This window comes from Peromyscus eremicus, chromosome 1 (genome assembly GCF_949786415.1).
Source record: "Peromyscus eremicus chromosome 1, PerEre_H2_v1, whole genome shotgun sequence".
NCBI lineage: Eukaryota > Metazoa > Chordata > Mammalia > Rodentia > Cricetidae > Peromyscus > Peromyscus eremicus.
The window spans coordinates 138,828,796-138,900,884 of NC_081416.1; positions in this window are offsets into that span (position 1 = coordinate 138,828,796).

A 72,089-nucleotide genomic window follows, 5' to 3' on the forward strand; every position below is an offset into this window, starting at 1 on the left:
ATATATATATATATATATATATATATATATAAGCATTTCATAAGGATTCTTCACACATTCTTAGTTTTACTGAACAGTCAAGTAGCTTTCAGTGAACCACAAGGCCCCCATTCCTGCTTAAACATTTAGCTTCCAGTATTCCTTTTATATCATATGTGGTCTAATATCCTCACTATTGATTGAACTAGTATATAAGCAAGTATAAAATTTCTCATGTGTTGTCTTCATGGACACTTCATTTCAATTAAACATTGCTGTGGTTCCTCATTTTCCATACCCGATCACACCACTATACACATAACCCTTCTGCCTCAGAAATTTCCTTTTTAATTAATGTCTCAAGTATTATACTACTATTACTCCTCTGGAAATGCATCCCTCTATGACAATGACCAATGTATAGTTTCCTATTTTTCATTTGGGTTCCATATGAGCACATACAACAAAAGACATTAAGAAGGACCCTGTTGTGAGATTAAACTTGGAGCATTAATCTTTTGAGTTTTGGGTTCCAACACTAACTATCTTTGTTTCTTTTCACTTCCATCCATTCACCTGCAAATTTCATGATTTGTTTTTATTTTTTGGCTACTGAACTTTATTTCATTGTGTACGTACACCACATATCTTTTTAAAATTAATGTATGAAAAGCAATACTTGGTAGTATGTGTGTGTCACACATACACACACACACACACACACACACACACACACACACACACACAGCACCCAGGTAAAGTCAGTCACAAATCAATTTTCCCTCTAAATGTTTGAGTTCCAAGGTTTTCACACTTACACTACTCAGGCATCTTTCTGGAAAGAGAAGAGAGAAAAAGAGATCTTATTTTCATATACAGCTTATGCATATGTATTGGAACCATACTGTGACCATACCTGTGTATGATGAATTGTCATCTAGGCAGAATAGTGAGCAGTTATATTTCCTGAAACATTTGTAATATCTTTGTGTTGTTGAACCTCAGTTACTCCCCAGTCAAAATGGCTGGTGTATGACACTGAAATCTCAAATCTTCAAATACAATCAGGAAGAAGAGGGAATAGATGATAAACAGTAAACATTGAGAAGAAATAAGGCTGCATGAGACTTTTCATCTTAAAACCCACCACCTGTGATGTACTTCCTCTAGTAAGGCTACACCACCTAAACCTCACCAAACAGATCCACCACCTGAGAACCAAGTATTCAAACACCAGGATCTGAGGGAAATATTTCTTACACAAACTTTCTCAACTCCTCCCTATCCTGTTACACCTGCCAATCCAGTTCAAACCCTCTAATAGGCTCCAGGCAAAATATCATGGTCCTTGCCTTCCCATGGACGAAACTAGCAGCTAAAAAGGCTGAGGACTGGGCAAGTAATATCTGGCCTCAGCTTGACTTCTTACAGGAGATAAATGAACACTGAACATTCTATGGGAGATAATTGCCTACCCATTGAAAAACTTAAGTTTTAAAAACAAATTTTCAACAAATAATGTTCTCATTATGTAGTCATGACTGATCTGGGCTCAGTATATAGAACTAACTGGTCTTCACTTCATAGAGACTCTCCTATGTCTTCCCTATGTTGGGATTGAAACCATATGCCCCCACACTGAACCTCAAACTTTACCTTTATCATCTGCATTATTTAGCACTTATGTCTTCTATAAAATGCTGCTTAAGCTTAAAAGTTTTCCAGAAGCTTAGTAATACAGAATTTGGCTTTTTCATAACATTTTCCCAGGCATTCAATGTTCAGTACAAATCTCACATTTATCTGTGCATGAACCCAGAGAGACACTTTGTCTGCTTGAGCCAGTCCCTGGTGCCATATTGGTTGATTCGTCACTATATGAACTGAATTCCCATGCTAGTCTAAAACCTTTGAACATGATCCTATGTATCTACAGTCCACTCATTAAAACTTGTTCTTCCTCCATTGTCTTATATTCCCTCAATATTCATAGGGACATCTAATACCACCTTCCATATGCTCAGTTACTGCAGGAAGACTTGTTCTTCTGTTGCATTCCACTATCTCATCCTCTTGGGTGTGGTGATATTGTGTTCCCCAATATATTTTACATCCTAATAAACTTATCTGGGGTCAGAGAACAGAACAGCCACTAGAAAATGGTGGCACTCACACCTTTAATCCTAGCATTCCAGAGGCACAGATCCATCTGGATCTCTGTGAGTTCAAAGCCACACTGGAAACAGCCAGGTATGGTGACTCATGCCTTTAATCCCAGGAAGTGAGCCTTTAATCCCAGGAAGTGGTGGCAGAAAGCAGAAAGGTATATAAGGTGTGAGGACCAGGAACTAGACAGGTTAAGCTTTTAGGCTTTGAGCGACAGTTCAGCTGAGATCTGTTTGGATGAGGACTCAGAGGCTTCCAGTCTGAGGAAACAGGATCAGATGAGGAACTGGTGAGGTGAGGAAGCTGTGGCTTGTTCTGCTTCTCTGATCCTTCAGCGTTCACCTCAATACCTTTGTTTTTATTAATAAGAACTTTAAAGATTCGTGCAACACATGGGGACTTTGTATTGCAATAACTAAATGTATCTAATATTTACTGTGATGAAGCAATTTATTTAACATAAGTTGTATAACTTTTGTGTCAAAGAGGGAAAATTATTATATTACTTGGGTTCCTAATTTCCACAGCATGAAGAATGACTTTATCCAGTCCCATGACACCTAGCACCAAGAGGCAAGTTTTAAGAAACTCTTTCATTCACTATTTATAAGTTCCCAACATTTGGGGATGTGGTCATGCAAACCTTTAATCATATCACTTGGGTAACAGAACAGGTGGCTCTCTGTGAATAAAATGCCACCTTGGTATGCATTGAAAGTTACAGACCAGCCAGATCTACACAATGACTTCCTGTCTAAAAACAGCAACAAAAAGGTATCAACACACACACACCAAAAAAAAAATCTTCATCAATTTAAGCAATTTTGATGCAGAAAGTTCACTATCATAGTTTTCTCTATTGGGCCATCTTTAGGGGCCCTGGATATGTAAAGAATCATATATTTCCCTTTTCATTTATTAACTGTTGAACCTGAGTAAAATATTTTATCTTTTCTAACTCACTTTATCCCTCTTCACTGTATGATTCTTTGTAAGGGTTGCAAGTGTTTGGCCCCAAGAAAGTGATCTTTAGTAAAATTAGAATGTTATTCTCTTTTCCCTGTACACATAAGCCTTTTAAAAATGACCCATTGAGGTCAGATACACACCCTTATTCCCAGGATTCAAAGAGACAAGCAGGTAGATCTCTCTGCATTTGAGGCCAGCCTAAACTGCATAGCTACACAGTGTCCCTACTCAGAAAGGACTACATAGTAAGAACCTGTTCAAAAGGAAAAACAAAACCAGGCAAGTCAACATCCCATATCATCCTTCATTTTTACATGCTTTTGCCAAATCACAGGATGAATGCATATTCATGTCTTTTCCTCAGAGTAACTCATCTCTTGCAGAGCAAATAATTTCTTTTCTTTCTTTCTTTCTTTTTTTTTTTTTTTTTTTTTTTTGGTTTTTCGAGACAGGGTGTTTCTGTGTAGCTTTGTGCCTTTCCTGGTTTCTTGGAACTCACTCTGGAGCCAGGAGGGCTCAAACCCACAGAGATCTGCCTGCCTCTGCCTCCTGAGTGCTGGGATTAAAGGTGTACAACTCAGCATGGCTAGAAATCTTAATGTCCATGAAAAAGAGCAGTCAACAGCTTCCACAACTTGAATATAATCATAATCAATATGCACTAATTTTATGGATGGTGTTATGAAATTTAGTTCATCAATAATTTTAGGGATATCTCCACCCTTACCAGGTGGATCCTACCCATTATGGAGGCATGCCTTCGAATACAATATATAGGCAAATATCCACACTGGGATTGTCCCTAAGAACATTCCATTCTCAGTTGTCTTAAAAATAATGACACGCCATGACACCCATGAGAAGGAACATACTCTCGCCAATATAGCAAAAAGGCAAATCATCTCATGGCACTTGGGGGTAGGAAGCTATCAGAAACTGTCCCATGGAGATGCCATCCTCAATTATATCAGCACTGCTTGCATGCTTGGTTCCCCACATAGAGGCCATGGAACCACTTATCTTTGATATCAGTCACTGTTCATGCTCCAATTTTGTTGCATGAATTGCTGTGTGCAATAATTTATGCCTGAATTTCCACACTACATTCTCAATGAGTGTTATTCTATACATTTTAGATTTATTTATATTGTTTCAAATATCAGGAATATTTTTTCTTTTCTACTGTAAAGAGGGAGAGAAAGGTGAAGTTAGGTGCATAGGGAGATGGAGAGGATCTAGAAGTTTTTGAGGAGGATAAGAATAATATCAAAATATACTGTATGACTAAAAAAAAGTGCTGAACAAGGTTGATAGAACTGGAAGTTCCAAACTGGACAGGCAGCTGTGGAGAGCTGGGAGTAGGAGCAGTGAGCTCCCCAGGAAAAGCACATCAGTTCATTGTGCAATGCCAAATGGTCAGACATGAAGACACACATACAAGTAAAATCATACTGACTGCACAGGTTATATATATATATATATGAATACATATGTGTATAAATATATGTATATATAAAAATACATGCAGTAACTTATGTAGGGAAAAAAGAGCTCATTAATTAGATGGAGAGAGTGGAAGGTTATGAAGGAGAATTGGGAAGATAGGAATTAAAATATATATTTACTGCATAAACTAAAAATATTTAAAATATGTGTTTTTACAAAAAAATACTTATTGCTCAAAGGATTAATGAGTATTTAAGGCCATAAAAGATGGGTCAGCTAGTAAAAGTTCTTGCTGCTAACTTAGTCAACTTGAATTTAATACCAGGGATCCATGTGATGGGAGGAGAGAAATGCCTATTTTAATTAGCCTTTTGACTTCCACACTGAAACATAAAATGTGTGTATTCATCTCTCCCTCTCTCCCTCTGTCTGTCTCTCCCTCTGACTCTGTCTCTCTTTGTCTCTGTGTGTGTGTGTGTGTGTGAGTGTGTGCTAATGCACACATAACAAATGTATAATTTTAAAATTAAATAATTTGATGTTTGTGAAATTGTGTTTCTGTGTGTGCATACAATATGCAATAAGTCTTTGACTGTTATATCAAAATTGATTTTAATTTGTTGGGCGGTTTGGTTTTTCAAGAAGGGTTTCTTTGTGTTGCCCTCGCTGTCCTGCATCTCTCTCTGGACCAGGCTGGCCACAAACTCTTGGAGATCCACTGGACTCTGCCTCTCTGGTGCTGAGGATTAAAAACATTTGTCACCACACTCAGCTGAAATTGATTTTAAGTCTGTTAAATATTTTGTTTTATTTTTCTTCCTTTCTTTATCTTTTTTCTTTCTTTTTTATTTAAACAGAGTCATATGTCACAGGATGGCCTGGAAATTATGTTGTACCCAGAATGATCTTGTACTCCTGATCCCTATGATTCTACCACTTGAATGCTTGCCTTAGAGGTGTGCATCACTCCAGTTTATGCAGTGTTAACATAAAACCCATGGTTTTGTGCATGCTAAGCAAGAACTCTTCCAGCTATATTTTGGCATTTCACTGTGTATTTTAACCACATTTAAGGCTACAAACCATGCCTAGTTGTGGATGGAAACCACAAAGGAAACTCAATGTATTTCTGTAGATTTTTGTCTACTATTTCTTTGCCTGGGATTTTTTTGTTTTGCTGGTCTTTTGCATGTATATGATGGTGTTTGATTTTGTGTTTTTATGGGCTCTGTTGTTTGCGTGATTCTCCTATCTTTTAAAAAAATATTCATGTAATTTTATTCATTTGATTTTTGTTTTAAGAATAGAAAAAAAGAAAGGGTATGAAGTTAGGTAGGAAGACATTTGGGGAAAATCTAGTAGGACTTTGGAAAGAGGAAATTCTGATCTGAATATATTAGTGAAAGATTATTTTCAATAGTAAATTTATATACATTCATACATAGTAAATTTATATATATGTACATACATACATATATATGTATATATAGTATCTGACTTCCTCCTTGCCTGTAATATAACAGGGGCTTCTATCCATCTGCTCTTATGACTCACAAGATCAAAGGAAAAAATCTTTAGATTTCTATTTTTATACTTCAGTTTCTTATCACCTTCTGAGAAAATACCCATTTCTCAAAATCAACTGTAAATACAACTGAGTTGTCCTAGTAACAGCACACAGTACTCTGACAATGTTTCTAATACATATCACTTTTTTGGGCATGTTTCTTTAATTTATATTGAGGTATTTTTGTTCTCAAAAATATTTTGAAATGACCCTGTATACTTTTTAAATAATAAAAATAATGCTAATCTACAAATAGGGAAATAATAGCCTCTCATTAAACATCTTTCTCTTCTCAATGCCTGCAGAGAAGATCTCCTAATTTACTTAGATGAACTCTTCATGTATTACAAGAGTCAAATTTATTCACTACCTTCATAAAAATATAGTTTTTCAAATTATAAAAAATTACAGGTTTTTTTTAATCAGCAGAGACTCATTTATTAGATTCTCAAAGAAATCCATTTGTCAGTACCTGCATTTTAAACCAAAACTTCAGGTAACAAAACAATAAAATATTTAAGTATTAAGAGAATCAAAACAAAAAAATTTACTGAATTCAACTAATTATATTACTTGTTGCCATTGACAGTAATATGTTAAGATAGAATTTATTATTTTGTAAATCTTTATGGTATACTCAAAATTGTACATACTTTAGAGTAACATTGACACTCTTTAGAATTATTCATTTTATTCTGTGTGTATGAGTGTGTTGTTGGCATGTATCTATATGTACCATATGTATGCCAGGTTAACACCGAGGTCCTTTTTTTCACTCTTTTTTTTATTTATTCTTTTTTGTCTTTCACATAATGCATCCCAATCCCACAAATCTCCTATCTCCTCTCATCATCAGCCTTCTGCGTGCAACCTCTCCTCTCAAAAATAAGACATTAAAAATTTAAGATTAAAATAAAGGGAAGAAATGGAAAATCCCATCATGGAAGTTGCAGTGTGACACACAGAGAGTGACATAGTAAACTCCTTTATCCATACATCTTTACATGCAATACTTCATTGCAAAGAAACATTGGATTGGTTCAAAATCCCTAGTCTCTGCTACTCTATCAACACTGAGCTATCACTGGAACTCTTCCTGAGCATCCTGTTGCTATCCTGTGTCATGGTGATCCTTAGCTCTGGGTCTGCAGGACTATCCCACCACTCCCTGTGCTCCAGCAGATCACAGATGGAATGGATGTTGGGATGGGCCAACACTTAACATTGGTTTTGGCCTTGGGTAGTTAAGAGTTGTTCAACCTGCCAGCTCTCCCTTGTCTTTACCGCCAGGGTGAGCTCTCCAACATTGCCCTGGCTAGTTAACCCCTTGAAGTGATGAGCAAGGGTGGGGTCAGTTCCCCATCTTCATGTCCTCAGGTTAGGTTCTCCCACACCTACACCTTCAGCAACAGCTCTACTGTGTTGCCCAGTCGAGGTGTAGGGGCCACTCTCTGGAGTGCTGCAGCTGATTGGGGGCAGAACCACCTCTCCTGCTCTTATAACCTTAGTGCCAGCTATTCTACCTGAGGCAGAAGATGGGGTTTTTTTTTGGGGGGGGTATATGTGGTATATCTCCCCCATCCATACCACCACACGATAGATTAGTAGTGGGGACAGTTCTCCCATCTGCCTCACACATTGAATGGGGCAGGGGGTGGGGGAGGGTCTCTTCCTTACCCTTGTTGCTAAATGACAGTTGAATAATGGAGACAGTTCTTCATTAGACAAAAGGTAAGGGCTGGCTCACCCACACATCTTTCTAACCAGGTTGGCTCTATTTTCACACAGAGGTTTTTTGTTTGGTTGGTTGATTTTGGTTTTTTGAGATAGGGTTTCTTTATGTAATTTTGGTGCCTGTACTGGAACTCACTCTGTAGACCAGGCTGGCCTCAAACTCACAGAGCCCTGCTTGGCTCTGATCTCCCAAGTGCTGGGATTAAAGGCATGCACCACCACCACCTGGCTCTCATACACAGTTTTTAAGAGGCATCAGATCCTCTGGAACTGATGCACTGAAAACCTGTACCTAAGTGCTAAAATAATCCAAAGCTGGGACCTCCATAGGAGAAAAAAATACTCCTAACTATCAAGCCATCTCTCTACACAGAACAACCTCTATATTCTTGATTCTTGCTGAAAATACATAAAATTTGGGGGATATACATATTATAACCAAATGATCCAAAAACAGACAGTAGAGCTCATACTAAAACTAAAATAATAATACATGATTCTGAATGCCCTGAATATCTGCTATTTCATAAATACAAATTACTATACAAAATGGGAAGACTATAGTAAGTTTGGCTAAGAAGTGTTGTGTGACATAGCATGATAATTTTGATTGGTTAGGATGTTTGCTTCTTCAACCAGCCGTTTTTACTCCTCTAGTCCACACAAATTCCTTTTTTAAAATAACCCAGTGGCTGTTTCCCCAGTGTCCTCTCCTCTCAGTCCCTCACAAGACTGTTCCCACTCGGCAATCCACTCCTCCTTTTCTGTCCAGGTAAGGACATGATGTTTCTCATCAATATCAACAAAACATGGCATATCAAATTGCAGTAAGACTAAGCATCTCTCCATCTAATAAGGCTGTACTAGGTGACCCAGTGTCTAGGAATATGGTTCCAAAAGCCAATAAAGCAGGCAGGCTCCCACTGTTAGGAATCCCACAAGAGGACCACACTACTCAACTGCAATGTATGTGCAGATTGCATAGCTCAGTCCCATGCAAGCTCCCTGGTTGTGCGCCCAGTCTCTGTGAGCTACTATAAGCTTAGGTTAGTTGATTCTATGGGTTTTCTTGTGGTGTTCTTGACCCATCTGGCTCCTACAATCCTTTCTCCCCTCTCTTCTGCAGGATTCCCCGAGCTCTGCCTAATGTTTGGCTCTGAGTCTGCATCTGTTTCTATCAGTTGCTGGATGAATCCTCTCTGATGACAAATAGACTAGGCACCAATCTCTGAGTATAGCAGAATATCGTTAGGCATGATTACAGTGACTTTTCTTTTTCTTCCAGTCCTCTTTGATTCTATCCTAGGTCTCTGAGTCATCCTGTCTGTGGTTCCTGGTTCTCCTTGCAGTGTCAGGGGTGAGCTTACTCTCCTGGTATGGGTTGTAGGCCTGACCAGTCATTGGTTGGCCACTCCCTCAACTGCTAGGCAACAACACATCCCATAGACAGAACAGACTGTAGGTTGAAGGTTATGTGGATGGATTGGATTTCCACTCCCTCCACTTAAGGCCTTGCCTGGTCACAGGAGATGTCCCTTTCAGATACCTATCTGTTATTGCTAGGAGTTTTAAATGGTCATCCTTGTAGATTTCTGGGACATTCCTTTGCCAGGTTTTTTTTTTTTAATTATGGAGGGTGACTTTAAAAGTAGAGAATAATGCCAAAGTCCTGAAAACTATCCGAATGCAGAGGCATGTAGCCCAAAGTCAGAGAACTTGCTAAAAATATATAATGGCCTATGTTAAATCCCTAGAAGCAGGAAATAAAATAAAAACTCCTGAAATTTTTAGGAATAACCTACTCATACCATTCCTTCTTTTATGTACACACACACACACACACACACACACACACACACACAAACACACACATACACAAATCCACATGCAAACACACAAAATTTATTTCTGGTTGTCTTGGAGTGTACAGGCTAATTTTTCTGAAAAATAATTCATGAAAAATGCTTTTCAATACTTCTCATATATGTAGTTAGTATGTAAGGACATAGCAATTAGGGTCTTTTCATCCAAATTTAAACTTTAAAATGTACATGTGTTTGGATGTATATTTCAGGGGCCTCTCTTGAATGAAGACATGAGCATACATTACATGACAAAAAATAAAAATAATTTTTTTGTTTTCTGTATGAATTATGTAGAATGTGTAATTGTAAAGAATTATATCATGCAGCCATACAGCAGTATTCGTTAAAAGGGAAAGATTGAGCAAATATTGGAATAATTGTTTAGAATATTTATGGTCTCTGTTAAGTTGAAATATCAAAATCACTAAACTTTCTTTAAAACTTCTGTTACATTTTATATGTGAATTTCTTTTTTACTCCACCGGTGATTTTTAAAGAATTTTTAAATTCATTTTACATGCCAATCACAGATCCCTCTCTTCCCTCCTCTCTTCCCTGTCCCCCAGCATCCCCCAACCCCCCCCCCCCCCTCAAACCTACCACTCATTCCCTCCTCCAAAAGGGTAAGACCTCTCTCTCATGGGGAGTCAGCAGAGCCTGGTACATTCTGTTGAGGTAGGTCCAATCCCCTCCTCCTGTAATATAATTGTTTCTGGATGAAGTACTTGAAAGGGTGCTTTACGGTAGCTAGTATGTTTAACAATTATTTTTAAATTTCTGATGACTAGATTTAGAAATCCAGCAAATCGCGAAAGATTCTTCCTAGGCAATATCGACAGTGAAACACCGACATTAAGGCGGCGCACAACCTGCTTCCCTCTGTACTCTCTACCGTCCTTAACCATCTATCACGGTTTCAAGCTCCCTAGCAAAGACGGGCGACAGGAAATACGTCACTCATCCTGGCTGCGGACCAGCCTCTGGTGTAAGGAAACGTAACAAAACTACAAGGACCAAAGTCCTTTTCGGCTTGCAACTTCCTCTAACGCCAAACACCGCCTTGCTTTAAATTTCTCTATCTGCAGCAGAGTAAATTTGACCGCATTTCTTCTTTCTGTTTTCAAAGAATTCATTGTCTTAATCATGAACTTGAAGTTATACGGATTTTAAGACCTCCTTGTTCTGTTAAGCGTGTTTTCTTTAGCTATAGATTGACAAATACGTCCTAAAGTTTTGGTTTTTTAAGTAATGAAACGAAGCATTCAGTGTTAATTCTGGGGTCAGACAGGTCATCCTATGTGTCAGTCGCCCTTCTAGTTTTAATATAAAATTGTTGCATGGAATTTTCAGCAGTTTTGTGAACTTCTTCTTTTCTTCCTTCCCTCCCTCCCTCATTCCTTCCTTCCTTCTTACCCTTCTTCCTTCTTTGTATTCTTAGTTTTACATTAATTTAGATGTGATTCCTTAAATACAATGTGGAAGTCTAACACACATATTGATTTTAATTCTACTGTTCTGTAATAATTGATAATTGTACCAATATATCTCTAAGAGAGACAAAATTTTACAGGAGATGTTTTCTTTGGTTTCATATTATTCATATTCACGTTTAAGTCATTGTGTATGTGTGTGTGTGTGTGTGTAGTCTCAGTTACTTTCAGCAATTGTTTTATTTTAAAAAAAATTAATACTTTTTAAACTCTTTAAAAATGTCAATTTTGGTAGGAAAAGAAACTTCAACATAGTCTTCTAATTATGGAGACAGAGGTTATATCAGAGTACATCCGAAGTTTTTGAAATTCATTTAGAGACAAAAAGCAGATCAAGGACCAGTGGATGGAAAAGTATTAAGTACTGAGTAAGACTCTGGCTCAAGAAGGATCAGAGTGATAAGACATCATCTTGAAATGGGGAGGAATGAGAAACATACTGGGCTGTAGAGGCTGGTGGATTCTTGCACAATGAAAAATGTCTCTTGTTAAGATAGAATTTTATGTGAAAGTATACAGATATTCTAAAATAAGTTTCTAAAATCCTGAATGAAATTTAATTTAAAAAAGAAGGAATGTCATTTTTAGGAGGCTTCAGTGTGTGTTGTTGTTCCTGCCATTTTTGTTGTGGTTGTTTTCCCTTACACTTCCGGATACTGGTCTCTAGAGCTCTGGATACGCTTGACAAGTGCTCTACAGGTGTTCGACAATGTCATTTCAATAATTCAAGGAATTTTTAACAAAATATTCCCCTATCACCTATACCATCCTGTTCCAATAAACAGCAGTCATATTTTCATAACTTCAGTTGACAAGTTAGATTAATATTTGTTTGAAACAACGTGTTCAATTGTTTCAGATCAGTCTTTACACAAGCAGCACAACTTTCTAATGCTCTCATGCTGAGATAAATTTTGAAATAGAATAATGTGAACATCTTCCTTTCATCAAGATAGTTTTGTGCTTTGTAGATTCCCATGTTCCCATATAAATTTCTGTGTTAATTTGTCAATCATTGCTAACATTATTGCCAAAAATCATCAGGGATTTCCTTTCTTCGTGTCATAACATGGAATTTTAATGCAAGGACTACATCTACCATCCTCTATGACAATAAGATGGTCTTTTACATTGAGGATAGACACTATGTCATGAATCTTCTGTGACATGTAATTAAGTGTTATGGGAATATATTCCTCATCACATTAAAAGTAACAATGAGACAATGAAATAAGCTTGGTCTCGACACATGGAGTGAGCAAAACAACTGATTCTTACTCCAATCTTCACTTCTCAAACCAGAATCTGTAAGTGCTTGTTTAGAATGTGTAATTTTACAACATTCTTACCCTTCCAGGCTAACACTTCACTTGTTGAGAAAATACCAGCTTATGTTAAATCTTTTGATTCTGCATAAAATAAAGCTATAGTGATTGAAAATGGACTAGGTAATTCTGGTAGAACTACAAGCCTCTTTCACATTTCAGAATTCCATGGCCCATTAAACTCGAGGTTTCAATGAATCCTGTGCTCAAAGTTCCACCTATCATCCAACAAAATAATGAAGTTTAGAGAAAGGCCATTTAAGTTATGAAAAGGTGCCTAAGGAAAAAATACTGTGTTCAGTAAAGAAGAACATTTCAATTTTTATTTCAGTATGAAATGTAATAGGTAATTGCTAGAGTAGAAGGATCCTATTCAGGCTTCCTTATAAAGAAAGAGGTAATACTTGTCAATGTCGTCTTTTCCTGCCTTTTTCTATACATACTGTGAGTGCTAAAACTCAAATGAATACTATTAGACTGTGTTTATTTTATTTACAAATATGAAGGAACAAAAGAATATTAACAAAGGCACATATATAGTTCATAATTGTCAGTGAAATGTATTCAGATGACCTTCACTGTCATATTTATGCTTGATCAAGTATATGCTATGTTTCCATAAATATCATTTATCTCTTCAGTAGCTCTATGGTTCACAAGAATTAAGAAAATCTCTTAAGTTAAAGCTTTCATGGAATTTCAAGTGTCATGGATGTCACAGAGTAGTCTGAATATTCAGTGAAGTCTCCTGGGTACTGTTACCCTGATGAAATCTGCACTGGATAGCTACAGAGGTAGGAAGCACCATTTCCAATGTTTCTGCCATCCTTCTAGAAAACTGAAGGTTTGGGAGCCTGGTGGTCAGGTGGTAAAGCTGGACAGAAGGTTCAAATTTTGGTTTTCCACTGTGAGGGCTCGATGAGAAGAATAGTGGTAACACTCTCCATCTGATTTCCTTTGGCTCATCTTGAGTCTATTTAAACAAGCTTCTGGAAATTTTCCACAGGTCTCAAATAAACTACTAAGTGTTTCAACATGTAACCCACAGTGAAAATATTCACAACTTTTTCTTCCTGGCAGTTTCAATCTTTCCTTTCTTAATTTTTTCTCAATTTCATATTGGGTACATTTTTCCCTGAAAAAATTATATAGTATTTGGTAAGTAAAGCACTACTAATTTCTGTAGAATTATAACATAATAAGGTAATTTCCTGTTCTACCTCTTCAATATTGAAGATTTTCATGTATCTATATTGTCTTAATCTGAAAACCTTAAACATTATAACATTATGAGTAATATCAGTGTTCTTTTTTTAGATACTGTATTGTGCTTTTTTAATTCTTCTTTTATTTAGCAATTGTATCTTTTATTTGTAATTTTTTTTTTTTTTTGGTTTTTTCGAGACAGGGTTTCTCTGTGTAGCTTTGCGCCTTTCCTGGAACTCACTTGGTAGCCCAGGCTGGCCTCGAACTCACAGAGATCCGCCTGGCTCTGCCTCCCGAGTGCTGGGATTAAAGGCGTGCGCCACCACCGCCCGGCTATTTGTAATTTTTAAACAAACTAATTCTATATAAGATTTGTTTCTTCAACATCAAACAGTTACATGGTCTCAAATATTCGTTATAAAACAACATTTAATAGTATCCTAGTTTTAAAGTACATTTTTCCTTTTTCTGAAGCAATTACTGAGGATCAGAAGTTCATATCCTGACTTAATGTCGTATATCTCTTTGAAATTTTTCTGGATCATGGCCCCTAATTGGTTCTTTCATTTTCCAATTCTGTTACAATAAATGCTTTGGATTGGTTTTCTTATCTTTTAAATGTACAAACTACACATTATAATCTGGAGTTCAACATGTTTTTAGTTACAAAGGATCACTTAGTAAGTAGTTAAGTCAATGTGAGAAATCGGTCTTTGTGAGCTAGATCAGGCAAACAATGTGAGATAACTCCTGAGAAGAGCAGTCAGAGAAAGGCTGAATGATTCTGATTATAGTGTTATTTACCAATGAAGGCACTGAAGACACAAGTGAATATTTAATCTTGCAGAACCTTTCACATAGAAAACAGATGGTAGAATATGGAACCACAAAGTAATGAATGATGTAATATTTTTAAGAGCTTTTATTTTACCTCAAATCTCTGATTTAGGATGGAAATATTACAGTATTGGACAGGGCAAGATAAAAGAGCAGAAGTTAAGAAATGAATCATTAAGACGTGATACCCTGATTATCTGATCTATCATTTGTCTATAAATTTTTAAATGCTTATCCATGTAAACTATCCTATCTTCATATGAGCAAAATGAGCTAAAGATGACAGAAAAGAGATAGGTGGAAAGACAGTAATAGAAACTCTGTCTGTGTCTAGATTCTTTATTTTGATTGGTTGGTTTTTTTTTTTTTTTTTTTTTGCTTTTAGTTTTCAATACACCCTAATGCAATTTCCCCTCCCTCTACTCCTCCCAGGCTCCCCTCTATTTGCCCATATCTGCTTTTCCTCTGTTTCACTTCAGAAAAAAAGCAGGCCTCCCTGGTATATTAGCTGAACACAGCATTATAAGATACAATAAGACTAGGTACAAATCATCATGCTAAAATGCTTAGTGAGGACACCCAGTATGATCAACATAGTAAAATGGTCATCCTACCAAAAACAATCTAAAGATTCACTTCATCCCCAATCAAAATTCCAACACAATTCTTTAGAGACATTAAAAGAACAATAGCTAACTTCAATGGAAAAAAAATGGAGGATACCTGAAACAATGCTAAACATTAAAAGAACTGCTGTAGCTATCACCATACCTGATTTCAGGCTGTGCTACAGAGTTATAGTAATAAAAACTGCATGGTATTGGCATAAGAACTGACATGCTGATCCATTTAAACTCTTTACATTTCTGTGTGTGAGTTTATATATTATTATTATTATCATTATCATCATTATTATTGTTAGGAAGCTCTTCAAAATACTTTTTCACAAGGTTTTTAACACTATTAATCCCACAACATGTTTCCTCCACTGACTTTTTCTCCCATCCTGCCCAACATGTAATACTTTCTGATCCACAATTCCTCATTCACACTTCTTATCACTCTGTTCTTTCTCCCCCACCACTCCCCGGAAGTTATCCATGGTTCCTTGTTTAAGATCTATCTTTATATAATCCAGACTTTTAAGGACTCATCTTTAGTAATCTTTTCCCTGATTTCTCGGGATGTAGTTTTACCAGGCTTTCTTCAGAAAACTATGTTCTCAAATAAAATGACATTAAAGATTCTTTATTATTTCCTTGGTTGTAGCTGACAATTATAAGGCAAAACCATTTCATGTCATTGATTTTTCAAAAAGCTCATATTTCAAGTTAGCTCTCTCTGCTTCTTTTCTGTGGTTTGAGATATAAGATGCTGCACCAGCCCCCTGCTGGTCCCTCTCAATATGTAGAAAGACCAAAAATAATATGGTGATACTATTATTTTAATTTTGTTTATTTACTTTTGTTATTGTTGAGACAGCTCTCAATATGTAATCCTAGATGACCTGGAATGTACTATGTAGACCTGGCTGGAGTTAAATCAAAATAAACTATGTGCCTCTACCTTTAAAGAGTTGGAATTAAATGCATATGTCACCATGCCTGGAATTTGATACTAAAATTTTAATTGTAAAAGTAATTAATGATAAAAGCATATTTAAAATGGGAAGGGGGAATATTCTAGGCATATTAGCTCACACATGTAATCCTGTCATTCAAGAGATAAAAGCCAAAGGACTACTACAAGTTTGAGGACACCCTACATTACAGAATAAGACTCTTTCTCAAAGTCCCAAAATAAAGAAAGGATGGAGGACAGAATAAATTATATGTAGGAGAAAAGAAAGAAGGGGAGGACACCAATATTCGGAGCCAAGGAAAAAGCAAGATATATGAATAAAATAACTATCACATGTAAACTAGAATTATGTGCAGTAAAAACAGCGATTTTGGAGAAAATGAGTCTAAACAAATATGACTTCAGTCAGGAATGACAAAAACAGTAACTATGCATTTCTTTATATTCCCAGATGGTATACATTGTATCCTTTGGTTGAATTTTAAAATGTGTTAATTCCATACTTCAAGGACTATTCTAAATATCCATGTTAACTAACAAATGAATTAGGTCAACATAAACACTCTTCATTATACAGATGTGATAAACAATACACAGAAAGTTAAGTAACTCACTTAGCTAAAACTATTGACAATGGTAGAACTGAAATCAAAGTCTCACATTACAAAGGCATGGTTTTTACCAATAGAGTTTCACATTATAGATTCATTCCCACACCTCATACAGTTAATTTTATTCTTAGATACTGTTGAGATGGTTATTCTCTATTTCCAACAAGCCTATGCCATACTTGAGAAGGATTATCTGAATTAATTTTATTGAGGTGGGAAGACCTGTCCAGGACTCTGCAATAATGGAAAGTAGTAGCTGAGCTGTGTCCTTCATTGCTCTCTGCTTCTTGATCACGATTTACCACCAGCATCAAGTTTCTGCCACTGTGACTTTTTTCCCCAAGGATGGGATCTGTGAACCAAACTTAAATCTTCCTACCTAAAGGGTAGGGTATTTCATCATAGAACCAAAAAATGTAACTAAGATGTTTACTTATAAGTTAAGAAAAAAGTTCCCAGACATGCAGTGTTGGAAAATTCCATAAATGCCAGCACTCCAGAGGCAAATGCAGGTGGATCTCTCTGAGTTAAAGGCCAACCTGGTCTATAGAGCTAGTACCAGGACAGCTGAGGCTACCCAGCGAAACCATGTCTCAAAGAAAATACAACATGAAACAAAAAAGAATCATGTTTTGATTATACTTCATAGATATGTGTGAAAACAAATTATTATACTTTGAAAAACCACTGTAAAACCCAGCTGCTATATTCTAGAACTTTTTTTTGCCAAGATGGGGATCCTTAGTAAAGGCCTTTACACTAAACAATTGACTTTCTGTGTCATAGTCAGGAACTCTACGACACAGTGCCACCAAAATGAACATACTGACAATTTTACAAATATATCCACAATTAGTCATAACTTATAGGATTGAAACTGTATTTTATTTTAAAATACAGGGATTTAATTAGGTGTTTTCAGAGTCCTAATGCCAACTTGACCTACAATATATAAGTAGATGCAAAGGAAAATCATTTGGTTTCTGTTTTGCTAGCTTCTAGCTAATCCTTGACTACTGTATAAAATCTGAAAACCAGATTAGTCATAATGGAATAACTTGTAATGTTCATGGTTAGGAGGCAAATGCTGGTGGAATGCGATAAACTCAAGGCCAGCCTATTCTACAAACCTTCTTCCTGGTAAGATAGTGCTATTGAAGACAACACTGTCTTTAATAATAACCGAACAGCTAAGTCTTAGTAAATGCTTGCTGCCAGGCATCCTCTCAAATTTTAAAAAAAGCTCTACTGCATTGTAGTTTTCCTGGCTTTTCTCATGTTAGTAATGGATATTGAAAAGTATATTGACAATGCAAGATGACAGGAGTATCTTTTCAGCACAATTTAAAGTTCTCAAGCTTGGCACCAGCTGCAGAGGGACTAACTGTCCAGAGCATGGTGGTTTGAGGGTGGCCATCCCCTCCTCACAGTGTTGCATGAGTAAAGATACAAATGTCCTTATCTGTTCATTCCTACATTGCAGCAAATTCAGCCTCACCAGGAGAACTCCTGAAAGTGCGGCCATGGGACAGGAAGCAGGATATGTGCTCATAGGAGTTGAGACAGCTGTCCTTCCTATTGTAAGAGGAGACTGTAAGAGGCTGTGCACCTCTGACCTAGGAGAATGGCAGCTGTTCTTCACTTGGCTGCTACAGCAGCTACTCTTTGTCTCTTTCCCCTATTTCCACAGGCACAACTTAAGGAGGTTCTTAAAGGCACTCTCCCTACAAGGACTACATGGAGGAGGGAGCTGAATAAGGCAAAAGCTAGGGCTTTGTTTACCCGTGTATTAGCAATGAAAGATTCCCTTGAAGAATCCCTGTGTTCTTCTTTCCTCTTCTTCTTCAAACTGGGGTGGAAAACTTTAACAGGGACAGTACTTCCAAAGGAGTACCTTATGTCTATTTGGAGTAGCCAACTTTACTGATGGAAAATATATATTTCCTTTCAAAAACACATTTTTACTTTTGCCGATCTTTCCCTTTCATTATTTAATAGTGCACAGTTCAAGTTTTCCAATTTCAAAGTTCATTCAATATTTCCCTATGAATTTCTTTTTCACATGTAGTCTTTGATCATGTATTATTAGGTCAATATCACATTACAGTGATTTAAAAAATGGAATGTACACATATTTACCTAGATTTTGTTCATTTGTTTGTTTCCATTTTCAGAAGGAAACTGACTTACCAAGCTATAAAAGTGAATAGGAGCGCTGAAGAGATGATTCAGCTGTTAAAAGCAAATAATACTGTGCAAGAGGGCTAGAGTCCAGTTCCCAGCCCCATGTCAGGAACCTCATAATAACTCCAGCTCTGGGAGCATACAGAGCCACTGCACTCCATTAAAACCTCTACATATGTGTTTACTTCACACACACACAGAGAGAGAGAGAGAGAGAGAGAGAGAGAGAGAGAGAGAGAGAGAGAGAGAGAGAGAGAGAGAGAGAGAGGCTAATCCTGATGGCACATGCCTTTACTTTCAGCCCTCAAGAGGCAGAAGCTGGTTGATCTCTTTGATTATAAACCCAGCTTGGTCTACAAACTGCATCCCTAGGCCAGCAAGCTCTAACCAGTGAGACTGTCTCAAAAAAATAAATAATTAACATAAAATCTACATCACAGCAAGGATTTTTTAAAAAGTGAGTAAAGAAATTTCATCATTGAATGGTAACCCAACACTTTCATGAAAACAACAATTATTATGTCCATGTTAAGGATTTTACTTTACCTGAACAACTTAAAACCTTAAAAATAATAAAAAAAAAGTTAAACCTGACTAATGCAGAATGCTTTAAATATAAAATATTTTAATTGTTAGTGATTTTTCCTGCCAATGCTTCAAGTGTCTAGCATTTTGTGCCTTCTCTAGTTTGGGTTACATTTTTCCTAAGCAGCCTTTCCTAAGCAGATCTAAAGTGGAATATAAATTAAGATTATGTAGTCCATATTGCCCACAAAAACATCTTGAATTTGATCCTGATCAATTTATACAGGTGTTTATGGAGACCCTCCTTTTTCATACTAGCAAAAGGAAAGCTTAAAGCTCATGGATGCCTGCCTTACGTCATTAGGTTCAGAAAAGATTATTGAGACCCTGCAGCCTGGCAAACATGCACGCATGCGTGATTGCAGGGAGCTGCTGGCTCACTAGCACAGGCTGGGGGTTGGGAATGTGATGAGTCAAGTCAATGCAGCAGCAGGTCCTGCTCAAAGGAGAGGGAGCCAAAGATGCCTGTAGCATCCACCTGAAGAATGATCAGCAGGACAATGCAGCAGCCAAGGTCAGCTCCCTCTGGGCCCTGTTGTGTGTTTCATAGACAGACATAATCTTTGCCCATTAATTATTGCAAATCTGTATGGATCAGAACATTGTTGTATAGATCTATAGTCTCTGGCTCTGAGGAATCAGATCAGAAAGCTATCAGATCAAGACCATCCTTTTTTGTTTTACCCTGTATTGTCCTGGCCGCACAGTGCCCCTCCTCTTGTTCCCTCAATCTGTCCTGTCACTTTATCTCTGTACTCTTCCAGGGTGAACATTAACACTTCAAAGCCCAGGCAGTGTTGTGGATTGTTGCTGTGTGGGAACACAGATTTTTGACCAAGCAGAAATGAATATTTGTTCTGGTACAGGGATATTGCACAAAGTCAGCATTCTGAAGAGGAATTAAGTTTGGTGTCTGCCATGCCATGAAGGTTGTGAAGGGATGAAATACTTGAGAGTTAACATACACATTAACAGCAGAGTTGTAACTGCTGCAGGCCGCAGGAATATATCATAAGAACTCAGCTGGTTATGGCAAAGTCACTACTTGGAAGAATCAGCGAATTCCTCCAGAGGAAGCCAAATCCCAAGGAGTTTTTGGTGTTACTTGGCTTGTTATATATCAGCTGTCTTCTGTTATGAAAATCATGTGTGCCTTCATAGTTTTCCCAATTGACTTTTCCCTAAGAAGGGCTAACAGTGTGGACTGATCACTCTCTGGACATACACATTCCAGGTATTTGGAGAACAGCCTCAGGAAAGGCTTTCTGTGGAATCAGATATCTCCCTTGGCCACTTTCAAGGACTAGTAGTAATAACAGTCCACATGCAAGTCTCCTGATTTAAGGTAAATTCCACAAGGAGACACCACCTAGGTTAGGTGGACGTTAAGTAATAGCTTTACACAATTAAGCTCAGATCCTCCTTTCTTACAGCCTTACTAACTTTATAGACTGCTAACTCCTTACCTAACATCTTCTAGGAATAGTTAGATAACCTCCTGCACTGACAGCTATGCTCGGCCAGAACCCCAGTTGAAGCCTCCCTGTAATTATCATCATTAGCAGCATCCGGCCAGGTCCATCCCCAGATGGAGGAGAGTGCTTTATCAGAGATACCTCTGTATTCTCTAAAACAGACTTAACCATCCAGGCTACCTGTTTGAGAAGGCCTGGCGGATGTGCCAATTAAGTTTTACTTCCTCCTTTCCCAAACCTTACCTCCAGTTCCAGATCTCCCTTTAACTATCACCAGTGGCATCTAGCTGTACACAGGTTGCCTAGCGACTGAGCACACTTTCCCCCACCCTGTAGAAAAACGGCAGATATCTTGGACAGATAGGAGCCACAGGAAAAAAGAAGACAGTTTTATTTTCTCCCATTGACCTAGCAACTTATAGACTCTTAACATTTTCTAACAATCACGTTTAAGATTATAGTTGAGCACATAAGAGCCCCCTTCCTAGATATTACCTGAATTTAGCCTTTAGTTAATTCATTTCCCCATTGGTCACTTCCTTTGGGGTTGCAAATGATAATTAACGGTTATTGCCTCTCAATGTGATTCTTATCACCTCTCCATTTGACCCTGGAAGCCTGGCATTATATACCAGGACTTCCAGGGCACGGAGAGACAGGGAAGAGAAAAGAGAATGGAAGAACTAGATGGGTAAGAACTTGAGAGGAACAAACTGAGATGGGGAAGAGCTAGATTGAAGGGCTAGAAGAGAGGAACAGAGGAACGAGATGGAAGATGAGGAAAAGCCAGATGGGAAAGAACAAGATGAGGAAGAGCCAGATGAGAGAGAAGGAGACGAGAGAGGAGCTGATAGGGGAAAGAACTAGAAAAATGAGAACCTAGAAGGGACAGAACTAGATGAAGGAATTAAAATAGAACCTAGAGGGGACAGTAGATAAATATAGAGAGAAATCAGGCAAGAAAGGAGCTAGACATGAGAGCAGAATAGAAGCTGTGTAGAGAGAGAACTATCACAGAATAATAAAATGTATGAACTAAGGAGTTTCATGTACATAGATTCATTTCTTCTCAACAAAGATTAATTATCAGCTGGTTGTAGATTTATCCCGGACCCTGGGAGGGGACTATTGAGGGGCTGGACCCCCATAGTCCCTGATAGGCAACACCACAGACTGTGGTGGATCCCAACTGCAAGTTTCTGAATGGTTAGAAAGATCAAGTATGATTTCTGATGATAGGATAGTTATAATAAAGGAAAGAGTTTTCCAAAGTTACTGTAAATTAGTGGTGGACAGAGTGAATTGAGGTGTGTGTGTGCCGGTCTGTATGTCTGTCTGTGTGTTACACTTGAGGATCACAAGTGAGGAGTGGGCATGTCAGCAGAATGGCCAGTGTGAAGAAAGGAAGAGTGTCTTTTGCATACAGAGCTACAGTCTACAAAACAATAATTTTCTCCATGATCTTGTCAGGTGACCTAGTTTGAACATTGGGAACATGTTTCGGTGTTTTATGTATATTTTTATTTTTTGGTATATTCATTTTTTTGAAATGTTGTCCTGATGTGACAATAGACTGATACTTTGAGAAATACATGGTTTTGATACATCATCTATTTCATGTTTATAAGATATGCAAATGGTATGGAGAATTTGTCTTTAGGCACCCTCTGACAGAGAAATCCACAGGGATATATACCTTTTTTGTTTGTTCATTGGAGGTTTGAGATATTTTTTGTAATTGTATTTTTTTTTCATTTCAAAATGTTCTTTATATTTATTTTTTCCTTTTAATGATAATTGATTCTTTTCTAATACAATACATCATAATAACAATTTTCCTTCCTTCTACTCCTCCAAGTTCTTTCCCACCTCTCCATGTCTGGGTCCATGTTCATGCTGTAATTGGAGTCTGTGTTGATATCCATGGGCCAAATTACTACAAGGGCTCATAGGATTTATGGGTGTTGAAATCTGAGGGCTGTGCTGAGACAGCCCCACTATTCATTGGCCCTGAAATATCTGGCCCTGCCCTTGACTAGGCTCTGCAGCAGAAGATTTGGCCCCACCTGTCATGGGAAAGCTGGCCCCCACACTCAGGAGATGTGTTTCCACCCTTCACCATGGGCATGTGAGAGCAGGGTCTACCCCTAACCTATAGGGGGCAGCCACAGTGCCCAAGGCTAACCAGCACAAATATCACCCAGGCCTTGAGTTGTCCCATCCCAACATCTACCTCATCCACATCCCAGGCCTTGGGTTGGCTTTCCCTAACATCTACCTCATCTATGACCTGATGGAGCATGTGAAGGGACTAGTCCCGCAGAATGATAGCAGCAGAGTCTCCATAGCACTGTGCAACAGCATATCCATGAGAACTTTTGGCAAGGTGGGTCCAGTGATGATGGTGTGCTAGAGGCCAGAAGCCTTAAACCAGACCAATTGATCTCTATGACTTTTAGGCCACCCTGGTCTGCATTGCAAATTACAGACAAGACAGATCTACATAATGATTTCCTGTCTCAAAACAACAATAAAAACAATATCAAAACAAAAAATTTAGCAAGTTAAGTAATTCTGATGCAGAATGTTCACGAATTATTATACTTTCCTCTATTGGGCCATCATTAGGGTCCCTAGCTGTGTAATGAATCATATATTTTCCCTTTCTGTATAGTAACAGTTAAACCTGAGTAAAATATTTTATCATTTCTAACTCACTGTATCCCTCTTCACTGTATGATTCTTTGTATGAGTTGCAAGTCTTTGGTTCCAAGAATGTGATCTTTAGTAAAATTAGAATGTTATTCTCTTTTCCCTGTATACTTAAGGCTATTAAAAATGACCCATTGTGGTCACACACACCCTTATTCCCAGGATTCAAAGACACAAGCAGGTTGATCTCTCTGCATTTGAGGCCAGCCTTAAATCCATTCAAATAATGATTGCTTACCCCATCAACATTTGTGCCACTATTGCAACAATGTATCAATGTAGGTAAGTCCATATTGTACATCAAAGGGTTGGGAGCTGATTTATTGCTTAAATGTCTCCTCAGGAGCATTCATAATATCTGCAGAATCAGAAACACTATTCAGTAACAGTGAAGAAACAAACCTGAGTTGTCCCTGTTCTGTGAGAAATATAGGTACTGGTCCTTAGAAATAGGAACTTACCATTTGTGTGAAACAAGCAATAGCCTGGAAAATGGTATTAGTTGTTTGAAGAATCCCATGGTGACACTTTGATCAGCAAATCTCTTAACTATAATCCATACCTGGCCCTTCAGGTTTCATTTTGTAGCAAGAGATATCTATGTGGAGCTTACACTTCCTGTTATATGGTGATTTCATTTACATTTCTTTTTTATTTAATATTTTTATTTTGTAATTAACTTAATTTCACATATCATCCATGGATTCTCCTGTTCTCCCTCCTCCCACCCCACAGCCCTCCCCCTCAATCCACCCCCCCACGCCCACTCCTGGGGAGTCAGCCCAGCCTGGCAGACTCAGCCCAGTCAGGTCCAGTCTCCTCCTCCCTACACCAAGGCTGAGCAAAGCATACCTGCATAGACCTCAGGATCCAAAAAGCCAGCCTGTACACCAAGGACAGGTCCTGGCTCCACTGCCTGGGGGGCCTCCCAAACAGTTCAAGCTAATCAACGTTTCTTTTATTGATATATTATACATTAAGTTGTCTACTGGTTTAGGTTTCTGTAATGCCTTGCATATGATCCATTGTTTTAGCAACCTCTCTTACAATGATATACCTTTCACACTCTTCTCTCCCCATCTATATTTAATATTCCATTTTAGTATCACTCCACTATTTGTCTCTATTTCCACTTCCTTAAGAAAACATTCCCTAACTCCTAGTCTCTTACTTCACACCTTATCTCTGTGGATTTTAAGATTCTTACATAAACAGACATTTCCTGTCCTGACCACCCGGTCCCAAATAATCAATAACTCAGGCCTATTACTAACTAGCTCTTACATTTTAAATCAACCTATATTCCTTATTTATGCTCTGTCACATGGCATTACCTTTATTAGCATGGCACATTCATCTCCTGATCCCTCTGCATCTGGCTAGCAACCCCTCTGACTCCACCCTTCCTAATCCCATCATTTTCAGATTGGATTTCCCACCTAACTTTATTCTGTTCAGCTGTTGACCAGTCAGCTTGTTTATTAAGCCAATCATAGAAACACATAGTTACAGAGTGCACACAAGGATCATTCCACAGCATTTGTATATGCCTTTATAACACTTAAATGTTAAATATGGATAAATTTAAGTGATTACATACTATATTTGTCTTTGGGATATTGGTTTCCCCACTAAGGATCACCCTTTTCTAGTTCCATCTATTTAAATATGAGTTCCACGATTTCATGTGTTTTTTTTAAATCTGAGTTATTGTGTAAACATAGTACATGTTCATTACCCATTTTATGGATGTCTAGACTATTTCCTATTTCTGACCAATATGAAACAGGTGTCTCTGTAATGGAATGTGGAGGGGTTTTTTTTTTGGTATTTATGCAAGAGTGGTACACCTAGATATTGAAGTAGATCAATACCCAGCTACCTAGAGACCCCCAAAACTGATTTCTACAGTGGTTATATGTTTGCATTCTACCAGCAATGGAAAAGTATTGCATTTACTCCATATCCTCACCAGCATGCGTTGTCAATTTTCTTATTGTTCTTGGCCATCTTGATTGTGGAAAATGAAATCTCAAAGTGTTTTTGATATGCATATACCAAATGACTAGGGATGTGGACTTTTCTTTAAATAAAACCAGCATTTGAATGGGCACTAATGAGTCATTAGATGAAACAATTTATACTTGAAAAACAAAGATAAATAGGTGGAAGCCATGGAAATTACAAGTAGGGAAGACAACAAAGGATTAGTATTCAGAGAGAATCCGTAACAAGCAGAGCAACCAAAATATTTCACACATACATCACAAAGGGATACTAAAAATTTACTTCCTGTCAGTATATAAATATAATACAATTTGGTGGTTTCATCATCAAAAATGAAGTCAAACAACCTAAGAATTAACCTTTATTAAAGAATTTAAATAACCTCTATAATTGGTAAGTGGGAGATGGGAATCCATGGAGTTTAGGATCAGATTTTAGGCAGGGAAAGTAAAAAATGGAGGCAGGAGTGGCAAATTGCCTACAGCGAAGGTAAATGATCAGTAACTCCATTTGGTCCTCATAGTCCTTAAAATAATATTGGAATGTGACAAGTCATCATAAACACATATTTCATTCTTGCCTTTAAAACTACATTTCAAGCAATGCTTGAATTAATAATTTAATTGCATACTCATTACAGGACCTCTGTGCTCACAGGACCATCTTTTGACAAATGGGAAGGTTGATAGAAACCACAAGAAAAAAAGTTGTAAAACGATTGTAGAGGGACCCAAGAACATGTAATGATTGCTCATTTCAAAAAGGTTTAAACAGTCATCTCAAAGCCAAAACCTATCTCCTGATTTCTACAGGAATATCTGATGTATGTTCCCCTTCAGAGACACAGGAAAGACTGATTCAGGACCCTGTTAGCTGAAACATCTTCCCTGACCAAAAAAATCTCCTGGAGAAAGACACTGAAATTTTCTCCTGGACATCGTGTATACTGTCACTCAAAAATTCTATTCTGAACCTGGTGCCTATACCAGCTCTCTTGAACCCTCTATTCTCCTCTCTTTTCTTTTGTGATATATAGAAAAATAATATCTTCTTTAGGGATTGTTCCTGTAATGAGTAGGCAATTAAATTCTTTGTCTTTATTCATCAACTTTGGTCTGATATCTCTTTTGAACAGAAAGAATTGCTTGTCTCATTGGTCCATTTCCATTGAGTACCCTTTTGCATTCCAGCATTTTAAAGCAGTACCTGGTTTTTGTGTGTGTGTGTGATTAGCTTCATATTTGGAGAAAAAATGATTGATCCACTCCACTAGTTGATCATTTCCATTACTATGGGTCTTACCATTGGCAAATAAGACCATCAATATTTCCAATTATTATTGAATGTGGGTATTGATTGATTCCTTTCATTTTGTTGACCTTGTAGTGTTATGGTTCTGGCTTTAGATTCAAGGATAGAAAAAGGGTGTTGTAGAATTTGCTGCCATGCCTAAGGAAAAATTTCCAGACATATGTCAGTGTTGTCCCTGAATGGAAGCCTATAGCAACCATTTTGTGAAGCTGTGAAGGTGAAGCCTGGATTGACTTGAAGACTCCAAGATATTAGAGATGGCAGATACATGGGATACTGGCTTGGAGAGCTATTAAGAGGGAGTGGATCAGCCTAGGAAAAGAAGTGTGTTTTAGTGAACAAAGCTGAAAGGAGTTGGAGATCTGAAGATATTGACATCAGACATGGAAGTACAGAGTTTAGAGTTTGTTCACCTGGTTTTCCATTTTGCTTTTGCCCTGTATTTCCTCATTATGCTCCCTTTCCTACATTTTGAAATGGTAATGAATACCCTCTGCCATTATATGCTGGAAGTATGTTATCTGTTTGCTTACAGGGAATTACAGTTAAGAGATTGCATGAATATCAGAAGAGATTTTGAACTTTGGGCTTTAAACATTGGTAAGATTGTGGACTAGGAAGTAGAATGTGGTAGTTTGAAAGAAAATGGCCTCCAAAGTGCATGGCACTATTAGGAGGTGTGGCATTGTTGGAGTAGTTATGATCTTGTTGGAGTAAGAATGTCACTGTGGAGGAGGGTTTTGAGGTCTCATATATGCTCAAGATCTTGCCCAGTGTCTAAAACCATTTCCTGTTGCCTGTAAGATACAGGACTCTCAGCTACTCCTTCAGTACCATGTCTGCTTTCATACCTCCATGTCCAACCATGATGATAATGGACTGAACATCTGAACTGCAAGCAATCCACCCCTATTAAATATTTTCCTAATAAGAGTTGCTATGGTGATGGTGTCTCTTCATGGCATAGAAACCCTACCTAAGAGGGTTATCATTGACTTTACTGCACATATATACCTATAAGAAAATACATGTCATATCTGTCTTTTGGCATCTGAGTTACTGAATTTGGTATGATTTTTTCTAGTTACTTTCGTTTACCTGGGATTTTTCGTCTTTGATGATTTCTTTCCTTTTAAAGGCTGAATTTTTCAAACAAGGAAAAGCTGAAGGAAGTTAACATGGGGGCTCTTATCAGTAAGACCACACTGGGAGAGCTGAACTGGGAAGAACAATGTATTAGATAGATAGAGGGAGGCAGTATGAGGTAAGGAAGAAATCTGGTCCTAGGGAAATTCGCAGGAATCTACAAGGACGACCCCAGATTAGACTACTAGCAATAGTGATGAGGGTGCCTGAACTGGTCTACCCTGGTAATGACATTGGTGAATATCTTAAGTGTCATCATAGAGCCTTCATCCAGTAATTGATGGAAACAGAAGCAGGGATCAGAATTCAAGGACAAGCAACAGGGAGTCCAGACAAAGACAGGAAAGAGGTATTATATGAGCAAGTGGGGTCAAGATCACTATGGGGAAATCTACAGAGACAACTGATCCAAACTCACAGAAACTTACAAACTTTAGACCAATAGCTGTGGAACCTACATGGGACCGAACTAGACACTCTGTATACGGGAGACAGTTGTGTCTTATTTGCAGGAAACTTGCTACCTCTGACAGCTATGGTATATAATATATCATATCCTTTAGTTTATGGCAGGAAATATCTGAAATTCATTTTTTATGTGACTCTTAATTGTCTGGGACAAGGGGGAGCACATCCTCTGGTGGGTTTCCCAAGGCTTGCTTCCCCCAGTCTAATCCTTTGGTGAGTTTCCCAGGGCTTGGGTTGGAGGGGCAGCCTATCCTCTGGTGGGATTCCCAGAGCTTGGGGTGAAGGGGAAGCCCATCCTCTTGTGAGTTTCCAATGGCTTGGGGTGGAGGGGCAGTATATCCTCTGGTGGGTTTCCCAGAGCTTAGGGTGGAGGGGCAGTACATCCTCTGGTGGGTTACCCAGAGCTTAGGGTGGAGGGGCAGTACATCCTCTAGTGGGTTTCACAAGGCCTGCTGCCCCCAGTCTGACCTTCCCTAAGATAGCTGCAACCCTGTCATCCTCTCAAGTGCATTGCTTCTTCTATTTCAAGTTTAGGAATTCATTGTCTTAATCATGAATTTGCAGTTATACGGATTTTACAAGTCTCTCCCTGTTTTGTTAAGCATGTTTTCTTTAGCTATAGATTTACGAATGTGTCCTAAAGAAAGTTTTGGTTTTATAAGTTATGAAACGAAGCATTCAGTGTTAATTTTGGGGTTAGAGAGGTCATCCTATGTGTCAGTCGGCCTTATAGTTTTAATATAAAATGGTTACACGGAATTTTCAACAACTTTGTGGGTTTCTTCTTTTCCTTCCTTCCTTCCTTCTTTTCTTCCTTCCTCTCTTCCTTCTTTCCTTCCTTCCTACCCTCCTTCCTTCCTTCCTTCCTTCCTTTTCTTTCTTTTACATTAATTTAGATGTGATTCCTTAAATGCAATTTGGATATCTAACACATAAATTTGTAGCTGGAATTTTCTCTCTGGTTCCCACCAAGCCCCGGAAGTCCAACAGCCCACTTATAAAATAAACACACAGATGCTTTTATTATTTAAACTGTTTGGACTAATGGCTCAGGCTTCTTTCTAGCTGTTCTGATATCTTAAATTAACCCATTTCTATTAGTCTATAAGTTGCAATGTGGCTCATGGCTTACCAGTACCTTACATCTTGCTTGTCATGGCAGCAGCTGGCAGAGTCTCCCTGCCTCAGCCTTCCACTTCACAGATTTCTCTTCTCTGCTTGGCCCTCCTATTTTTCCTGCCTGGCTATGGGCCAATGGGCATTTTATTTATACAGAGCGATATCCACAGCATAAATTGATTTTAATTCTACTGTTCCATGATAATTCTACCAATATATCTCAAAACACAAAAATAAGAGACAAAGTTTCATAGGAGATATATTCTTCAGTGCCACATAATTTATCTTCAAGTATCAAGCCACTGTGTGAGTATGTGTGTGTGTGTGTGTGTGTGTGTGTGTGTGTGTGTGTGTGTTTGTGTGTATGTGTAGTCTCAGTTATTTTGAGAAATTATGTGTTAGTTTTTAAAAACAATACTATTTTTAAGCTGTCTGTAAAAGTGTTCATTATGATAGGAAAAGAAACTTCAAAATTGTCTTCTTGTTAGAGAGATGGAGGCTATATCAGAGTATATTAGAGGTTCTTGGAAATTCATTATAGCCAAGAAACAGGTGAAGGACCAACAGATAGAAAACTGTTAAGTACTGAGGGAGACTCTGGCTCAAGAAAGATCAGAGTGATAAAACATCATTTTGAAAATGGGGAGGGATGAGAAGCATATTCCAGTGTGCAGGCTGGTGCATACTTGCACCATAAAAAATGTCTCTTGCTAAGACAGAATTTTATATGAAAGTGCACAGATATCCTAAAATAAGTTTCTACAATCCTGAATGAAATTTAATTAAAAAAGAAGGCATGTCATTTTAAGGAGGCTTAAGTGGTTTGTTGTTGTTTTTGCAGGTTTTGTTGTGGTTGTTTTCCTTATACTTTCAGGTACTGGTCTCCAGAGCTGTATACATGCTTGCTAAGTGCTCTACTAGTGCTTGACAATGTCATTCCAATAATTCAAGGAATTTTTATCAAGATATTCTCCTGTCACCTATACCTGTTCCAATAAACAGCAGTCATATTTTTTATAACTTCAGTTGACAAGTTAGATTAACATTTGTTTGAAACAACATGTTCAGTTGTTTCAGATCAGTCTTTACACAAGCAGCACAACTTTGTGATACTCTCATGCTGACATAAATTTTGAAGTAGAATAATGTGAATATCTTCCTTTTCTCAAGATAGTTTTGTGCTTTGTAGATTCTCATGTTCCCATATAAATTCCTGTGTTAATTTCTCAATCATTCCTAACATTATTGCCAAATATCATCAGGGATTTCCTTTCTTTGTGTCATCAAATGGAAACTTTATGCAGTGAATACATCTACTGTCCTCTATGACATGAGATGGCCTTTCACACTGAGCATAGATACTATGTCATGAATCTTCTGTAACGTGTGATTTAGTGTCATGGGAATATATTCCTCATCACATTAAAAGTAACAATGAGACAATGAAATAATTTGGTCTTGAGACTTGGAGTGAAAAAAGCAACTGACTTTTACTCCAATCTTCACTTCTCAAACCAGAATCTGTAATTGCTTGTTTAGCATGTGTAATTTTGTAACATACTTACCCTTCTAGGCTAACACTTCACTTGTTGAGAAAATACCAGCTTATGTTAAATCTTTTGATTCTGCATAAAATAAAGTTATAATGATTGAAAATGGACTAGGTAATTCTGGTAGAACTACAGGCCTCTTCCACATTTCACAATTCTGTGGACACTTAAACTCAAGGTTTCAGTGACTCCTGTGCTCACAATTCCACCTACCATCCAACAAAATGAAGGAGCTTAGGGAAAGGTCATTTAAAAGTTATGAAAAGAAATATGGTGCCTAAGGAAAAATTATTGTGCTCAGTAGAGAAGAAGTTTTCAATTTTTATTTCAGTATGAAATGTAATAAATAATTGCTAGAGTAGAGGGATCCTATTCAGGCTTCCTTATATAAGAAAGAAGGAATACTTGACAATGTCATCTTTTCCTGACATTCCTAAACATACCGTGAATGCTAAAACTCAAATGAATAAGTCTGATCAAAGATATGCTATGTTTCTATAAATATCATTTATTTCTTCAGTTGCTCTATGGTTCACAAGACTAAGAAAAATCTCTTAAGTTAAAGCTTTCATGGATTTTCAAGTGTAATGGTTGTCACAGAGTAGTCTGAATATTCAGTGAAGTCTCCTGGCGCCTGATACCCTGTTGAAGTCTGCACTGGATAACTGCAGAGGCAGGAAGCATCATTTTCAATGTTTACTCTGTCCAGCTAGAAAACGAAGGTCTGGGAAGTGGTCTGGAGGAGGTGAAGGTGGACAGAAGGTTCAATCTTTGGTTTTCCACTGTGAGGGCATCAGGAGAAGAGTAGTGGAGACCCTCTCCATCTGATTTCCTTTGGCTCATCTTGAGTCTATTTAAACAAACATCTGGAAATTTTCCACAGGTCTAAAACATACTACCAAGTCTTTCAACATGTAAGCCACAGTGAAAATATTCACAACTTTTTCTTCGTGACAGTTTCAATCTTTTGTTACTTAATATTTTCTGAATTTCATATTGGTAACATATTTTTCCGTGAAATAATATGTAGTATTTGGTGCGTAAAGCATTACTAATTTCTGTAGAACTATAACATAATAAGGTAATTTTCTTTTTTTTTTTAATTTTTATTTTGCAATACTTCAGTTCTACATATCAGCCACAGATTCCCTTGTTCTCCCCCCTCCCGCCCCCCTCACCTTCCCCCCAGCCCGCCCCCCATTCCATTCTCCTCCAGGGCAAAGCCTTCCCCACAGACTGAGATCAACCTGGTGGACTCAGTCCAGGTAGGTCCAGTCCCCTCCTCCAAGGCCGAGCCAAGGGACCGTGCATAGGCCCCAGGTTTCAAATAGCCGACTCATGCAATGAGCACAGGACCTGGTGCCACTGCCTGGATGCCTCCCAAACAGATCAGGCCAATCAACTGTCTCACCCACTCAGAGGGCCTGATCCAGTTGGTGACCCCTCAGCCATTGGTTCATATTTCATGTGTTTCCATACGTTTGGCTATTTGTCTCTGTGCTTTATCCAACCTTGGTCTCAACAATTCTCTCTCATATAAACCCTCCTCATTCTCGCTAATTGGACTCCCAGAGATCCACCTGGGGCCTAGTCATGGATCTCTGCATCCAGATCCCTCAGTCTTTAGATGAGGTTTCTAGCATGACAATTAGGGTGCTTGGCCATCCCATCACCAGAGTAGGTCAGTTCGGACTGTCTCTCGACCAATGCCAGCAGTCTGTTGTGGGGGTATCTCTGTGGATTTCTGTGGGCCTCTCTAGCACTTTGCTTCTTCCTATTCTCATGTGGTCTTCATTTACCATGGTCTCCTATTCCTTGTTCTCCCTCTCTGTTGTTGATCCAGCTGGGATCTCCCACTCACCCAAGCTCTCTTTCCCTCGACCCTCGCCCTTCACTACCCTCACTCATGTCCAGGCTGTTCATGTAGATCTCATTCCATTTCTCTGTCATTGGGTGATCCCCGTGTCTTTCTTGGGGTCCTGTTTTCCAGGTAGCCTCCCTGGTGATGTGAGTAGCAGTCCAGTCATCCTTGTTCCACATCTAGTATCCTGCTATGAGTGAGTACATACCATGTTTGTCTTTCTGAGTCTGGGATACCTCACTCAGGATGATTTTTTCTAGATCCATCCATTTGTCTGCAAACCTCATGATGTCATTGTTTTTCTCTGCTGAGTAGTATTCCATTGTGTATATGTACCACATTTTGTTTATTCATTCTTCAGTTGAAGGGCATCTAGGTTGTTTCCATGTTCTGGCTATTACAAACAATGCTGATATGAACATAGCTGAACAAGTGCTCTTGTGGTGTGGTTGAGCATTCCTTGGGTACATGCCCAAGAGTGGTATAGCTGGATCTTGGGGGAGATGGATTCCCAATTTTCTAAGAAAGCGCCATATTGATTTCCAAAGTGTTTGTACAAGCTTGCATTCCCACCAGCAGTGGAGGAGAGTTCCCCTAGCTCCACATTCTCTCCAGCATAAGGTGTCTTCAGTGTTTTTGATCTTAGCCATTCTGACAGGCGTAAGGTGGTATCTCAGAGTTGTTTTGATTTGCATTTCCCTGATGATTAGGAATGTTGAGCCATTCCTTAAATGTCTTTCAGCCATTTGAGTTTCCTCTGTTGAGAATTCTCTGTTTAGCTCTATAGCCCATTTCTTAATTGGACTGTTGGGCATTTTGATGTCTAATTTCTTAAGTTCCTTATATATTCTGGATATCAGTCCTCTGTCAGATGTGGGGTTGGTGAAGATCTTTTCCCATTCTGTAGGCTGTCGCTTTGCCTTGTTGACCGTATCCTTTGCCCTACAAAAGCTTCTTAGTTTCAAGAGGTCCCATTGATTGATTGCTTCTTTCAGTGTCTGTGCTACTGGTGTTCTATTTAGGAAGTGGTCTCCTATGCCAATGCGTTCAAGACTACTTCCTACTTTCTCTTCTAGCAGATTCAGAGTAGCTGGATTTATGTTGAGGTCCTGGATCTACTTGGTCTTAAGTTTTGTGCACGGTGATAGATATGGATCTATTTACAGCCTTCTACATGTTGATATCCAGTTTTGCCAGCACCATTTGTTGAAGATGCTTTCTTTTTTCCATTGTGCACTTTTGGCTTCTTTGTCAAAAATTATTTGTTCATAGGTGTGCGGATTAATGTCAGGGTCTTCAATTCGATTCCATTGGTCCACATGTCAGTTTTTATGCCAGTACCAAGCTGTTTTTATTACTGTAGCTCTATAGTACAGCTTGAAGTCAGGGATCGTGATGCCTCCAGAGGTTGTGTTATTGTACAGCATTCTTTTGGCTATCTGGGTTTTTTGTTTTTCCGTATGAAGTTGAGTATTATTCTTTCCAGGTCTGTGAAGAATTGTGTTGGTATTTTGATGGGGATTGCATTGAATCTGTAGATTGCTTTTGGTAAGATTGCCATTTTTACTATGTTAGTTCTGCCTATCCATGAGCATGGGAGATCTTTCCATTTTCTGACATCTTCTTCAATTTCTTTTTTTAGGGACTTAAAGTTCTTGTCATATAGGTCCTTCACTTGCTTGGTTAGTGTTACCCCAAGGTATTTTATGTCATTTGTGGCTATAGTAAAGGGTGATGTATCTCTGATTTCCTTCTCTGCTTCTTTGTCCATTGTATATAGGAGGGCTACTGATTTTTTTGAGTTGATCTTGTATCCTGCTATGTTGCTGAAGGTGTTTATAAGTTGTATCAGTTCCTTGTTGGAATCTTTGGGCTTGCTCAAGTATACTATCATGTCATCTGCAAATAGGGAAAGCTTGACTTCTTCCTTTCCAATTTGTATCCCCTTAATCTCCTTATGTTGACTTATTGCTGTGGCTAGAACTTCAGGTACTATATTGAATAAGTATGGGGAGAGCAGACAGCCTTGCCTCGTTCCTGATTTTAGTGGAATTGCTTTGAGTTTCTCTCCATTTAATTTGATGTTGGCTGTTGGCTTGCTGTAAATTGCCTTTATTATGTTTAGGTATGTTCCCTGTATTCCTGATCGCTCCAAGACCTTTATCATGAAGGGGTGTTAGATTTTGTCAAATGCCTTTTCAGCATCTAGTGACATGATCATGTGGTTTTTTTCTTTGAGTTTGTTTATATGGTGTATCACATTGACAGACTTTCGTATGTTGAACCATCCTTGCATCCCTGAAATGAATCCTACTTGATCATGGTGGATAATTGTTGTGATGTGTTCTTGGAGTCTGTTTGCCAGTATTTTATTGAATATTTTTGCATCAATGTTCATGAGGGAGATCGGTCTGTAGTTCTCTTTCTTTGTTGTATCCTTGTTTGGTTTAGGAATCAGGGTAATCGTATCCTCATAGAAGGAGTTTGGTAATGTTCCTTCTGTTTCTATTGTGTGGAACAATTTAGAGAGTATTGGTATTAACTCTTCTTTGAAGATCTGGTAGAATTCTGCACTGAAACCATCTGGTCCTGGGCTTTTTTTGCTTGGGAGACTTTTAATGACTGTTTCTATTTCGTTAGGGGTTATTGGACTATTTAAATAGTTTATCCTGTCTTGATTTAATTTAGGTATGTGGTACCTATCCAGAAAATTATCCATTTCTTTTAGGTTTTCCAGTTTTGTGGAATAGAGGTTTTTGAAGTATGACCTGGTGATTCTCTGGATTTCCTCAATGTCTGGTGTTATGTCCCCCTTTTCATTTCTGATTTTGTTGATTTGGATGCTCTCTCTGTGTCTTTTGGTTAGTTTGGATAAGGGCTTGTCTATCTTGTTGATTTTCTCAAAGAACCAACTCTTTGTTTCATTAATTTTTTGTATTGTTCTCTTTGTTTCTATTTTATTGATTTCAATTCTCACTTTGATAATTTCCTGGCATCTATTTTTCCTGGGAGACTTTGCTTCTTCCTGTTCTAGAACTTTCAGGTGTGCTGTTAAGTCACTAGTGTGAGATTTCTCCAGCTTATTTATGTGGGCATTTAGTGCTATGAATTTCCCTCTTAGTACTGCTTTCATAGTGTCCCATAGGTTTGGATATGTGGTGTCTTCATTTTCGTTGATCTCTAAGAAGTCTTTAATTTCTTTCTTTATTTCTTCCTTAACTCATCGGTTATTCAGTTGGGTATTATTCAGTTTCCATGAGATTGTAGGTTTTCTGTAGTTTTTGTTGTTGTTGAAATCCAACTTTAGACCATGGTGGTCTGATAGAACACAGGAGGTTATTCCAATTGTTTTGTATCTGTTTAGATTTGTTTTGTGACCAAGTATGTGGTTGATTTTAGAGAAGGTTCCATGGGGTCCTGAGAAGAAGGTATATTCTTTTTTGTTAGGATGGAATGTTCTGTAGATGTCGATTAAGTCCATTTGAGTCATGACATCAATTAAGTCCTTTATTTCTCTGTTAAGTTTCAATTTGGGAGATCTGTCCAGTGGTGAAAGTGGGGTGTTGAGGTCTCCCACTATTAATGTGTGGGGTTTTATATGTGATTTAAGCTTTAATAATGTTTCTTTTACATATGTGGGTGCCCTTGTGTTTGGGGCATAAATGTTCAGAATTGAGACTTCATCTTGGTGGATCTTTCCTGTGATGAGTATGTAATGCCCTTCTTGATCTCTTTTGATTGATTTTAGTTTGAAGTCTATTTTGGTGGATATCAAGATGGCTACACCTGCTTGTTTCTTAAGACCGTTTGATTGGAAAGTCTTTTCCCAGCCTTTTATTTTTAGGTAATGTCTTTCTTTGAATTTGAGATGTGTTTCTTGTATGCAGCAGAAAGATGGGTCCTGCTTTCGTATCCATTCTGTAAGCCCATGTCTTTTTATAGGTGAATTAAGTCCATTGATATTGACGGATATTAATGTCCAGTGATTGTTCATTCCTGTTATTTTTTGGTGGTGATGTGTGTGTACTTTTCTTCGTTGGGGTTTACTGCTGTGGCTTTATCTATTGCCTGTGTTTTCGAGGGTGTATCTGACTTCCTTAGGTTGGAATTTTCCTTCTAGTGCTTTCTGTAGGGCTGGGTTTGTGGATAAATATTGTTTAAATCTGGCTTTGTCATGGAATGTCTTGTTCACTCCATCTATGATGATTGAAAGTTTTGCTGGGTATATTAGTCTAGGCTGACATCCATGGTCTCTTAGTGTTTGCATTACATCTGTCCAGGTCCTTCTGGCTTTCAAAGTCTCCATTGAGAAATCGGGTGTTATTCTGATAGGTTTGCCTTTATATGTCACTTGGCCTTTTTCCTTTGCTGCTCTTAATATTCTTTCTTTATTCTGTACATTTAATTGTTTAATTATTATGTGGCGAGGGGGCTTTTTTGGGGGGTCTAGTCTGTTTGGTATTCTATAGGCTTCTTGTATCTTCACAGGCATTTCCTTCTTTAAGTTGGGAAAGTTTTCTTCTATGATCTTGTTGAATATATTTTCTGTGCCCTTGAGTTGGTATTCTTCTTCTTCTACCCCTATTATTCGTAGGTTTGGTCTTTTCATGGTGTCCCAAATTTCTTGGACATTTTGGTTCATGACTTTGTTGGCTTTAGTGTTTTCTTTGACTGATGAATCTATTTCTTCTATTGTATCTTCAACGCTAGAGATCCTCTCTTCCATCTCTTGCATTCTGTTGATTATACTTGCATCTGAAGTTCCCAATCGTTTTCTCAGATTTTCTATTTCCAGTATTCCCTCTGTTTGTGTCTTCTTCATTTTTTCTATTTCCCTTTTCAGGTCTTGGACCGTTTCCTTCATTTGTTTCATTGATTTTTCTTGATTTTCTTTCAGTACTTTATTGTTCTCTTCCAGGAGTTTATTGATTTCTTCTAATTTGTTTGCCCTTTCCTCTAGTTGTTTACAACGTTCTTCACATTTTTTTGTCTTTTCCTCTACACGAGCCTTTAGCTTCTTCATGATGACATTCATAAGGCTATTTTCTTCTGCTTCTTCCAATTTCTGATGTTCAGGTCTAGGTGTTAGAGGAGGGCTAGGGCCTGGTGGTGCTGTATTGCTATTCATTTTGTTGTATGTGTTTCTGCCTTGACGTCTGCCATCTCCTTGTGGTTCGTTCTTGGCCTTATCCACACACTTGGTTCAGACAGAGCTGACAGATTCAGGAAGTCTCTCTCTCTTGTCCAGATGGGAGCTCTCTTGTGCAAATTGGAAGTCAGGGGCAGGATGGGAGCTCTTGTCCAGAACGGAAGTCTGGGGGAGAATGGGAGCTCTCCTCTCTCTCTCTCTCTCTCTCTCTCTCTCTCTCTCTCTCTCTCTCCTCCAGATGGGAAGTCCGGGGCAAGATGGGAGCTAGGGGCTGGCCTCTAAGTCTTAGGAAGAGGCTTGGGGCTCGGGCGGATGGGCGTGGGGGCAGGGCGTGGAGACTGCAGGGTCTGCCAGGGGTCTTGGAGAAGGGGTTCCTTCCCGGTGGGGCTAGAAGGGAACCTGCCCGGTGGCCAGAACCTGGGGCCAAGTTGGACAGGTCTTCCCCGGAGTGGCTGGTGCCCAGGGATTGGGTCGGGGGCAAGTTAGGGGACTCACCTGTGCTTCAGAAGGGAAGTCCGGGGCAAGATCAATAAGGTAATTTTCTATCCTACTTCTTCAATATTGAAGATTTTCAACTATGTATATTGTAGTAATCATAAGGCTTTAAACATTTTGGGTATTATTGATGTTCTTTTTTTAGATGCTGTATTGTTTTTTTTTTCTTAAGAAATTTTTATTTCTTTTACATACCAACCACAGGTCCCCTCTCTTCCCTTCTTCTGCCTCCTAGCCTTCCCCTGACCCAACCCACCCAGTATTGTGCTTTGTTATTCTTCTTTTGTTTATCAACTGTATCTTTTTATTTGTAATTTTACAGCAAACTAGTTCAATAGGAGATTTTTTTCATTCAATGTCAAACATTCCCACGGTCTCAAACACTCGATATAAAACAACATTTAAAAATTATCCTAGTTTCAAAGAACTTTCTCCCTTTCTTGAAACACTTACTGAAGGAACACAGCTGAATATCCTGATTTAATGTAGTCTATCCCTTTGAAATTTTTCCTAATCTTGGCCCCTAATTAGTTCTTTCATTTTCCAATTCAATTGCAATAAATGGTTTGAATTTTTTCTTGTCTTAGAAATGTATGAAGTAAACATTATCATGTGAAGTTCAATATGTTTTTAGTTACAAAGTGTCATCTGGTATGTAGTTAAATCATATGGGACATCAGTCTTTGTGAGCTATCAGGAAAACAATGTGAGATAACAACTAAGTGGAGCAGTCACAGAAAGGCTGAATGATTCCCCTTTACAGTGTCATTTACCAATGAAGGCATTGAAGACACAAGTTAATACTTAATCTCACTGAAACTTACACAGAGAAAACAAATGGTAAAATATGTAACCGCAAAGTAACGGCTGTTGTGATATTTTTAAGAGCTTTTATTTTACCTCAAATCTCTGATTTAGGAAGGAAATGTTACAGTATTGGAGAAGGCAAGATAAAACAGCAGAAGTTAAGAAACAGATCATTAAGATCTGCTACCCTGATTATCTGATCTATCATTTGTCTATAAATTTTTGAATGTTTATCCATGTAAACTATCTTATCTTCATAAGAGAAAAATGAGCTAATGATGACTGAAAAGAGAGACAGGGAGAAAGACAGTAATAGAAACTCTCTCTGTGTCTATGATTCTTAACATGAAAAGCCAGTGCATTTCTCACGTAAGATTTCTGCTGCTTTCTTCTCATAATCATGTTTGTATTCTAGCGTACAATTGTGTTTGTTCAATTAGTGCTATACATTCTTACTTTATTAAATTATAAGTTTATCTACTTGAATATTTGTCACTATTTCCATATCTGACCACAGTTATTGCTGTGGGCTGAAAAGCATTATATATATGTAATATATATGTATATATATGTAATATATGTAAATAAGAAAAGTAAAGGGTAGAGTTGCCCTTTTAAAAACAAAGCAGGGATTTTAGAGACCACATACTTGGTAACGGACATAAACAGATTTATCAAACACAGTTGGGAAGACTACACTCATAAGACAAAATAAATTAATCTGAATAAGATTTTAGATAAGAAAATTGGTGAGGTAAAAATACTCTGTCTTTTTTCCTTTCGTCAACAGTGGGTAATTGGTTGTCCTTTCTATAATACAAAATGCCCACAGCAAGTAAGTCTAAATGGAGCAGAAAGATAGAAGATTCTCCCAGCTGCTGGAGTCAGTTGACTCAAGGAACAATTTCCTTTCATTCCACTTACCTGAATTTAAATTTCTTCTTAGTGAAACACAAAATGAGTGTTTGGATTTTGTTGAAATCTTCTGATGTCTTAGTTAGGGTTTCTATTGCTATGAAAAGACACTATGACCATGGTAACTTTTATGAGGAAAGCATTTAATTGCAGTAGCTTACTGAAAAACAACTGAACAAACTCCAAACTCTGCTTCTCCATGTCCTATCTGAAAACCCTCTTCAAATCTGCAACTCCATTCAGCTTTGTTGATTGCAACATATTTCGTTCTCTTGGGCTGGTTCCATTCCCAGTTATCAGGGTTCTTCACTGGGTATCCTATAACTCTGGCATCTCTAACATCTTGGGGTTTCCAAGGCAATACAGGCTTCAACTTCACAGCTTCACCTAATACTCTCTATTGGCCTCCATTCAGGGACACCCACTGACTCGTGCCTGGCCTCAGTATTTTTCTTATGTGAGCAGGCAAACTCCATAACCACTTTCATCTATGCTTAACTATAAACCCAGAACCACATCCCCAAATCTGCCAAGTTATGCTGCTTGTTGAAGATGGAACATGGCCTTCTCATTAATTACATCTTCACTAGCTCTCTGTTTTCCATAGTTTTCTTTACTGCCTAAGCTTGGCTGTCCTGAAACTTGCTCTGCAGACCAGACAGGCCTCAAACTCAGCAATCCACCAGCCTCTGCCTTCCAGGTGCTGGGATAAAAGGTGTGAACTTACTGACCTGGCTCTAAACTTTTCTTTAGTTCCTTTCACAACTAGGAATGTTAGCTGGGCAGGACCTTGCCTGGAGGTCATCACTGCCTGTATTCCATTTCTTTTTATTCTTTTTTCCTATATTAAGAAATTTTTCATTCATTTCATGACAACCATAATTCTCCCTCTCTTCCCTCCTGCTGCTCCATCCCCCTCTTTCCCCAACCCACCCTCAATTCCCTCCTCCAAAAAGGTAAGGTCTCCCATGGGGAGTCGGCAAAGCCTGGTACATTCAGTTGAGGTAAGTTCAAACCCCTCCCCCTGCATCAAGGCTCTGCAAGGTGTCCCACCAGAGGTAATGAGCTCCAAATAGCCAGCTTATGCATCAGAAATACATTCTGATCTTATTGCCCGAGTTCCCTTAAGCACACCAAGCTACATAACTGTCTCAGTTATGCAGAGGGCCTAGTCCAGTCCCGTGGTGCAGACTTCACAGCTGTTGGTCTAAAGTTCATGAGTTCTCACAAGATTGATTCAGTTGTGTCTGTAGGTATCCACCTCATGCTCCTTGCTCATACAAAACCTCTTCCCTCCCTTTGACTGGACTCCTGGAGCTAGGCCTGGTGCTTGGCTGTAGATTTCTACATTTTCTTCTATCAATTACTCGATAAAGGCTGTATGATGACAGTTAGTATGTTTACCAATCTGATTACCAGTGTATGCCAGCCCAGTCATCCTCTCCACTATTGCTAGTAGTCTAAGATGGAATATATCTAAAAGGTATATTTCATTTCTTAATCCATGAACACAGGATTTAGCTCCATTCTACTTCCTGGTGCTCTTTTTCACCTCAAAATTTATAGTTTGTAATTTACCTTGCTCAGCTTGCTCCTTTTCATTATAAATCCTCATGAGCTTTACCACTAATAACCACACTAGAGTGTCTATAGTAGGCTGTTTTGAGATTTCCTCTGCCAACAGAATTAATCTAAAACCCTTTATTTTAGCCTCAGGCAGAGTCTTCGGACAAAGGCAAAAGCAGACACTTTCTTCAACAAAATATCACAAGACCAGTCTCTAAGACATACTAACATTCTTCTACAAAACCTCTTGGTCCTCCGAGTTCATCAAAGCACATTCAGTACCACTGTCCTCCATGCTACTACTAGGACAGCCCATTATGCAGCACTGAAAGCATTCAACTGCTTTCCTAACCCAAACTTCCAAAGTGCATATTATCCTAAACCAAAGCATGGTCAGGATTATTACAGCAATACTCCAGTCCCAGATAGCAACGTTTATCATAATAGGTTTTCTATTGCTGTGAAGAGACACTATAACCACAGCAACTCTTTTAAGGAAAACACTTACTTGTGGGGGCTGGCTTACAGTGCCAGAGGTTCAATCCTTTATCATCATGGTGGGGAGCATTGTGGCATGCAGACAAAGTAGCTGAAAGTTCTATTTCTTGTAGGCAACAGGAAGTCAACTGAGACACTGGGCAATAACCTGTGATAAGAAACCTCAAAACCCACCACCACAGTGACACACACTACCTCTAACAAGGCTATAGCCACTCCAATAAAGCTGCAACTCCTAATAGTGCAACACCCTAGGTGATTACTCAGGCCAATTACATTCAAACAACCACATCTAGGAAATGTAACCATTGACAATTGTACCTCTCCGCCCTCAAAATCTTCTTTATACACCACACAGAGGGTATCACAGTTTTCCATAGTTGTTCAAAATGAAAAGATGTACCCAACCCTAATCAGTGCATTAAGAATAGGATGCCTATGCACAATGTTCCAGGCTCTGCTGCAAGATTTCATGATTTTTAAACATAACAGGAAAGGTGCACCCATTAAATCTCAATGATATAGATTCCTAAATAAGCCCTCTACTCTGACTCTACCATTAGACATGTCAAGATGGATGGGGTAATTTCACAAGGCCTATTTCATATATAGCTATGGAAATCAGTGACTGCTAAGACAGGGTAAATGAGTTTGCACCAGGGTTGAGGCCCTGGTCATTAGCCATAAACAAAAGAATATATTGTTCTATAAATTATATTACATTTTATTATATTATATACACACATTACATTATACTTAAAAATTGAATTTAAAATTTTAAATGTAAATTATAAAATAATGACATGTTAAACATTCACAACTTCATGAATTTATATATATTTCATGAAATTAAAAGGGAAACGTTGGAAATAAGGGTTTCCATAGTAAAAGTTATAAAGATTCAAGTGAGTAATGGTGGTGTAAGTGACTAAAATGCATTATGTACATGCATGAAACTGTAAAAGAATAAAAAATAAAGACTAATGAAATGGCTCAGCAGATAAGGTTATTGGTGATCAACCTTGACAATTTGAGTGTGATCCCTGGAACACATAAAAGTGGATGTAGAAAACTAACTCTACAAAATTCTCCTCTGAGTTTTATATATGTTCAAAGTATGAACACACACATACACATTCACACAGTATAAAAATTAACTCTACACTGTGTGAAATTCACTGGTGGATGGCAAACACACAGGAGCTCTATCATTGAAGAGAGCAGACTCTCTATTACAAATAAACCTGCTATGAACATAGTTGAGCAAGTGCCATTGTGGTATGATTGAGCATCATTTAGGTATATGCCCAAGACTGAGATAGCTAGCTTGGTCTTGTGGTAAACTGGTTTCTAGTTTTCTGAGAAACTGCCACACGAACTTCCAAAGGGGCTGTACAAATTTTCACTCCCACCAGCAACAGAGGAGTGTTTCCCTTACCCCACATCCTCTCCACTGTGAGATGTTGCTTGTGTTTTGATCTTAGCCATTCTGACAGGTATAAGATGGAATGTCAGAGTCATTTTTTTTTTTTTTTTTGGTTTTTCGAGACAGGGTTTCTCTGTGTAGCTTTGTGCCTTTCCTGGAACTCATTTGGTAGCCCAGGCTGGCCTTGAACTCACAGAGATCCGCCTGGCTCTGCCTCCCGAGTGCTGGGATTAAAGGCGTGCGCCACCACCGCCCGGCCAGAGTCATTTTGATTTGCATTTCCCTAATGGCTAAGGATGTTGAACATCTTCTTAAGTGTTTCTCAGCTATTTGAGATTCTTCTGTTGAGAATTATCTGCTTAGATCTGTACCCCGTTTTTTGTTTGTTTGTTGATCTAGTTTGCTGAATTCTTTACATACTTTAGAAATCAGAGCTCTGTCAGATGGAGAGTTGATGAAGATCTTTCCCCTTTCTGTAGGCTGCTGTTTTATTCTATTAGTGATGATCTTTGCCTTACAGAAACTTCAATTTCATGAGGTTCAATTGGTTAATTGTCCATCTTAGTGCTTGTGCTACTGATGTTCTGTTCAGCAAGTTGTCTCCTATGCAAACATGTTCATAAAAGGAAATGGAGAGGGAGGAGTGGATTGGTGTGTAAAAACAGAGGGGAATGGGGGAAGCAATAGCAGGGGAGGAGTGATGGGAAACTGCAGCCTGGATGTAAAATAAATAAATTTATTTAAGTACTATATTGAATAAATATGGGCAGAATGGACAGCCTTGTCTTGTTCCTGATTTTAGTGGAATCACTTTGAGTTTCTCTCCATTTAATTTGATGTTGGCTGTGGTACCTTGAAACCGGGCAGTGTTGGCACATGCCTTTAATCCTAGCACTCGGGAGGCAGAGGCAGGTGGCTCTCTGTGAGTTCAAGGCCAGCTTGGGCTACAGAGTGAATTCCAGGAAAAAGCGCAAAGCTCCACAGTGAAACCCTGTCTCAAAAAACAAAACAAACAAACAAACAAAAAATCCTTCCACTCTGTCTTTGGTAATGAGCCCTGAAACTTGAGGTAATAAGTATGCTAAAGATATCTCATTTAGAATGTAATATTGAGTAATTTCTTAATCTCTGCACATTGACCCATAGTGGACATATTGATTAAGCACTTTGTGGGTCAAAAGAACCTTCTCTGATGAGGATTGACAGACACACTAATCTATGGTTATAACAATGAGACATTGGAGCTTACATAACACTCTGCCCACTTAGTAGGGTAATAAAAGTACACGTCCTTTAGAGTCTATTATCTCTCTAGTAACATATATCTTCAACAAATAATACTGGTAAAACTGAATACTCACATGTCACATGCTAAAATAGGATAATAGATATTCATCTATCAGATTGTATTAAAATTAATTCCAGGTGGGTAGCAGATTTAAAAGTGGAACCTGAAACACAGAAATATCTAGCAGAAAACATAGTTATTGCCATGTATTTTATAGTTGGGGGAAATAATTTTCTGGATAGGATTATATTTGCCGAGTATCAAGTCCAATAATTGACATGTGGGGTTTCAGAAAACTAAAAAGCTTCTGTACAGTTAAAGGAACAATCAGCCAGGTGAAGCACAGGGTCACAGAACAAGAAAGGATCATAGTCAGCTACATATATGATAAACAATTAATACCCAGAGTATATAAACCATACAGAAATATAAGGAATCAAAGAAATAAATCAAAGAAAAAAGAACATTTTTTTTAAATGAGGCTGAGGCCTAAACAAAGAAGAGAGTCCTCAAGAGAAGAAAAGAGGGGGTAAGAATTATCTGGAAAATGTTCATTGTCAGTAGTAACTAGAGAAATACAAATCAAAACCTCTCTGAGACTTCTTACCCCAGACACTCTGGCAAACATCACCAAATATGGGACAACAAACACTGTAAGGGGCTGGAGAAAAGTGACCTCACATTGGTGTACAGTGAAACTGGGAGCTCATGCTGCCACTACAGAAAGCAGCATGGAGAATTCGAAAAACCTAGGAATAAATCTACCTTATGACCTGTGATCCATCTATTACATTTTTTGTATATACCCAAATCATTCACCATGCTACTTTACAGACAAATGCTCACACATTTTCATTACTGATCGATTCACTATACCCAGGACTGGAAATAAACTAAACATATTTCTACTGATGAATGCAAGATGAAAATATGGACTGTATACATCATAAAATAATAGTCAGATATAACTGCAGAAACCATGGAAGTAAAATGGAGACATTGCTGTGGATGGGGGTGTGGAGAAAGAAGAACAGTAGGGTCTGAGAGATATGCATGGGGAAATTGGAGAGGGGATCCATAATTAGGATGTAGAAGGGAGACAAACACAGAAAAAGAAGCTAAGAGAGTAAAAGATAAGGAAGGGTGTATAGAAAAGTGTGAGGAAGCATACTATTAACTAGATTCCAAATTACAAATAAGTATACTACCTGTATTTATGTGTAGTTATATGCATATATAGTTTAAATGAAATTTTGTTATTTGCCCTGGCAATGTTCCCTCCGATAGCCAAATATCACCTAGTAAAAATTCCAACAGTCAAGAGGAGACCTATTTTGAATTGGTGTTCAAGGTTGCCCAGTTGACTCGCAAACAAAACTGCCCAGGTCTAGCATAGTCATGATTCTGAGGAGAACCCTTAAATACCCCTCTAATAGGCCTGCATAATACCTTACTACATTGTATATATTTGTCTTTCTACCTACTGACAAGTGTAGTCCTTACCCTCTTCCAGGAAAATTTATTTGTAAAAGACAGAGACAGTTACAGAAAACCACTACCAGGCAATGACTGGTTGCAGGCCCTGTGTCAATGACTACATCTACATAATTGCAGGCCCTGTTTCATTGGCTAGATCTAAATAACAACTCTAATACATAAGACTCAGAGAAACTGGGAGAGAAGAGGCTGAAATCCAGCTAGTTCAACAATGACTGTCTACCAATGATACAAAATGCAAATATACACTAGATGTTACACCAATGAATCTGGATGTCTCAGCTTGTCTTTAGTATATGTAGGAATCTCACAGTAGTAGGTTCTAATGCCAGTAAAGGAATGAACTTGCCAGTAAGGATAAGCAGGCAAAGAACAAGAGCTTCATTATTCCATGTCCTTTAGATAAGCTGCAACCAGAAATTGTTACCCATTCTTAAGGTGGATCGCCTATCTCAAAATTTTAGATTTAAATTGGGTCTTCTCACTTCAAATGACTCAATGAAGAAACAAAGCCTTCACAAGTGTGTTCCACCATTATATTATTGTTAATTCCAGACGTAGTCAAGTTTACATCGCAAAATAGACAAATGCTTATTAAATTATTTGCTAAATAGTAGTTGCACCAATAAAATGCTTATACAAAGCCAAAATTACTTTAATTCTAAAACCACATAATCTTAAAACAAAAGGAGAAATTTGCAGGCTAACGTTTATGACATCTATAGAAGCAAAAAATCCTCAGTAAATAATTTCAAAGCAAATAAAGGTATTGAACAAGCAAATTATTTTGGAAATGGAATGACAGCACTGGAGGTTAGAGCATTGAAACCTTTTCCAGCAGATCTGGGTTCAGGTTCCAGCACTCACAGCAAAATTAACAAAAACTTATGAATCCAATTCCACAACCAAAATTGATCAAAGACCTCAATGTCTTATCTGAAATGCTGAAGCTGTTAGTGGAAAATATGGTCAGTACTCAAAAGGACATAGCTGTTCGTATAAACTTTTTGAATAGGACTCCATTAGATTAGGAGTAAAGACCAGCAATGAACAAATGGCACCACATGGAATGTTCACTACAGCAAAGACTCAAAGGACTAATTGAAGAGGAAGCACTAACAAGAGAGAAAACCTTTGTCAACAAGACATTGAATCTGATAGAGAATTACATACAGGAAAACACTGTGTTGCAAGAAGTGATTTCTGACGACCCTCTTACTAATTATCCTGTATAATGTAATTTTCATAGCCCTGTCTCTCCTGGACCTCACTATATAGATCAAATTGGCCTGAAATTCATGGAGTAAATTCTGCCCTCCTGACAGCTAGGATTAAGACCTATCTTTTAGGACAGCAAGATGGTCCACTGTGTAAACTGCTTCTTAAAAACCTTGACCACCTCAGTTTGGTTACAGGACTCATGTAGCTTTTCAAAGAAAAACTAATTCCACAAGTTTTCCTCTGTCATCCATATTCACATTGTAACATGTGCATACCCACATTTGGACTGACATACACCACACACACACACACACACACACACACACACACACACACACACACACACAATAAGCACAAATATCTTTCTTTGAAAGGGCAAATATGTATTTTTACCAAATTGTTGAGAAGTACATACTTTACTGGATAGACTCAGGTCATCATGACAAAAACTAGTAAGTTTGTATCTGAATAGGGTGCTAATGCTGTGACAGAGCAGACCTTGTTGTTTTTGGGAGTTTGTAGAAGGAATTTGGAACCTTCGCTATAATAGACATTGCTCAGTGAACTGTTCTGTTGGAATTTAGGGAGATAAGAATATTGAGAATACTGAATACAATGAAGACCTGGCTTGTGAAGTTTCAGAGGGAATCAAAGGCCATTTGCATTTAGATTTAGTAGTTCTAAGCCATCCAGCAGTGGCACACACCTTTAATCCCAGCACTTGGGAGACAGAGCCAGACAGATCTCTGTGAGTTCGAGGCCAGCCTGGTCTACAAAGCAAGATCCAGGATAGGCATCAAAACTACACAGAGAAACCCTGTCTCAAACAACAACAACAAAAGAACCAACTGTGATTAACAACATATCCAAACGACAAAAGTGAACCCTTTGCTTTGCTGGATAATGGATGCTGGCCACCTGGGTCTAAACAAACAAGCAGTTTTAATGAATGAGTGATCTGAGGCACCATGGAGGTGAAGACTTCTGAGAAGTGTTTCCTCCTGGTCAGCAGACAGAACTGTCCTCTAGAAATAGACAAGTTTGAATCTCCTGTTGGCTACTGATTTTACTAATTTAAGAGTCACCCAAGTGGCACTGGTTTTGAAGGCCTGGAGGAGCCATGGAGAGCAGCTGAGGCTTGGCACTGTATGGTAGTGTTGGAGGCCTTGAAGAAAGTCCAGTTTTATAGCAATGAACATGTGTTACCAGGCCAGTCATCACTGTAGCTTGAAAAGTTCATGGCTGTGTTAGAGTGACAATTGCTTTTCTCCTCTGGTTGCACACCTGGCATTTCTTAGGACTGTGATGGTCAGCCAGTAAGGACAAAGGTTCCGTTAAATACCAGATTGTTTCTCCATGATCTCTGACTCAAGTATGTGGTATGTTAAGCACTATGGTCTGAAATCAATTTTAAAGGATATTCTTAAACAATAAAAAGCCATCTGTGGTTCTTTGGAAATTCATTTGCTGACAACACCAAAAAGGTTCACCATTCCTTGAACAGACACTATTTGATCTGCTGTGGGATCTAAATAGAGTTTGGGGACCCATTATGAGGAAACCACATTTAAACTATTGTCGTTTTTTAATTCAATATATTTGTTTAAAAAATTTTTTTTTTTAGTTTTCAGTACACCCCTATTGCAATTCCCCTCCATCCACACCTCCCAGTCTCCCCTCAATTTGCCCATATCCACTCCTCCTTTGTTTCACTTCAGAAAAGAGCAGGCCTCACAGGTACATCAAGAGAATGCTGAACTACAAGATACAGTAAGACTAGACACAAACCATCAACCATTGCATCAAGATTCTGTGAAGACACTCAGTAGGACCAACATAGTAAAAATGGTCATCCTGCCAAAAGCAATCTAAAGACTCACTGCATTTCCAATCAAAATTTCAACACAATTCTTTACAGACATTAAAAGGAAAATATTTAACTTCAATGAAAAAAAAATGGTGGATACCTGAAACAATGCTAAACAATAAAAGAACTGCTATAGGTATCATTATACCTGATTTCAGGCTGTGCTACAGAGTCATAGTAATAAAAACTGCATGGTATTGGCATAAAAACAGACATGTTGATCAATTTAAACTCTTTATGTGTGTGTGTGTGTGTGTGTGTGTGTGTGTGTGTGTGTGTGTGTGTGTATGGAAACTCTGCAAAAGTAATTTTTTAAAGATTTTTCAAAAGGTCTTTATCACTATTTATCCCCCCATATATTTCTTCCTGTAACATATTCCCCCATCCTCCACCACATGTAATAATTTCTTATCCATGATTCTTCTTTCACTATTCTGATCGCTATGTTCTTTCTCCCCTCCCTTGGAAGTTATCCATGGTCCATTATTTAAGATCTATCTTTATATAGTACAGACTTTTAAGGACTCATCTTTATTAATCATTTTCCTGATTTCATTGGATGTAGCTTTACCATGCTTTCTTCAGAAAGCTTTGTTCTCAAATACAATGAAATTAAAGTATCTTTATTATTATTTGCATTTCCTTATAAATTACTTTTTCCCATGTAGTGTTTGATCATGTATTATGAGGTCAACATCATGTTACATTTATTTTTTAAAAAATGGAATGTATGCATATTTAAAATTTAGGAGTTTATCTAGATTTTTGTTTGTTTGTTTGCATTTTCAGTAGGGATCTTAATTACAGCCTTTCCTAAGCAGATCTAAAGTGGGATATAAATTAAGATTATGTAGTCCATATTGCCCACAAAAACATCTTGAATTTGATCCTGATCAATTTATACAGGTGTTTATGAAGACCCTCATTTCCATACTAGCAAAAGGAAAGCTTAAAGCTCATGGATGCCTGCCTTATGTCATTAGGTTCAGAAAAGATTATTGAGACCCTGCAGCCTGGCAAACATGCACGCATGCGTGATTGCAGGGAGCTGATGGCTCACTAGCACAGGCTGGGGGTTGGGAATGTGATGAGTCAAGTCAGTGCAGCAGCAGGTCCTGCTCAGAGGAGAGGGAGCCAAAGATGCCTGTCACATCCACCTGAGGAATGATCAGCAGGACAATGCAGCAACCAAGGTCAGCTCCCTCTGGGTCCTGTTGTGTGTTTCATAGACAGACATCATCTTTGCCCATTAATTATTGCAAATCTGTATGGATTAGATCATTGTTGTATAGATCTATAGTCTTTGGCTCTGAGGAATCAGATCAGAAAGCTATCAGATCAAGACCTTCCCTCCTTTGTTCTACCATGTATTGTCCTGGCTGCACAGTGCTTCTCCCATTCATTGCAACCTCAATCTGTCCTGTCACTTTATCTCTGTATTCTTCCAGGGTGAACATTAACACTTCAAAGCCCAGGCAGTATTGTGGATTATTGGTGTGTGGGAGTACGGGTTATTTACAAAACAGAAATGAGTATTTGTTCTGTTATATGGATGTTGCACAATGTCAGCATTCTGAAGAGGAATTAAATTTGGTGTCTTCCATGCAATGAAGGATGTAAGGGATGAAAGTACTTGAGAGTCAGCATACACATTATCAGCAGAGTGGCAACACCACAGACTGTGGTGGTTTGCACCTGCAAGTTTTTGAATGGTCAGAAGGATCAAGTAAGTATGATTTCTGATGCTAGGATAGTTACAATAAAGGAAAAGGATTTCCAAAAAAGTGACTATAGAGTGGTAGACAGAGCTGATTGTGGTGTGTGTGTGTGTGTGTGTGTGTGTGTGTGTGTGTGTGTGTGACTGTCTGTCTGTCTGTCTGTCTGCCTCTCTCCATCTCTGTCTCTGTCTGTCTGTTTTTCTGTGTGTTACACTTGAGGATCACAAGTGAGGAGTGGGCATGTCAGCAGAATGGCCAGTGTGTGGAAAGGCAGAGTGTCTTTTGCATAAAGAACTACAATCTACAGTGGTACAAATAATACTTTTCTAAGATCTTATCAGGTGATCTACTTTAAACATTGTGAACATGCTTCATTGTTATGTATTTCTTGTTTATTAGTATATTTATTTTTGAAATGTTGTCCTTATATGATAATAGACTGGTGATTTGTGAAATACGTAGTTTTTATATTTCACCTATTTTATTTTTATAATATATGCAAATGGTATGGCGAATTTGTCTTCAGGTACCCTCTGACAGAGACATCCACCTGGGTGTGTACCTTTTCTGTTTGTTTGTTGAGGGTTTGGATATTTTTTGCAATTATATTTTGTTTTTCATTTCAAAATTGTGTTGGTATTTCTTGTTTTCCCTTTATTGATAATCGATCCTTTTCTAATATAATATATCATGGTAACATTTTTCCTTCTGTTTACTCCTCCCAGTTCATTCCCACCTCCCTATGTCTGGGTCCATGTTCATGCTGTAATTGGAGTCTGTGTTGACATCCATGGCCTCAATTACCACAGGAGGTCATAGGAACTATAGATGTTGAAATCTGAGGGCTGTGCTGAGACAGCCCTGCTATTCAATGGCCCTGAGATGGCCAGCCCTGCACCTGACTAGGCTCTGCAGCAGAAGAGCTGGCCCCATCCCTCATAGGAAAGCCTGAACCAACACTCAGGAGATATGTTCTCACTCCCCACCATTGGCATGTGAGACCCGGCTCCACCACTCACCTGAGGTGGGCAGTCCCAGTGGCAGCTTAAATACCACCCAGGCCTTGAGTTGTCCTACCCTAACAGATACCCCATCCATATCCCAGGCCTTGGGTTGGCCTACCCTAACATCTACCTCATCTATGACCTGATGGAGCATGTGAAGGGACTGATCTTGCAGAATGATATCCGCAGAGTCTCCATGGCACTGCAACAGCATATCCAAGAGGAGTTTTGGCGAGGGTCCAGTGATGATTGTGTGCCAGAGGCCAGAAGCCTTGGATCAGACCAATGACTCAGTGCAATGAAAAAGAATATATTGTGTTACACAACACAGCTCCCAATGTCTCTCTCTCACACACACACACATACACACACACAACACCCAGGTAAAGTCAGTGGACTAACCTTCACATATCTATTTTCCTCTTTAACTATTTGGGTTCCAAGGTTTTCACACTTACACTACTCAGGCATCTTTCTGGAGAGAGAAGACAGAAAAAGAGATGTTATTTTCATGTACAACTTATGCATATGTGTTGGAACCATACTGTGATCATACCTGTGTATGATGAATTGTCATCTAGGCAGATTAGTGAGCAGTTATATTTTCTGAAACATTTGTAATATCTTTGTGTTGTTGAACCTCAGTTACTCCCCAGTCACAAAGGCTGATGTATGACACTGAAATCTCAAATCTTCAAATACAATCAGGAAGAAGAGAGAATAGATGATAAACAGTAAACATTGAGAAGAAATAAGGCTGCATAAGACTTTTCATCTTAAAACCCACCACCTGTGATGTACTTCCCCTGGTAAGGCTACACCACCTAAACCTCACCAAACAGATCCACCACCTGAGAACCAAGTATTCAAACACCAGGATCTGAGGGAAATATTTCTTACACAAACTTTCTCAAATTCTCCCCATCCTGTTACACCTGCCAATCCAGTTCAACCCCTCTAATAGGCTCCAGGCAAAATATCATGGTCCTTGTCTTTCCATGAATGAAACTAGCAGCTAAAAAGGCCTAGGACTGGGCAAGTAATAACTGGCCTCAGCTTGACTTCTTACAGGAGATAAATGAACACTGAACATTCTATGGGAGATAATTGCCTACCCATTGAAAAACGTAAGTTTTAAAAACAAATTTTCAACAAATAATGTTCTCATTATATAGTCATGACTGATCTGGGCTCAGTATATAGAACTAACTGGTCTTCACTTCATAGAGACTCTCCTCTGTCTTCCCTATGTTGGGACTGAAACCATATGCCCCAACACTGAACCTCAAACTTTACCTTTATCATCTGCATTATTTAGCATTTATGACTTCTATAAAATGCTGCTTAAGCTTAAAAGTTTCCCAGAAGCTTAGTATTACAGAATTTGGATTTTTGTAACATTTTCCCAGGCATTCAATGTTCAGTAGAAATTTCACATTTATCTGCTGTGAACCCAGAGAGACACTTTGTCTTCTTCAGCCAGTCCCTGGTGCCATATTGGTTGATTCATTACTTTATGAACTGAATTCCCATGCTAGTCTAAACCCTTTGAACATGATCATATGTATCTACAGTCCACTCAGTAATACTTGTTCTTCCTCCATTGTCTTATATTCCCTCGATATTCATAGGAACATCTAATACCACCTTCCATATGCTCATTTATTGCAGGAAGACTTGTTCTTCTGTTGCATTCAACTAACTGATACTCTTGGGTGTGGTGATATTGTGTTCCCCAATATATTGTACATCCTAATAAACTTATCTGGGGTCAGAGAACAGAACAGCCACCAGAAAATGGTGGCACTCACACCTTTAATCCTAGCATTCCAGAGGCAGAGATCCATCTGGATCTCTGTGATCAAAGTTCAAAGCCACACAGGAAACAGCCAGGAATGGTGACTCACACATTTAATCCAAGGAAGTGATGGCAGAAAACAAAATGGTATATAAGTTGTGAGGACCAGGAACTAGGCTGATTAAGCTTTTAGGCTTTGAACAACAGTTCAGCTGAGATATGTTTGGATGAGGACACAGAGGCTTCCAGTCTGAGGAAACAGGATCAGCTGAGGAATTGATGAGGTGAGGAAGCTGTGGCTTGTTCTGCTTCTCTGATCCTTCAGCGTTCACCTCAATACCTTTGTTTTTATTAATAAGAACTTTTAAGATTTGTGCAATACATGGGGACTTTGTATTGCAATAACTAAATGAATCTAATATTTCCTATGATGGAGCAACTTATTTAATATAAGTTGTATAGCTTTTGCGTCAAAGAGGGATACTTAGCATATTACTTGGTTTCCTAATTTCCACAGCATTAAGAATGACTTTATCCAGTCCCATGACAACTAGCATCCGGAGGCCTGGTTTAAGAAACTCTTTCATTCAATATTTATAAGTTCCCGACATTTGGGGGTATGGTCATGCAAACCTTTAATCATATCACTTGAGTAACAGAACAGGTTGGCTCTCTGTAACTAAAATGCCACCCTGGTATGCATTGCAAGTTACAGAACAGCTAGATCTACAAAATGACTTCCTGTCTAAAAACAGCAATAAAAACAATATCAACAGACACACAAAAAAATCTTCATCAATTTAAGCAATGCTGATGCAGAAAGTTCACTATCATAGTTTCCTCTACTGGGCCAACTTTAGGGCCGCTGGATATGTAAAGAATGATATGTTTTCCCTTTCTGTTTATTAACTCTTGAACCTGAGTAAAATATTTTATCATTTCTGACTCACTTTATCCCTCTTCACTGTATGATTCTTTGTATGGGTTGCAAGTCTTTGGACCCAAGAAAGTGATCTTTAGTAAAATTAGAATGTTATTCTCTTTTCCCTGTACATGTAAGCCTATTAAAAATGACCCATTGAGGTCAAATACACACCTTTATTCCCAGGATTCAAAGAGACAAGCAGGTAGATCTCTCTGCATTTGAGGCCAGCCTAAACTACATAGCTACACAGTGTCCCCACTCAGAAAGGACTACATAGTAAGAACCTGTAAAAAGGAAAAACAAAAACAGGCAAGTCAACATCCCATCCCATCCTTCATTTTTACATGCTTTTGCCAAATCACAGGATGAATTCATATTCATGTCTTTTCCTCAGAGTAACTCATCTCTTGCAGAGCAAATAGTTTCTTTTCTTTCTATCTTTCTTTTTTCTTTCTTTCTTTCCTTTTTTTTTTTTTTTTTTGGTTTTTTGAGTCTCTGTGTAGCTTTGTGCCTTTCCTGGAACTCACTCTGTAGCCCAGGCAGGCCTCAAACTCACAGAGATCTGCCTGCCTCTGCCTCCTGAGTGCTGGGATTAAAGTGTACAACTCAGCATGGCTAGATATCTTAATGTCCAAAAAAAAGGCCACTCAACAGCTTCCACAACTTGAATATAATCATAATCCATATGCACTACTTTTTATGGATGGTGTTATGAAATTTAGTTCATCAATAATTTTAGGGATATCTCCACCCTTACCAGGTGGATCCTATTTATTATGGAGGCATGCCTTCGAATACAATATATAGGCAAATATCCACACTGGGATTGTCCCTAAGAACATTCCGTTCTCAGATGTCTTAGACATAATGGCATGCCATGACACCCATGAGAAGGAACATACTCTCGCCAATATAGCAAAAAGGCAAATCATCTCATGGCACTTGGGGGTAGGCAGCTATCAGAAACTGTCCCATGGACATGCCATCCTCAATTATATCAGCACTGCTTGCATGCTTGGTTCCCCACATAGATTATCTTTGATATCAGTCACTGTTCATGCTCCAATTTTGTTGCATGAATTGCTGTGTGTGATAATTTCTGCCTGAATTTTCCACACTACATTCTCAATGAGTGTTATTCTAACCATTTTAGATGGATTTATATTGTTTCAAATATCAGGAATATTTTTTCTTTTCTACTGTGGAAAGAGGTAGAGAAAGGTGAAATTAGGTGGGTAGGAAGATGGAGAGGATCTAGAAGTTTTTGTTGAGGATAAGAATAATATCAAAATATACTGTATGACTAAAAAAAGTGCTGAACAAGAATGGGAGCACTGGAAGTTCCAAACTGGATAGGCAGCAGTGGATAGCTGGAAGTAGGAGCCGTGATCTCCCCAGGAAAAGCACAACAGTTCATTGTGCAACGCCAAATGGTCAACCATGAAAACATTCATACAAGTAACATTGTACAGACTGACAGGTTTTATATATATGAATATGCATGTGTATAAATATATGTATATATAAACATACATGCAGTAACTTATGTAGGGAAAGAAGAGCTCTTTAATTTGATGGAGAGAGTGGAGGGTTATGCAGGAGAATTTGGAGGAAAGGAATGAAAAAATGTATTTACTGCATAAACTAAAAATATTTTAAATATGTATTTTTACAAACAAAATACTTATTCCTCAAAGGATTAATGAGTATTTAAGGCCATAAAAGATTGGTCAGCTAGTAAAAGTTCTTGCTGCTAACTTAGCAACTTGAATTTAATACCAGGGATCTATGTGATGGAAGGAGAGAAATGCCTTTTTTTTTTTTTTTTTTTTTTTTTTGCTTACAAACTGTATGGCCATGGCAGGCTTCTTGCTAACTGTTCTTATAGCTTAAATTAATCCATTTCCATAAATCTAAACCTTGCCACGTGGCTCGTGGCTTACCGGCATCTTCACATGCTGTTTGTCATCGTGGCAGCTGGCAGTGTCTCTGACTCAGCCTTCCACTTCCCAGCTGTAGAGAAATGCCTATTTTAATTAGCCCTTTGACCTCCACACATGAACCATAAATTGTGTGTGTTCATCTCTCCTTCTGTCCCTCTTCTCTGTCTCTCCCTCTGTCTCTGTCTCTGTCTGTCTCTGTCTCTGTCTGTCTCTGTCTCTCTGTTTCTGTCTCTCTGTCTCTCTGTCTCTGTCTGTCTGTCTGTGTCTGTGTGTGTGTGTATGTGTGTGTGCTAGTGCACACATAACAAATGAATGTATAATTGTAAAATTCAATACTTTGATGTTTGTCAAATTGTGTTGCTGTGTGTGCATACAATATGCAATAAGTCTGGTATATCAACATTGATTTTATTTGGTTGGGCAGTTTGGTTTTTCAAGAAGGGTTTCTTTGTGTTGCCTGGCTGTCCTGCATCTCTCTCTGTGGACCAGGCTGGCCTCAAACTCTTGGAGATCCACCTGACTCTGCCTCTCTGGTGCTGAGGATTAAAAACATTTGTCACCACACTCAGCTGAAATTGATGTTAAGTCTGTTAAATATTTTGTTTTATTTCTTCTTCCTTCCTTCCTTTCTTTTTTATTTAAACACAGTCATATGTCACAGGCTGGCCTGGAAATTATGTTGTACCAAGAATGATCTTGTACTCCTGATCCCTGTGCTTCCACCACTTGAATGCTTGCATTAGAGGTGTGCATCACTCCTGTTATGCAGTGTTAACATAAAACCCATGGTTTTGTGCATGCTAAGCAAGAACTCTTCCAGCTATACAGTGACATTTCACTGGGTATTTTAACCACATTTAAGGCTACACACAATGCCTAGAAGTGAATGGAAAACACAAAGTAAAATCAATGTATTTCTGTAGATTTTTGTCTACTATTGCTTTGCCTGGGATTTTTTGGTATTGCTGGTCTTTTGCCTGTGTATGATGGTGTTTGCTTTTGTGTTTTTGTGGGCTCTGATGTTTTTGTGATTCTACTATTTTTAAAAAGATATTAATGTAATTTTATTCATTTGTTTTTTGTTTTAAGAATAGAAAAAAAGAAAGGGTATGAAGTCAGGTAGGAAGACATTTTGGGAAAATCTAGTAGAACTTTGGAAAGAGGAAATTCTGATCTGAATATATTGGTGAAATATTATTTTCAATAGTAAATTTCTATATATTCATACATAGTAAATTTGTATATATACATACATATGTATGTATATATAGTATCTGACTTCCTACTTGCCTGGAATATAACAGGCTCTCCTATCCATCTGCTCTTATGACTCACAAGATCAAAGGAAAAAAATCTTTAGATTTTTATTTTTATATTTCAGTCTTTAATCACCTTCTGAGAACATACCCATGACTCAACATCAACTACAAATACAAATGAGTTGTCCTAGTAACAGTGCACAGTATTCTGACAATATTTCTAATACATATCACTTTTTGTAGCATGTTTCTTTAATTTATATTAAGGTATTTTTAGTTCTCAAAAATATTTTGAAATGACCCTGTATACTTTCTTAAATAATAAAAATAATCCTAATCTACAAATAGGGATATAATAGCCTCTCATTAAACATCTTTTTCTTCTGAATGCCTGCAGAGAAGATCTCCTAATTTACTTAGATGAACTCTTCATGTATTACAAGAGTCAAATTTATTCACTACCTTCATAAAAATATAGTTTTTCAAATTATAAAAAATTGCAGTTTTTTTTTAATCAGCAGAGACTCATTTATTATATTCCCAATGAAATCCATTTGTCAGTACCTGCATTTTAAACCAAAACTTCAGGCAACAAAACAATAAAATATTTAAGTATTAAGAGAATCAAAACAAAAATAATTTACTGAGTTCAACTAATTATATTACTTGTTGCCATTGACAGTAATATGTTAAGATAGAATTTGTTATTTTGTGAATCTATATGGTATACTCAAAATTGTGAATACTTTAGAGTAACATTGACACTTTCTAGAATTATTCATTTTATTCTATGTGTATGAGTGTGTTGTTGACATGTATCTATATGTACCATATGTATGCCAGGTTAACACCGAGGTCCTTTTTTTCACTCTTTTTTTATTTATTCCTTTTGTCTTTCACATCATGCATCCCAATCCCACAAATCTCCTATCTCTTCTCATCATCAGCCTTCTGCGTGCAACCTCTCCTCTCAAAAATAAGACAAGAAATAATTTAAGATTAAAAAAAAAAAGGAAGAAATGGAAAATCCCATCGTGGAAGCTGTAGTGTGACACAGAGAGTGACACAGTGAACCCCTTTATCCATACATCTTTCCATGCAATACTTCATTGCAAAGAATCATTGGATTGGTTCAACATCCCTAGTCTCTGATACTCTATCAATACTGGGCTGTCACTGGAACTCTTCCTGAGCATCCTGTTGCTATCCTGTGTCATGGTGATCCATAGCTCTGGGTCTGCAGGACTATCCCACCACTCCCTGTGCTCCAGCAGATCACATTGGAATGGATGTTGGGATGGGCCAACACTTAACATTGGTTTTGGTCTTGGGTAGTTAAGGGTTGTTCAGGTTGCCACCTCTCCCTTGTCTTTACCGCCAGGGTGAGCTCTCCAGCTTTGCCCTGGCTAGTTCACCCCTTGCAGTGATGAACAAGGGGTGCAGTCAGTTCTCCCATCTTCACATCCTCAGATTAGGTTCTCCCACACCTACACCTTCAGCAACAGCTCTATTGTGTTGCCCAGTCGAGGTGTAGGGGCCACTCTCTGGAGTGCTGCTGCTGATTGGGGACAGAACCACCTTTCCTGCTCTTATAACCTTAGTGCCAACTCTTCTACCTGAGGCAGAAGAAGGGGTTGTTTTGGGGGGGCAGGAGTGGTACATCTCCCCCATCCATACCACCACACCATAGATGAGTAGTGGGGACAGTTCTCCCATCTGCCTCACACATTGAATGGGGCAGGGGCTGGGGGGAGGTCTGATTTCTACCCATGTTGCCAAATGACAGATGAGTAATGGGGACAGTTCTTCATTATTCACAAGGTAAGGGCTGGCTCACCCACATCTCTGACCAACCAGGTTTGCTCTATTGTCACACAGAGGTTTTTTGTTTGGTTGGTTGAATTTGGATTTTTCAGATAGGGTTTCTTTATGTAATTTTGGTGCCTGTACTGGATCTCACTCTGTAGACCAGGCTGGCCTCAAACTCACAGAGCCCCAATTGGCTCTGACTTCCAAGTGCTGGGATTAAAGGCATGCACCACCACCACCTGGCTCTCACACAGAGATTTTAAGAGGCATCAGATCCTCTGGAAGTGATGCACTGAAAACCTGTACTTAAGTGCTAAAAACCAAAGCTGGGACCTCTATAGGAGAAACAAATACTCCTAACTATCAAGCCATCTCTCTACACAGAGCAACCTCTATATTCTTGATTCTTGCTGAAAATATACAAAATTTGGGGGATATATATATTACAACCAAATGATGCAAAAAGAGACAGTAAAGCTCATACTAAAACTAAAATAATAGTACATGATTTTGAATGCCCTGAACATCTACTATTTCATAAATACAAATTACTATTTAAAATGGGAAGAATATAGTAAGTTTGGCTAAGAAGTGTTATGTGACATAGCATGATAATTTTGGTTAGGATGTTTGCTTCCTCAACCAGCCATTTTTACTCCTCTAGTCCACACAAATTGTTTTTTTAAAATAACCCAGTGGCTGTTTCCCCTGTGTCCTCTCCCATCAGTTCCTCACCAGACTGTTCCCACTCCACAACCCACTCCTCCTTTTCTGTCCAGGAAAGGGCATGATGTTTCTCATCAATATCAACAAAACATGGCATATCAAATTGCAGTAAGACTAAGCATCTCCCCATCTATTAAGGCTGGACTAGGTGACTCAGTGTGAGGCATAGGGTTCCAAAAGCCAATAAAACAGGCAGGCTCCCACTGTTAGGAATCCCACAAGAGGACCACACTACTCAACTGTAATGTATATGCAGAGTGCATAGCTCAGTCCCATGCAGGCTCCCTGGTTTTGTGCTCAGTCTCTGTGAGCTACTATAAGCTTAGGTTAGTTGATTCTATGGGTTTTCTTGTGGTGTTCTTGACCCCTCTGGCTCCCACAATCCTTTCTCCCCTCTCTTCTGCAGGATTCCCCCGAGCTCTGCCTAATGTTTGGCTCTGAGTCTGCATCTGTTTCTATCAGTTGCTGGATGAAGCCTCTCTGATGACAAATAGACTAGGCACCAATCTAGGAGTATAGCAGAATATCGTTACGCATGATAACACTGACAATTTTTTTTCCAGTCCTCTTTGATTCTATCCTAAGTCTCTGAGTCATCCTGTCTATGGTTCATGGTTCTCCTTGCAGTGTCAGGGGTGAGCTTACTCTCCTGGTATGGGTTATAGGCCTGACCAGTCATTGAATGGCCACTCCCTCAACTTCTAGGCCAGCCTTACCACAAAACATCCCATAGACAGAACAGACTTAGGTTGAAGGTTATGTGGATGGGTTGGAGTTCCACTCCCTCCACTTAAGGCCTTGCCTGGTCACAGGAGATGTCCCTTTCATACTACCTATCTGTTATTGCTAGGAGTTTTAAATGGGTCATTCCTGTAGATTTCTGGGACATTCCCTTTGCCACTTTTTTTTAATCATGGAGGTTGAATACTAGGATTTTAAAGGACTTTAAAAGTAGAGAATAATGCCAAAGTCCTGAAAACCATCTGAATGCAGAGGTATGTAGCCCAGAGGCAGAGAACTTGCTAAAAAAAAAAAAAAAAAAAAAAATTAATGGCCTATGTTAAATCCCTAGAAGCAGGAAATAAAATAAAAACTCCTGAAATTTTTAGGAATAACCTACTCATACCATTCCTTCTGTTATGTGCACACACACACACACACACACACACACACACACAAATCCACATGCAAACACACAAAATTTATTTATTTCTGGTTGTCTTGGAGTGTACAGGATAATTTTTCTGAAAAATAATTCATGAAAAATGCTTTCCAACACTTCTCATATGTGTAGTTAGTATGTAACCACATACCAAGTAGGGTCTTTTCATCCAAATTTAAACTTTAAAACGTACATGTGTTTGGAAGTATATTTCAGGGGCCTCTCTCGAATGAAGACATGAGTATACATTACATGACAAAGGAATTATTTTTTCCTTTATAAAATTCATTTTATTTTCTGTATGAATTATGTATAATGTGTAATTTTAAAGAATTAAATCATGCAGCATAGAGCAGTATTCGATAAAAGGGAAAGTATGAGCAAATATTGGAATAATTGTTTTCAGAATATTTATGGTCTCTGTTAAGTTGAAATATCAAAATCAGTAAACTTTCTTTAAAACTTCTGTTACATTTTATGTCAATTTTTTTTTTTTTTTTTTTTTTTTTTTTTTTTTTTTTTTACTCCACGGGTGATTTTTAAAGAATTTCTTCCCCTGGACTTCCCTTCTGAAGCACAGGTGAGTGCCCTAGCTTGCCCCTGACCCCATCCCTGGGCACCAGCCACTCCGGGGAAGACCTGCCCAACTTGGCCCCAGGTTCTGCTCCCCGGGCAGGTGCCCTTCTAGCCCCACCGGGAAGGATCTCCTTCTCCAAGACCCCTGGCAGACCCTGCAGTCTCCACGCCCTGCCCCCACGCCCATCCGCCTGAGCCCCAAGCCTCTTCTTGAGACTTAGAGGCTGGCCCCCAGCTCCCATCTTGCCGTGGATTTCCCATCTGGAGGAGAGAGAGAGAGAGAGAGAGAGAGAGAGAGAGAGAGAGAGAGAGGAGAGCACCCATCCTCCCCCGGACTTCCCTTCTGAACAAGAGCTTCCATCCTGCCCCGGACTTCCAATTTGGACAAGAGAGCTCCCATCTGGACAAGAGAGAGAGACTTCCTGAATCTGTCAGCTCTGAACCAAGTGTGCGGATAAGGCCAGGAACGAACCACAAGGAGATGGGCAGACGTCAAGGCAGAAACACATACAACAAAATGAATAGTAATACACCATCACCAGGCCCTAGCCCTCCTCCAACACCTAGACCTGAACATCAGAAATTGGAAGAAGCAGAAGAAAATAGCCTTATGAATGTCATCATGAAGAAGCTAGAGGCTCGTGTAGAGGAAAAGACAAAAAAATGTGAAGAACGCTGTAAACAACTAGAGGAAAGGGCAAACAAATTAGAAGAAATCAATAAAGTCCTGGAAGAGAACAATAAAATACTGAAAGAAAATCAAGAAAAATCAATGAAACAAATGAAGGAAACAGTCCAAGACCTGAAAAAGGAAATAGAAAAAATGAAGAAGACACAAACAGAGGGAATGCTGGAAATAGAAAACCTGAGAAAACGATTGGGAACTTCAGATGCAAGTATAATCAACAGAATGCAAGAGATGGAAGAGAGGATCTCTAGCGTTGAAGATACAATAGAAGAAATAGATTCATCAGTCAAAGAAAACACTAAAGTCAACAAAGTCATGAACCAAAATGTCCAAGAAATTTGGGACACCATGAAAAGACCAAACCTACGAATAATAGGGGTAGAAGAAGGAGAAGAATACCAACTCAAGGGCACAGAAAATATATTCAACAAGATCATAGAAGAAAACTTTCCCAACTTAAAGAAGGAAATGCCTATGAAGATACAGGAAGCCTATAGAACACCAAACAGACTAGACCCCCAAAAAAAGTCCCCTCGCCACATAATAATTAAACAATTAAACGTACTGAATAAAGAAAGAATATTAAGAGCAGCAAAGGAAAAAGGCCAAGTGACATATAAAGGCAAACCTATCAGAATAACACCCGATTTCTCAATGGAGACTTTGAAAGCCAGAAGGTCCTGGACAGATGTAATGCAGACATTAAGAGACCATGGATGTCAGCCTAGACTAATATACCCAGCAAAACTTTCAATCGTCATAGATGGAGTGAACAAGACATTCCATGACAAAGCCAGATTTAAACAATATTTATCCACAAACCCAGCCCTACAGAAAGCACTAGAAGGAAAATTCCAACCTAAGGAAGTCAGATACAACCTCGAAAACACAGGCAATAGATAAAGCCACAGCAGTAGACCCCAACGAAGAAAAGTACACACACATCACCACCAAAAAATAACAGGAATGAACAATCACTGGACATTAATATCCCTCAATATCAATGGACTTAATTCACCTATAAAAAGACATAGGCTTACAGAATGGATACGAAAGCAGGACCCATCTTTCTGCTGCATACAAGAAACACATCTCAAATTCAAAGATAGACACTACCTAAAAATAAAAGGCTGGGAAAAGACTTTCCAATCAAACGGTCTTAAGAAACAAGCGGGTGTAGCCATCCTGATATCCAGCAAAATAGACTTCAAACTAAAATCAATCAAAAGAGATCAAGAAGGGCATTACATACTCATCACAGGAAAGATCCACCAAGATGAAGTCTCAATTCTGAACATTTATGCCCCAAACACAAGGGCACCCACATATGTAAAAGAAACATTATTAAAGCTTAAATCACATATAAAACCCCACACATTAATAGTGGGAGACCTCAACACCCCACTTTCACCACTGGACAGATCCCCCAAATCGAAACTTAACAGAGAAATAAAGGACTTAATTGATGTCATGACTCAAATGGACTTAATCGACATCTACAGAACATTCCATCCTAACAAAAAAGAATATACCTTCTTCTCAGCACCCCATGGAACCTTCTCTAAAATTGACCACATACTTGGTCACAAAGCAAATCTAAACAGATACAAAACAATTAGAATAACCTCCTGTGTTCTATCAGACCACCATGGTCTAAAGTTGGATTTCAACAACAACAAAAACTACAGAAAACCTACAATCTCATGGAAACTGAACAATACCCACCTGAATCACCAATGGGTTAAGGAAGAAATAAAGAAAGAAATTAAAGACTTCCTAGAGATCAACGAAAATGAAGACACCACATATCCAAACCTATGGGACACTATGAAAGCAGTACTAAGAGGGAAATTCATAGCACTAAACGCCCACATAAATAAGCTGGAGAAATCTCACACTAGTGACTTAACAGCACACCTGAAAGTTCTAGAACAGGAAGAAGCAAAGTCTCCCAGGAAAAATAGATGCCAGGAAATTATCAAAGTGAGAGCTGAAATCAATAAAATAGAAACAAAGAGAACAATACAAAAAATTAATGAAACAAAGAGTTGGTTCTTTGAGAAAATCAACAAGATAGACAAGCCCTTATCCAAACTAACCAAAAGACACAGAGAGAGCATCCAAATCAACAAAATCAGAAATGAAAAGGGGGACATAACACCAGACATTGAGGAAATCCAGAGAATCACCAGGTCATACTTCAAAAACCTCTATTCCACAAAACTGGAAAACCTAAAAGAAATGGATAATTTTCTGGATAGGTACCACATACCTAAATTAAATCAAGACCAGATAAACTATTTAAATAGCCCAATAACCCCTAACGAAATAGAAACAGTCATTAAAAGTCTCCCAACCAAAAAAAGCCCAGGACCAGATGGTTTCAGTGCAGAATTCTACCAGATCTTCAAAGAAGAGTTAATACCAATACTCTCTAAATTGTTCCATACAATAGAAACAGAAGGAACATTACCAAACTCCTTCTATGAGGCTACAATTACCCTGATTCCCAAACCAAACAAGGATACAACAAAGAAAGAGAACTACAGACCGATCTCCCTCATGAACATTGATGCAAAAATACTCAATAAAATACTGGCAAACAGACTCCAAGACCACATCAAAACAATTATCCACCATGATCAAGTAGGATTCATTCCAGGGATGCAAGGATGGTTCAACATACGAAAGTCTGTCAATGTGATACACCATATAAACAAACTCAAAGAAAAAAACCACATGATCATGTCACTAGATGCTGAAAAGGCATTTGACAAAATCCAACACCCCTTCATGATAAAGGCCTTGGAGCGATCAGGAATACAGGGAACATACCTAAACATAATAAAGGCAATTTACAGCAAGCCAACAGCCAACATCAAATTAAATGGAGAGAAACTCAAAGCAATTCCACTAAAATCAGGAACGAGGCAAGGCTGTCCGCTCTCCCCATACTTATTCAATATAGTACTTGAAGTTCTAGCCAGAGCAATAAGACAACATAAGGAGATTAAGGGGATACAAATTGGAAAGAAAGAAGTCAAGCTTTCCCTATTTGCAGATGACATGATAGTATACTTGAGCAACCCCAAAGATTCCACCAAGGAACTGATACAGCTTATAAACACCTTCAGCAACATAGCAGGATACAAGATCAACTCCAAAAAATCAGTAGCCCTCCTATATACAATGGACAAAAAAGCGGAGAAGGAAATCAGAGATACATCACCCTTTACTATAGCCACAAATGACATAAAATACCTTGGGGTAATACTAACCAAGCAAGTGAAGGACCTATATGACAAGAACTTTAAGTCCCTGAAAAAAGAAATTGAAGAAGATGTCAGAAAATGGAAAGATCTCCCATGCTCATGGATAGGCAGAACTAACATAGTAAAAATGGCAATCTTACCAAAAGCAATCTACAGATTCAATGCAATCCCCATCAAAATACCAACACAATTCTTCACAGACCTGGAAAGAATAATACTCAACTTCATATGGAAAAACAAAAAACCCAGGATAGCCAAAAGAATCCTGTACAATAAAACAACCTCTGGAGGCATCACGATCCCTGACTTCAAGCTGTACTATAGAGCTACAGTAATAAAAACAGCTTGGTACTGGCATAAAAACCGACATGTGGACCAATGGAATCGAATTGAAGACCCTGATATTAATCCGCACACCTATGAACAAATAATTTTTGACAAAGAAGCCAAAAGTGCACAATGGAAAAAAGAAAGCATCTTCAACAAATGGTGCTGGCAAAACTGGATATCAACATGTAGAAGGCTGCAAATAGATCCATATCTATCACCGTGCACAAAACTTAAGTCCAAGTGGATCAAGGACCTCAACATAAATCCAGCTACTCTGAACCTGCTAGAAGAGAAAGTAGGAAGTAGTCTTGAACACATTGGCATAGGAGACCACTTTCTAAATAGAACACCAGTAGCACAGACACTGAGAGAAACAATCAATCAATGGGACCTCTTGAAACTGAGAAGCTTTTGTAGGGCAAAGGATACGGTCAACAAAGCAAAGCGACAGCCTACAGAATGGGAAAAGATCTTCACCAATCCCACATCTGACAGAGGACTGATATCCAGAATATATAAGGAACTCAAGAAATTAGACATCAAAATGCCCAACAGTCCAATTAAGAAATGGGCTATAGAACTAAACAGAGAATTCTCAACAGAGGAAACTCAAATGGCTGAAAGACATATAAGGAATTGCTCAACATCCCTAATCATCAGGGAAATGCAAATCAAAACAACTCTGAGATACCACCTTACGCCTGTCAGAATGGCTAAGATCAAAAACACTGAAGACACCTTATGCTGGAGAGGATGTGGAGCTAGGGGAACTCTCCTCCACTGCTGGTGGGAATGCAAGCTTGTACAACCACTTTGGAAATCAATATGGCGATTTCTTAGAAAATTGGGAATCCATCTCCCCCAAGATCCAGCTATACCACTCTTGGGCATATACCCAAGGAATGCTCAACCACACCACAAGAGCACTTGTTCAGCTATGTTCATATCAGCGTTGTTTGTAATAGCCAGAACATGGAAACAACCTAGATGCCCTTCAACTGAAGAATGGATAAACAAAATGTGGTACATATACACAATGGAATACTACTCAGCAGAGAAAAACAATGACATCATGAGGTTTGCAGACAAATGGATGGATCTAGAAAAAATCATCCTGAGTGAGGTATCCCAGACTCAGAAAGACAAACATGGTATGTACTCACTCATAACAGGATACTAGATGTGGAACAAGGATGACTGGACTGCTACTCACATCACCAGGCAGGCTACCTGGAAAACAGGACCCCAAGAAAGACACAGGGATCGCCCAACGACAGAGAAATGGAATGAGATCTACATGAACAGCCTGGACAGGAGTGGGGGTAGTGAAGGGCGAGGGTCGAGGGAAAGAGAGCTTGGGTGAGTGGGAGATCCCAGCTGGATCAAAAACAGAGAGGGAGAACAAGGAATAGGAGACCATGGTAAATGAAGACCACATGAGAATAGGAAGAAACAAAGTGCTAGAGAGGCCCACAGAAATCCACAAAGATACCCCCACAACAGACTGCTGGCAATGGTCGAGCGACAATCCGAACTGACCTACTCTGGTGATGGGATGGCCAAACACCCTAATTGTCGTGCTAGAAACCTCATCCAACTACTGATGGACCTGGAGGCAGAGATCCATGACTAGGCCCCAGGTGGATCTCTGGGAGTCCAATTAGCGAGAATGAGGAGGGTTTATATGAGAGAGAATTGTTGAGACCAAGGTCGGATAAAGCACAGAGACAAATAGCCAAACAAACGGAAACACATGAAATATGAACCAATGGCTGAGGGGTCACCAACTGGATCAGGCCCTCTGAGTGGGTGAGACAGTTGATTGGCCTGATCTGTTTGGGAGGCATCCAGGCAGTGGGACCGGGTCCTGTGCTCATTGCATGAGTTGGCTGTTTGAAACCTGGGGCCTATGCAGGGTCCCTTGGCTCAGCATGGGAGGAGGGGACTGGACCTACCTGGACTGAGTCCACCAGGTTGATCTCAGTCTGTGGGGAAGGCTTTGCCCTGGAGGAGATTGGAATGGGGGGCGGGCTGGGGGGAAGGTGAGGGGGGTGGGAGGGGGGAGAACAAGGGAATCTGTGGCTGATATGTAGAACTGAATTGTATTGCAAAATAAAAATTAAAAAAAAAAAAAGACTTTCTTAATTCATTTTACATGCCAATCACAGATACCTCTCTTCCCTCCTATCTTCCCCACCCCTTAGCATCCCCCCCACACACCTACCACCAACTCCCTCCTCCAAAAGGGTAAGACCTCTCATGGGGAGTCAGCAGAGCCTGGTCATTCTGTTGAGGTAGATCCAATCCCCTCCCCCTGTAATATAATTGTTTCTGGATGAAGTACTTGAAAGGGTGCTTTACGGTAGCTAGTATGTTTAACAATTATTTTCAAATTTCTGATGACTAGATTTAGAAATCCAGCAAATCGCGAAAGAGTCTTCCTAGGCAATATCGAAGGGGACACAGCGACATTAAGGTGGAGCACAACCAGCTTCCCTCTGTATTCTCTACCGTCCTTAAAAGCCTATCACGGTTTCAAGCTCCCTAGCAAAGACAGGCGACAGGAAATACGTCACTCATCCTACAGCCTCTGGTGGAAGGAAACGTAACAAAACTACAAGGACCAAAGTTCTTTTCGGTTTGCAACTTCCTCTAACGCCAAACACCGGCTTGCATTAAATTTCTCCATTTGCAGGACAGTAACTTCGACTGCATTTCTTCTTTCTCTTTTCAAGGAATTCATTGTCTTAATCTTGAATTTGAAGTTATACGGATTTTACGACCTCCTTGTTCTGTTAAGCATGTTTTCTTTAGCTATAGATTGAGAAATACGTCCTAAAGTTTTGTTTTTTTAAGTAATGAAACGAAGCATTCAGTGTTAATTCTGGGGTTAGAGAGGTCATCCTATGTGTCAGCCGACCTTCTAGTTTTAATATAAAATTGTTGCACGGAATTTTCAGCAATTTTGTGAACTATTCTTCCTTCCCTCCATCCCTCATTCCTTCCTTTGTATCTTTCTTCCTTCTTTGTATTCTTAATTTTACATTAATTTAGATGTGCTTCCTTAAATACAATGTGGATGTCTAACACACAAATTGATTTTAATTCTACTGTTCTGTAATAATTGTACCAATATATCTCTAAATAAAAAAGTGTGAGACAAAGTTTTACAGGAGATATTTTCTTCGGTTTCACATTATTCATATTCACGTTTAAGTCAGTGTGTGTGTGTGTGTGTGTGTGTGTGTGTGTGTAGTCTCAGTTACTTTCAGCAATTGTTTTATTTTTTAAAAATTAATACTTTTTAAACTCTTTAAAAATGTCCATTGTGATAGGAAAAGAAACTTGAACATAGTCTTCTAACTTTGGAGAAAAAGGTTATATCAGAGTACATCCGAAGTTTTTGAAATTCATTTATAGCCAAAAAGCAGATCAAGGACCAGTGGATGGAAAAGTATTAAGTACTGACTAAGACTCTGGCTCAGGAAGGATCAGAGTGATAAGACATCATCTTGAAATGGGGAGGGATGAGAACCATACTAGGCTGTAGAGGCTGGTGGATTCTTGCACAATGAAAAATGTCTCTTGTTAAGAAAGAATTTTATGTGAAAGTGTACAGATATTCTAAAATAAGTTTCTACAATCCTGAATGAAATTTAATTTAAAAAGAAGGAATGTCATTTTTAGGAGGCTTAAGTAGTTTGTTGTTGTTTTTGCAGGTTTTGTTGTGGTTGTTTTCCCTAATACTTTCAGGTTCCGGTCTCCAGAGCTGTATACATGCTTGCTAAGTGCTCTACTAGTGTTTGACAATGTCATTCCAATAATTCAAGGAACTTTTATCAAAATATTCCTCTATCACCTACACCATCCTGTTCCAATAAACAGCAGTCATATTTTCATAACTTCAGTTGACAAGTTAGATTAATATTTGTTTGTAACAATGTGTTCAATTGTTTCAGATCAGTCTTTACACAAGCAGTGCAACTTTCTGATGCTCTCATGCTGAGATAAATTTTGAAATAGAGTAATGTGAACATCTTCTTTTCCTCAAGATAGATTTATGCTTTGTAGGTTCTCATGTTCCCATATAAATTCCTGTGTTAATTTGTCAATCATTCCTAACATTATTGCCAAATATCATCAGGGATTTCCTTTCTTCATGTCATAACATGGAAGCTTTATGCAGTGACTACATCTACCGGGCTCTATGACATGAGATGGCCTTTCACACTGAGGATAGACACTATGTCATGAATCTTCTGTGACGTGTGATTTAGTGTCATGGGAATTTATTCCTCAACACATTAAAAATAACAATGAGACAATGAAATAAGCTTGGTCTGGACACTTGGAGTGAGCAAAACAACTGATTCTTACTTCAATCTTCACTTCTCAAACCAGAATCTGTAACTGCTTGTTTAGAATGTGTTATTTTATAGCATTCTTACCCTTCCAGGCTAACACTTCACTTGTTGAGAAAATACCAGCTTATGTAAAACCTTTTGATTCTGCATAAAATAAAGCTATAGTGATTGAAAATGGAGTAGGTAATTCTGGTAGAACTATAGCCCTCTTCCACATTTCAGAATTCCATGGCCCATTAAACTTGAGGTTTCAATGACTCCTGTGCTCAAAGTTCCACCTACCATCCAACAAAATGAAGAAGTTTAGAGAAAGGCCATTTAAGTTATGAAAAGGTGCCTAAGGAAAAAATTTATGTGTTCAGTAGGGAAGAAGTTTTCAATTTTCATTTCAGTATGAAATGTAATAGGTAATTGCTAGAGTAGAAGGATCCTATTCAGGCTTTGTTATAAAGAAAGATGTAATATTTGACAATGTCGTCTTTTCCTGCCTTTTCCTACACATCCTGTGAGTGCTAAAACTCAAATGAATACTATTAGACTGTGTTTATTTTATTTACAAATATGGAGGAACAAAAGAATATTAACAAAGGCA